The sequence below is a fragment of the Lathyrus oleraceus genome, chromosome 7 (assembly GCF_024323335.1).
Source record: "Lathyrus oleraceus cultivar Zhongwan6 chromosome 7, CAAS_Psat_ZW6_1.0, whole genome shotgun sequence".
Lineage (NCBI taxonomy): Eukaryota > Viridiplantae > Streptophyta > Magnoliopsida > Fabales > Fabaceae > Lathyrus > Lathyrus oleraceus.
This window is the reverse complement of record NC_066585.1, coordinates 171,361,623-171,433,711: the sequence shown is the minus strand read 5'-3', so window position 1 is coordinate 171,433,711 and position 72,089 is coordinate 171,361,623. Positions and strand designations below refer to the sequence as shown.

The 72,089-nt window shown below is 38.4% G+C and overlaps 2 protein-coding genes, 1 long non-coding RNA gene, 1 other non-coding gene and 1 pseudogene across 4 annotated transcripts; 4 read left to right on the top strand and 1 right to left on the bottom strand.

The window, feature by feature from the left end:
• Positions 1 to 14,100: 14,100 nt before the first annotated feature.
• Positions 14,101 to 14,207, top strand: LOC127108750 (small nucleolar RNA R71). The gene has a single exon (XR_007796264.1). It is a non-coding gene; the product is annotated as a small nucleolar RNA R71 (small nucleolar RNA).
• Positions 14,208 to 44,333: 30,126 nt separating this feature from the next.
• LOC127107379 (ABC transporter G family member 1) lies at positions 44,334 to 47,659 on the top strand. Its single transcript, XM_051044663.1, has 8 exons — positions 44,334 to 44,523; positions 44,694 to 44,773; positions 44,865 to 45,335; positions 45,417 to 45,503; positions 45,783 to 45,896; positions 46,280 to 46,474; positions 46,619 to 46,708; positions 46,943 to 47,659. The coding sequence occupies exons 1-8, from the start codon at positions 44,334 to 44,336 to the stop codon at positions 47,546 to 47,548; spliced, it is 1,833 nt and encodes a 610-aa protein (XP_050900620.1). The 3' UTR covers positions 47,549 to 47,659.
• A 911-nt stretch (positions 47,660 to 48,570) lies between these two features.
• On the top strand, positions 48,571 to 52,437 carry LOC127102669 (60S ribosomal protein L16, mitochondrial-like; annotated as a pseudogene).
• A 1,645-nt stretch (positions 52,438 to 54,082) lies between these two features.
• On the bottom strand, positions 54,083 to 56,978 carry LOC127107234 (ABC transporter G family member 1). Its single transcript, XM_051044535.1, has 7 exons — positions 56,554 to 56,978; positions 56,325 to 56,404; positions 55,756 to 56,226; positions 55,492 to 55,578; positions 55,291 to 55,416; positions 54,925 to 55,203; positions 54,083 to 54,841 (listed from the first exon to the last, which is right to left on the bottom strand). The coding sequence occupies exons 1-7, from the start codon at positions 56,837 to 56,839 to the stop codon at positions 54,173 to 54,175; spliced, it is 1,998 nt and encodes a 665-aa protein (XP_050900492.1). The 5' UTR covers positions 56,840 to 56,978; the 3' UTR covers positions 54,083 to 54,172.
• On the top strand, positions 55,057 to 55,746 carry LOC127107235 (uncharacterized). The gene is made up of 3 exons (XR_007795648.1): positions 55,057 to 55,194; positions 55,341 to 55,429; positions 55,526 to 55,746. It is a non-coding gene; the product is annotated as an uncharacterized LOC127107235 (long non-coding RNA).
• Positions 56,979 to 72,089: the final 15,111 nt, after the last annotated feature.

Sequence of the window (72,089 nt, the reverse complement as noted above, 5' to 3'; positions counted from 1 at the left end):
CAATAACTATCAATGGTACTTGGAAAATGGTTAATTTACCACCAAATATCAAGATGGGTTTAAAAAGTAAAACACAACGTTGATGGTTATATAGAAAAACACAAAGCAAGATTGTTTCTCAAAGAATATATAGTCAAATTGAGGAGTTGGATTTTTTTTTATATTTTCACAAGTGTCAGAGTCTTACTTGTAGTGACATCCATAAAAAATTGGCATTTGCATCGGCTAGATGTAAATTAATGCTTTTTTGCATGGAGATTTAGAGGAGGATATGTGCATAACTGTTCCTTAAGGAATCAAATGCACTAAGCCAACCCATGTATGCAAGCTAGTTAAAAGTATTTATGGATTAAAACAAGCAGGTAACAAGTGGTATGAAAAGCTCATTTCTTTTTATCCTAAATCTTGGTTACGGTCAATCAAATTCAGATTATTCAATGTTCACCCTCATGAAGGATAACCATATTACAATCTTGATGTTGATGACATTATACTGACAGAAACATATTTATATGAATTTAACAACATCAAAATCATTCTTGATAGCAACTTCCTGAAATATTTTCTTGGCCTAGGTGTAACATTGAAAGGAAAGAATTGTTATCTCACAAAGAAAATGTTGTCTAGATTTTGTTAAATGATACAACTTTCCTAGCATAAAAACTTACTGCTACAACTTTCCTAGCATAAAAACTTATTGCTACATCAAGATGGAACCAAACCTTTTAAAGATGTCACCTCATACAAAAGACTCATTAATATATTTTTATACTTGAATAATACAAGGTCAGGGATAACCCTTGTAACACAACAATTGAGTCAATTCCTCCAAAATCCTATTCAATTGCACTATCAAACAACTTATAGAGTCATCAAGTATATGAAGCATAATTCTGGCAGAGGTTTTGTTAGACAATAGGTCTAGATCTAGGGGGGTGAATAGATCTCAAATTAAAAATTTATTTGAAAATTTATTTAGAAAATTTTATGGCACCAAAGCAAGTTTCAAATATTTCCCAGATCAAAAATCGTCAAACTAAACCTACTATTGAATACCTCGGATATGCGTAAAGGTGTCAATGTTATGATAATAATCCACAAGGAAATCAACAATAATTAATCACAACTAATTGAATACTCTACAATCATAAAAGTCTATCTCCAATGATGACAACACAAAAAAAACTAGTTGAAACCATTTTCGAACACTTTGTGCGCGATTAACAAAGTTTGGATGTTTGTATAGTTTTCGTAGTTCTTAGAAATCCAATCACTACCAAATGGTATATGATTACTACAACAACACAAATTTCACAACGATTCAAAAATTATTATCCAAACAATGTAGATCAAGATATCAAAGTAATCGATAATTTGTGAATTGAAAAATAAAATATATATATATATATATATATATATATATATATATATATATATATATATATATATATATATATATATATATATATATATATATATATAATATATATATATATATATATATATATATATATATATATATATATATATATATATATATATATATATATATATATATATATATATATATATTGTTTAGGCAGTTCCTCAATCGATCTTGCTATAGGTATGTCTACCCTCAATTTGAATTCGAATTGAGATATTATTATAATAAATCTTACTTTGCAAATGTATGTATACAAGATATGAGAAATCAAATCCCATAAACCCTAAGTTTGTTTTTGACTCTATCACCTCCAAAAACCTTGATCAAAGCTTGATCAAGACACCAACAATGCCGCTTCAATTCACCTATTGTTGCTACTTCCTTGCACGACCTCCTTGTCTTAAGGCTTTCACTCGTTTGAATTAATCCCAAGCGCACACTTGTTGAACCCAAGATTCGTTAACACGATCCACCGTTTCACGTTGCTCCCTTGCATGACACACATAGTCCCAATACTTTCACTCAATCGGATCCGAATTGCACAATCTTGTCCCAAACCTTCAAAACCTAAAGATCTTGAAGGAAAACCACACCTCAGTTTTCTTATTTGAATCCCTCAAAGATCTCAACTCAAATTTCTCGATACAACAAACCTAATTGGACGTTATCAATCCTAATCTAGATGATACCCAATAAAAAATGATTATGTGTAGTTTGATTGCGTGTATGGATATATTGAATTGAAGATGGTGAGATGTTTTGAAATCCTGGATACATGTAAGTTTTACTCACTCTAGAAACCTCACTAGAGAATGATGCATATTTCAAGTATCAATAGGTCGACCTATATGAGTCATGTGTCGACCTATTGTTGAATGTGTTTTTAAGTGTCGGGTTTTTGTTATCGTCTCCACAGAGATTGTGAGATATCACCGCCTTTCGACAGTTGTTTTAACTCTTAGCTTAAGGTAACAATGGTTTTTGGTTTTAGTCACGGTATCTTGCATAAAAGTGTAAGAAAATGCAGTAAAAGATTTGGTTTTAATATTTGAGAAAAATTGCCAAAGTTAGGGTTCGACGATCACTTTGCATGTATATGTTCGATCAACAAAACTTATAAACTCCTTTAGATGATAAACTATTTCACAAAGTCCTCCCAATGTGTTTATCTCTAACACACATTGTGAGTTTTCCCATTTTGATCCATTGTTTATCTCTAACACAATCTATCAAAATGACAACTTTTTGGTTCAACCTTATGGTGAACAAAATCATTCATTACTATCTCTAGCTAACAAACAAGATTGGATGAAAACCTAGGTAAATAGTTGGTAAACATCTCTCGATCATAAACCAACACAAAGAGTTTTCAATAAAATAAAGTTTTCACCATATATTCATCATTAAAGAATTTACAAATGAAGATCATCTCATATACACACAAAGCTTATGACCATCTACATCTAACCTTGACAAAATGAAGAACTTAGCTACTCATTTTCATGGTAGCTTGGTCAACAAGTTTCGGAAGAAGGTTGATCAACATCCGAGTCGAATAATCGAGATTGGATGGGAATCCACCTTCTTTTTGTGAAAGATTGTTAATGATCGCTCGACTTTATGAGTCGAATTGGGGTACAAACTGCAAGTGCACAGTTCTATCGCGTAGTTTTAAAAGATATCGATCCCACAGGGACTTATGAATCGATATACCGTTATCTAAGGTTACTTCGTAAAGCTAAGGCAGATGATATTTTGATTGTTTGGGGGAAACGTTAAAACTAAAATAAGATCTAAAATAAATATCTAATAAGCGGATATCGGTATGTAATTCGTCGTAATTAGGGAATCAATTCTTTATTGGTTTCTTGGTTTTAAAGTAAATCTTTTCAGTTGACTCTATTGGTTAAAAGTTTTATCTCAAACTCTCGCTCTGTTGAATAAACTATGATTTTATATTAACGTAGCTGTCACTTATAGTTAAGTCAAAAACCACTTTTTGAAAACAGTAGAATCCGTAGAAACTCTTTTTAAGAAAACACTAATCGTTTAAACACCCTTATCTCAAACTCTCGCTCTGTTGACTTAGGTTATATGATTAAACTCAAATGCTTAACTCTCGCCCTCACATTCAATCTTTAAAAATACTTTTTGAAAAAGGTTAGAATTTAATTAACTCTAAAAATTGCTCTCGCCCTGATCTAGAATTAATGTCCAATTTACACTGTCCAGTCAAAACCTCAAACTCTCACTCTATTGATTTTAACTTCTTTATGTCTTTTACTTTCGTACAAAAACTTTGTTATTAAACCTGTAAATTGAGACCGTAAAAAGAGTGATTTTAATTTTAAACTTAATTAAACCAACTTAGTTTTGATTCCTTCATTCCGCTTACTTTACATACCGATACCTAAATAAATCAGCCAGACATGCTAAACAGACTTAAATAAATAACATGCATAAACAGATTCATCACAGGCAAGCAGCAAAAATTAATAATAAAAACAAGCATATATAAATTCAACAAATAAATAAAGAACCTGAATAATTAAATAGCAGTCTTGAACACTCCACCACAGACCGGTTGGATTTGTTCTTGAGTTCTTCAATCGGGCAGAAAAATAAAACGAAGGAATAAAAAAAACTAGATTCTAACGTAAGGTTAGATCCGGTAAAAGGTACACAATAGTTTCCGGTGTAGAAACTATTGTGCGAAAAATTAATTAAGAGCTGGAAAAGAAAATAGAATTGCAAAAGGAAAACAATATATAAATTTGTCAAAGTAATACTGTAAAAATATGCCTAAGCTGCTGGAAAAAGAAAGAATGCGAAAACGGCAAAAATCTGGAAAAAGCGTGGAACCCTGAGCTTTCCAAAAAGCTACTATTTATATGCCACCTCCTGCAGCTGCTTCCGCGTCAAAAGTCTTCAACGTGCAGAATAGTTGGGCGTGGAAATAGGGCTCAACTCTCTCTCAACGTCTCTGAAGCGTTCCTTGTGCCTCAAATATAGGGGAATGGTGTGACGTCCGTCATACCATGTGTGACGCTCGTCACACCATGTGTGACGCTCGTCACACAAGTGCATATAGCGTGACGCTCGTCACAACCTCTGTGACGCTCGTCACAGGCACAACGCCTGTGCCTTCTTTGGGCTGGGCTTGGCTTTTGCTATTTGTTTCCAGAAACTTCTTTTTGCACCTCCTTTTCTTCCTTTTTTTACTTTTGCTTCAAATAGATACCTGAGATAAATAGAAAGGAAATACCGCGTAATATCTGATAAAATGAAATAAATTAAAGTAAATAATAATATAATTTAATTGAATTAAGTCCTAAAATGTGATATAATTTCATGTTATCAAACTCCCCCATACTTAGATCTTTGCTTGTCCTCAAGCAAAATACGGTATAGAACTTAAAATTTTAGCCAGATGAAATTTCAAAACACGCATCAATTCGTATTAGGTTGCATGTAAACTTTGTTTAGAAGTGACTTGAGTTTAATCTTGACATTGACAACCACCGCCACAACCTCAGATAACCTCACCTCATGCAAACCAGTTCAAGTAATGCCCTTATAGCTGTCCTAGTTCCTTTACTTTATTTCACCCGTTTTCATTCTAGCGAAATCACATTAAGCCCTTTATCTTTTCGCGCACATAGTGGAGTAACCGGTTAGTGATTCTGATCCCCTTTTAGCTAGAAGTTCTGGTACATAAGTCGGATAACTTCGTTATTCAGTCCATTGCAAATTGCGGGGGATCGGACCGTAGTCCGCCCTACCAAGTTCAGTACCAGATACCTACTGAACCAACTCATAATGGATCTCTCGTATTATGCTTTTGTATGATCTGTAACCTTTAGATTAAATGATCTGGTAAGGATCACCTAACTTAATTAGTGCATTTCCTGATATATATTTTTTTATGTTACTTTGGGAATCATTCACTTATATTCATCGGGGTTACTATAAAACTAAAAGTTCAAGGGATTGGTATAATAGGTACTTATCCTGATCTAACATGTTGAGATTCTTAGAGCGTTGTTATGGTAATAATTTTTGTCTTGATTTCACTCAAGTTTTATAAAATAAGCAACCTTTATACTTATTGGGTGTGTTAAATTTTTGTTATGGCTCAAGAAAATTGAGGGGAATAGATAATAAGAATTTTTCACACTAGGGACTTAACTTAAAATAAATCTATATTATTATTATTTTTTTATTTTTATTTTTTTTTATATATAAGAAAGGGAAATAACAAGAAATAACAATGAAAGGAAAAGTACATACTTGAAAAGGAAAGTGGAGGATAGAAAGAACATGGTTTTCCCCCCATACTTAAATTAAACATTGTCCCCAATGTTTTAAGGAAACGAAATGAAATATGAAAGAGAAAGGAAAAAGGAAAGTTAAGGTTGCCTTCCGCCTCTTGTTCTTGGGCCTGGTGATCGCTGACGTAAGTCTAAGTTGTCGAACCTGCTAAACAACTCAGTGAACCGCTGATTGGTTATGGTATTCCTCTCTTCCTGCTGTTGTTGCATTTGACGCATCATTTGCATCATCTCGACATTCTGTGCTTGCATACCATCAATAGCATCCATGATGTCGTCGTTGGTTGCAGGCCTTCTTCGTCGACGACGTCGGGAGGATGGGCCAGCTGCAGTATCGGAAGGGTTGAGCGGAACTGATTGTTGTGCAGGAGCGTTATCACCTTGCTCCATTTCTTCGAACTCGTCTGCAGACGGGTTTGTATGCGAAGGCTCGGTAGCTTCGGGAGCATTCAGATCATAGAGGTGGCGGTTGGGATTGGTGACATCGGTTAGGGAAATGTTGGGGAGAACAACGCTTGGGACGGCCTGGTTATTCACCATAAGGTAATATTTTCCGCCTATTCGGTTCTTTATTAGGCGGCTGGACCGACAGTAGCCTATATCCATAAATAGGGGAGGTAAAGATTCTAAAGTTTGGAGGCGGTCCCCTAGGTTTAAGCCAAGTGCTATGGTGGTGATTAATCCACCAATTATAAAAGGTTTCCGGCCTCTAGCACATAAGGTGCGGATATGATGAAATAGAAAGGAGGCGGCGTTTACCTTAGTATCCGGTTCGAAGACGCAATGGAGGAAGAATAACTCCTTTGAGTTGACCTTGCTGTTGTTCGGTCTTCCAAAAACGGTGTTTTGCAAGGTGCGGATAAAGTACCGGATAGTTGGGTTATGTATGTGGGAAAGAAGGAGCTCTTCCCAGTTGTTGGCATCAATACCGGAAATTCGCTTGAAAAGATTGAAAACGGCAACTGTGTTCCAGTTTGAGTTTGGAGGTATTCTGGGGTGTACCTGACCTTCTATGGGAAATTGTAGCATGGTACTCAATTGGTTTTGGGTTAAGGAGTACTCGGTGTTGAACATACGGAAGGTTGCGGTACCGGTTAAAAATTCGTCTTCACCGGCGGGAGTGGTGTATTCGTATGAACTTAAGAATTCTAAGGTTAGGGAGGGGTAGGTGGGTTGATTATGAGTGCAAAGGAAGGTTAAGTCGGCAAGGCGGAGCATCCACTCGATACCTTGGAGTAATCCTAATTGTTGTAAACAAGTTAAATCGGGATACCTGGTGGAGACGACGCCTCGCTGTTGGAAACGCTCGAATTACTCCCTTTGGTAATTTTCATCTTCGGATCGGAAGATGATATTTTCGAAATTCTGGTTTTCCGCCATAGTGATGAATGAATTTGAAGGAGTAATTTGGAAAGAAAAGAAATGTATTTGATATTAGAGAATGGTTTGTGGTGAATGAAGGGAGGTTTGGTGGGTATTTATAGGAAAGAAATTTGGAAATTGGAAAGGAGGTGGTTGAAAAGTAAATAAATGTGGGTAAATGTGAATAAATGGGGAAGATAAAAAGTTGAAGGGTGTAACGTTCGTCTCCAACGGCACTGTAACGTTCACCTAGTCTGGAGGTTGTTACGCTCGTTACAGATGCATGACGGGCGTCACAAGTACTTGGCGTGCCGTTCGTCATAGAATGTGTGACGCTCGTCACACAGTCTTTTTGGCAAGGCTTCAGCTAGCGTTCTTCATAGTTACTTTGGTAATATATTTATTTTGATTATTTTGTTTTTCTATTTAATTTTCCTGCACGTCATTCTACTTTGCACAATGATGCATATATATATTGTTCTTTAATAAGTCATGTAGGCAGCAACAGTAGAGAGCATAATAGATATTACATAATAAAATGAATAAATAGCTTCAATAAAATAATCGTAATGTAACAAGGAGAAAAACAAAAAGTGCGAAAGAGAAACAAATACGAATATAATTTGAAATAACATTAACGAATTAATCTAGCTTAAGACTAAATAACTAAGAAAAACAAATAAATTATATCCATCTGCACGATCTCTGGCCGGAGAAGCAAAGGAGTTAACACGGTATAGCAACTCGTGAAACTGGTTTGTCATACTGTTCATGTATCCCAGAAATTCGTGCCTCAAGCTAGTGAACTCTTCTCTGAGGGCATCTTGTTCTGACATCAAAACTTCCATGGCAGTGTTATAATCAGTTCCGGGCATATGATGTCTAAGGTCGGGTATTGCCGATTCTTCGGTCTGAGCAGGTTGAGGAGGAGGATCAATATCATGATATCCAGATGGTGTCTGAGGATTTGATTCAGCATAAGGAATCTGGTCATCATAAGTCTCATAGTCATCACAAATCTCATAGTCCTTGATGGATTCAGTGGATCTAGCAGGAGAGGGGGTTTCTTTCAGATTGTAGAGCCAGTTGTTGCGGTTGTGAACACTAGTCCTAGGATCGGGCATGGTGAATAGGCAAAGAACTTGGTTATCAATAATAAGCTCAAACTCATCAGACCCTAGGTTTGCTATAAACAAAGTGTTGAAGAGGAAGGGTATACTCATAGTAGTAATGCCACAAAAAGGGCTTAAGTCAAGTATAGGCTGACGTAATCCAATAGCATTACCTATCATAGTTATCAAACCGCCTATTCGGATTGGTGCTCGCTCATCTTGGATAAGGTGGTCCAAATTTGCTAACATAAAAGTGGCACCGTTTACTGGACGGTTCTGGGAAGCACAAAATATGATGAAGAGTTCATCACGTGAAACTGTGGTACTGTTTGGCTTCTTCCCAAATAAGGTGTGGGTCAGGATCTTATGGAAATAGCGAAAGGCCGGGTTATGTATGTTTCCAGAGAGAAACTCATGTTCCTCGGGATCGTCATTTCCAGTCAAGTTACCCCAAAAGTGTTCAAGTTCTCTATATTCGAAAAGTTCCTCTTGGCTCACTGTGAATGTGTCAAAGGATGTAGGGAAGCCTAAAAGGTTGGTAAAATCTTGAATATTAAATTGGTACTCCATGTTAAACATTCTGAACTGTATAAAACCTCTGCTTATTCCTTTTCCATGGCTGGGTAGATAGATCAGAGAACTAAGGAATTCTAGAGTCAGTCTCCGGTAAGTGACAAACTGTCTACGGATAGGAGCGGTTTCCCACCCTATCTGATTCAGCAAATACAGGACACTTTGTCTTAGTCCAAGGACAGTCATTGCCCAGTCATCAGCATACAGGCTAGGTAGCATCTCTCTCGTGGCTAGTTCCTCAAACTTTTGTTTTTGAGCTGTTCCTCTGAATTACCCATACGATCAATATGTCCCATCAGGTTAGTGTTAGCTAGAGAAAAGAAAAACAATAGTTTTAGTCAGGATTTGGCCAAATGCCGAAAGAAGAGAAAAGTTTTTAATAAATTAAAATAAATTAAGAATGAATACTAAACAGAAATTAAAAGAATAATTAAGGAAGAAATAAATTAAAAAAATAATAATAATAGAATAATAAAATAATTTGTGGGTTGTCTCCCACTAAGCGCTTTGTTTAATGTCGCAAGCTCGACATAAAAACAATCAATTATAATCTATGATTTCTGGAGGCATTTCGTCTAAGTGCAAGACTTGCGAATCTTCATTGTTTTCTGCATAGTGATAATGTTTTAGACGTTGCCCGTTTACGGTAAATGGTTCCATAGATTTACCTTTAATTTCTACTGCTCCACTGGGAGAAACATTAGTGATTTGAAAAGGACCTGACCATCTAGATCGTAGTTTTCCCGAAAATAACTTTAGTCTGGAGTTAAATAAAAGGACTGTATCGCCTTGTTTGAAGATTTTCCTTGATATGCGCTTGTCATGCCATTGTTTTGTTCTTTCTTTGTAGATTCTGGCATTTTCGTAAGCGTCTCTTCTGAGTTCCTCTAATTCGCTTATATCAAGGATTCTCTTTTCACCGGCGGCTTTATAGTTTAAATTTAGATTTTTAATAGCCCAATAGGCTTTATGTTCTAATTCTACCGGGAGGTGAGAGGATTTTCCATAAATTAGCTTAAATGGGGTTGTCCCTATGGGTGTTTTGTAAGCAGTTCGGTATGCCCATAAAGCTTCTGGTAATTTCAATGACCAGTCTTTCCTTGAAGTGGCGACTGTTTTTTCTAGTATCTGTTTGATCTCTCTGTTAGATACTTCCACTTGCCCACTGGTTTGAGGGTGGTAAGGTGTCGCTACTCTATGTCTTACACCATACTTAAGCAGTAGTTTTTCGAGTACTTTGGATATGAAATGCGATCCACCATCACTGACAACTATTCTTGGGACACCAAACCTTGGAAATATTATATTCTTAAAGAGTCTAGTTACTACTCGTGTATCGTTTGTTGGAGAAGCTATAGCTTCAATCCATTTTGATACGTAGTCAACTGCCACGAGTATGTATTTGTTGCCGAAAGAGGATGGAAAAGGTCCCATGAAGTCTATTCCCCACACGTCGAAAATCTCGACTTCCAAAACGCCCTTTTGTGGCATCTCGTCACGTCTAGATATGTTTCCTGTGCGTTGACATCTGTCACATTTCTTAATAGTTGCATGTACATCCTTCCATATACTTGGCCAATAAAAATCGGCTTGTAGGATTTTAGAGCAGGTCTTGGATGTACTTGCGTGTCCACCATAAGGAGCGGAGTGACAATGGTGGATTGTACTTTCTACCTCTTCTTCGGGTATACACCGACGGAAAATACCATCGGGACCTCTTTTAAAAAGTAAGGGGTCATCCCAGTAATATTGTTTTATATCATAGAAGAATCGTTTCTTCTGTTGGTACGATAAGGTAGATGGAACTATTCCGGCAGCTAAATAATTGACGAGGTCAGCGTACCACGGTGTAACAGATATTGCTAAGGTAGTTTCTACTTGTTTATCAGCGTTATTTTCTTCTAAAGTAGCTATAAGCTTATCGTACGAGAAATCATCGTTAATTGCTGTTCTTTCCGGTTCAAGGTTCTCAAGTCTAGAGAGGTGATCTGCTACTACGTTTTCAGTTCCTTTCTTGTCCTTGATTTCCAAATTGAACTCTTGTAGTAACAGGATCCACCTTAGGAGTCTAGGTTTTGCATCCTTTTTAGTTAAGAGGTATTTGATAGCAGCGTGGTCAGTGTAGATGATTATTTTGGCTCCGACTAAGTAAGAACGAAATTTATCTAGCGCAAACACTATTGCTAGAAGTTCTTTCTCGGTTGTGGCGTAATTCATTTGTGCTTCATCTAGAGTTCTACTTGCGTAATATATAACATGAAGCTTTTTATCTTTTCGTTGTCCTAAAACAGCACCTACAGCGTAATCGCTGGCATCACACATTATTTCGAATGGTTCATTCCAATCTGGTGTCTGTATTATGGGTGCGGAGATCAGTGCTTGTTTAAGCGTTTGAAATGCTTCTAAACATTTATTGTCGAATATGAATTCAGCATCTTTCATCAATAATCCGGTCAACGGTTTAGTTATTTTAGAGAAGTCTTTAATGAATCGTCGATAAAAACCGGCATGTCCTAAGAAGCTTCGTACTTCTCTCACAGCCTTCAGAGGTTGAAGGTTTTCGATTACCTCTATTTTGGCCTTGTCTACTTCAATTCCTCTATTTGAGATGATGTGTCCTAAAACAATTCCTTCTTGTACCATAAAGTGACATTTTTCCCAATTAAGTACTAGGTTTACTTTTACACATCGCTCTAGAACTTTCTCTAGGTTTTCAAGACATTCTTCAAAGCTTTGTCCGCATACGGAAAAGTCATCCATAAATACTTCCATGATGTTTTCTAGAAAATCGGCGAATATTGCCATCATGCATCTTTGGAAAGTTGCAGGAGCATTACACAAGCCAAACGGCATTCGTCTATAAACGAAGGTACCAAAAGGGCACGTGAATGTTGTCTTTTCTTGGTCATCAGGGTGAATTGGTATTTGAAAGAAACCTGAGTAACCGTCTAGATAGCAGAAATGTGAATGTTTTGCTAATCGTTCTAACATCTGGTCAATGAATGGTAAAGGGAAATGATCTTTTCGGGTTGCTTTGTTTAGTTTCCTATAGTCAATGCACATTCTCCATCCCGATTCGATTCGTTTGGTTATAGTCTCTCCTTTTTCATTTTCAATGACTGTTATGCCTCATTTCTTTGGTACTATGTGTACAGGACTAACCCATTTGCTATCAGATATAGGATATATGATACCTGCCTCTAATAACTTGGTTATTTCCTTCTTCACTACCTCACTTAGGATCGGGTTTAGTCTTCTCTGGTGTTCCCTAGAAGTTTTACAGTCTTCTTCTAACATGATGCGGTGCATACAAATAGAAGGACTTATTCCTTTAAGATCGGTGATGTTGTAACCTAGTGCGGTTGGATATTTTCTTAAGATATGCAGGAGTTTTTCTGTTTCGAGTGTTCCTAGGTCAGCATTAACTATCACTGGTCGTTCAAGCTCTAAGTCTAGGAATTCATATCTCAGATTCTTGGGAAGTGTTTTCAGGTCTAAGGTTGGTTTCTTGAGGCATTGCGTAGGGTCCGGTGTTATTGCTAAACATTGGTTAAGTTTGTCTTCTACAAGGTAGTCAGATGATTTGTCTTTTTCTAACTCCGTTTCTTTTATGCATTCATCGATGATATCCATGAAGTAACATGTATCTTCTATTGCAAGTGCTTTCAAAAATTGGGAAAGGATGAACTCAATTTTCTCTTCTCCTACTTCGAAAGTGAGTCGTCCTCGTTTTACGTCTATGATTGCACCGGCGGTTGCTAAGAACGGTCTTCCCAGTATAATGGGTGTAACTTCATCTTCTCTAATATCCATAATTATAAAATCAGTTGGAATGTAGAATTGACCTATGCGCACTGGAACGTTTTCAAGAATTCCTACAGGATATTTTACGGAACGATATGCTAGTTGCACAGACATTTTAGTTGGTCTTAATTCTCCCATTTCAAGTCTCTTACATATGGATAAAGGCATAACACTAATACCGGCTCCTAAATCTCATAAGGCTTTGTCAATGACAAATTTTCCTATGTGACAGGGTATAGAGAAACTACCCGGGTCTTTAAGTTTAGGAGGCATATTCTGTATTATAGCGCTACATTCAGCAGTAAGTGTAACGGTTTCGCTATCTTCAAGTTTCCTTTTATTAGAAAGAATTTCTTTTAAAAACTTGGCATATGAGGGCATCTGCGTAATAGCTTCTGTAAACGGAATAGTGACGTTTAATTGTTTTAGTAGGTCGACAAATTTTTTAAATTGGCCCGCATCTTTGGTTTTAACAAGCCTTTGAGGGTAAGGGATAGGTGGTTTATAAGGTGGTGGAGGTACATAAGGTTCCTTCTTTTCTACGGTTTCCTTATTACTCTCTGCCTTTTCCTTAGGTTCACTTTCCTCAGTTGACCTTTCAGAGTTTTGGTTTTCTATCCTTGGGTCAGACGGTCCTTCCACTTCCGTTCCACTTCTCAGTATAATTGCATGAGCGTGGCTTCTTGGGTTAGGTTGGGGTTGGCCAGGAAATGTACCAGTTGGGGCAGCAGTAGGCGCTTGTTGTTGAGCTACTTGTGATATTTGCGTTTCCAGCATTTTGTTATGAGTAGCCAGGGCATCTACTTTACTTGCTAGTTATTTAATTTGTTCGCCAGTGTGTACATTCTGGTTTAAGAAATCTTTATTGGTTTGCTGTTGAGAAGCTATAAAGTTCTCCATCATGATTTCCAAGTTGGATTTCCTAGGGGCGTTATTGTTAGATGTAGATGGGGTCGGCTTCTGATATCCCGGAGGTATAGCTGGGGCTTGATTTGGAGATTGTCCAGGTGCGTATAGAGCATTATTACTCTTATATGAAAAATTTGGATGGTTCTTCCAATTTGAGTTATAGGTATGCGAATAGGGGCTTCCTTGAGCATAGTTTACTTGCTCCGCTTGGATTCCTGTTAGGAGTTGACAATCTGCAGGAGTGTGACCTTGGATTCCACAGACTTCGCAATTCTGAGTTATGGCAACTACTGTGGCTGGAGGTGATACATTTAAACTTTCAATTTTCTGGACCAGAGCATCCACTTTTGCATTAACATGATCAAGGTTACTTATCTCGTACATGTCAGTTTTCGTTTGAGGTTTTTCCACCATTGTTCGTTCGGTTCCCCACTGATAGTGGTTTTGAGTCATGCTTTCGATAAGTTGGTAAGCGTCTGCATAAGGTTTGTTCATTAGCGCACCACCTGCGGCGACATCTATTGTCAACCTCGTGTTGTACAGGAGACCATTATAGAATGTATGAATTACTAACCAGTCTTCTAAACCATGGTGTGGACAAAGTCTCATCATGTCTTTGTATCTTTCCCATGCTTCGAAAAGAGACTCGTTATCTTTCTGTTTAAATCCATTTATTTGGGCTCTTAACATAGCTGTTTTGCTTGGCGGAATATATCGAGCAAGAAAAACTTTCTTCAACTCGTTCCATGTGGTGACTGAGTTGGAAGGAAGAGATTGAAGCCATCTTCTAGCGCTATCTCTTAGTGAGAAAGGAAAAAGACGAAGTCGAATTGCCTCTGAAGTGACACCATTAGCTTTAACAGTATCAGCGTATTGGACAAATACGGATAAATGAAGGTTAGGATCCTCGGTAGGATTCCCAGAGAATTGGTTCTGTTGCACTGCCTGCAACAGTGAAGGTTTGAGTTCAAAGTTGTTTGCTTCGATTGCGGGTGGAGCAATACTTGAATGCGGTTCATCTTGCGATGGAGCGGTGTAATCTCTAAGAGCACGAGCTGGTTCTGCCATCTCGGGTATCGAAGGGAAAATATTTTTGAAATCAGGAAGTTCTATAGGAGGGAGATTGTTTGCAGCACGATATTCCCGAATTCGTCGTAAGACTCGGAGATATAGTTCGATATCGTTGATTCGTAAGTATAGCGGTTCGCCTTGAGAGCGAGTGCGTGGCATACAAATCAACGAAAGAAAAAAAAGAACAAGAAAAGCCTTAGTCTCTACAGCGTAACAGGAGAGTTACGATATCGACTAAATAAAAGTCCCCGGCAACGGTGCCAAAAACTTGATCGCTCGACTTTATGAGTCGAATTGGGGTACAAACTGCAAGTGCACAGTTCTATCGCGTAGTTTTAAAAGATATCGATCCCACATGGACTTATGAATCGATATACCGTTATCTAAGGTTACTTCGTAAAGCTAAGGCAAATGATATTTTGATTGTTTGGGGGAAACGTTAAAACTAAAATAAGATCTAAAATAAATATCTAATAAGCGGATATCGGTATGTAATTCGTCGTAATTAGGGAATCAATTCTTTATTGGTTTCTTGGTTTTAAAGTAAATCTTTTCAGTTGACTCTATTGGTTAAAAGTTTTATCTCAAACTCTCGCTCTGTTGAATAAACTATGATTTTATATTAACGTAGCTGTCATTTATAGTTAAGTCAAAAACCACTTTTTGAAAACAGTAGAATCCGTAGAAACTCTTTTTAAGAAAACACTAATCGTTTAAACACTCTTATCTCAAACTCTCGCTCTGTTGACTTAGGTTATATGATTAAACTCAAATGCTTAACTCTCGCCCTCACATTCAATCTTTAAAAATACTTTTTGAAAAAGGTTAGAATTTAATTAACTCTAAAAATTACTCTCGCCCTGATCTAGAATTAATGTCCAATTTACACTGTCCAGTCAAAACCTCAAACTCTCGCTCTATTGATTTTAACTTCTTTATGTCTTTTACTTTCGTACAAAAACTTTGTTATTAAACCTGTAAATTGAGACCGTAAAAAGAGTCATTTTAATTTTAAACTTAATTAAACCAACTTAGTTTTGATTCCTTCATTCCGCTTAGTTTACATACCGATACCTAAATAAATCAGCCAGACATGCTAAACAGACTTAAATAAATAACATGCATAAACAGATTCATCACAGGCAAGCAGCAAAAATTAATAATAAAAACAAGCATATATAAATTCAACAAATAAATAAAGAACCTGAATAATTAAATAGCAGTCTTGGACACTCCACCACAGACCGGTTGGATTTGTTCTTGAGTTCTTCAATCGGGCAGAAAAATAAAACGAAGGAATAAAAAAAACTAGATTCTAACGTAAGGTTAGATCCGGTAAAAGGTACACAATAGTTTCCGGTGTAGAAACTATTGTGCGAAAAATTAATTAAGAGCTGGAAAAGAAAATAGAATTGCAAAAGGAAAACAATATATAAATTTGTCAAAGTAATACTGTAAAAATATGCCTAAGCCGCTGGAAAAAGAAAGAATGCGAAAACGGAAAAAATCTGGAAAAAGCGTGGAACCCTGAGCTTTCCAAAAAGCTACTATTTATATGCCACCTCCATCAGCTGCTTCCGCGTCAAAAGTCTTCAACGTGCAGAATAGTTGGGCGTGGAAATAGGGCTCAACTCTCTCTCAACGTCTCTGAAGCGTTCCTTGTGCCTCAAATATAGGGGAATGGTGTGACGTCCGTCACACCATGTGTGACGCTCGTCACACAAGTGCATATAGCGTGACGCTCGTCACAACCTCTGTGACGCTCGTCACAGGCACAACGCCTGTGCCTTCTTTGGGTTGGGCTTGGCTTTTGCTATTTGTTTCCAGAAACTTCTTTTTGCACCTCCTTTTCTTCCTTTTTTTACTTTTACTTCAAATAGATACCTGAGATAAATAGAAAGGAAATACCGCGTAATATCTCATAAAATGAAATAAATTAAAGTAAATAATAATATAATTTAATTGAATTAAGTCCTAAAATGTGATATAATTTCATGTTATCAGTTAAGAGATGAAGAGAAATGATTTCTAGGTCACAAAGTATCTCTAGAGCAATGCTGGAAAAATATCTATAAAGTACAAAAGTATGGAGGTGTAAAAGTATGGCTCCAAAATGTAGCCCTTGCTACTTATAGTGCTGCTACTGAGCTGTCATGCTAGCTAGGCGAGCATAATGGCTCGCCTAGCGAGCCCCAAAATGAGGCACCTGAGGCACCTGTGCCCAAAGAAATAACCTTTGCCAGATTGGCATGTTCGCTAGGCGAACAAAACCTTCGCTAGGCGAAGCCCACGCTTCACCCTTCGCTCCAGCGAGCTTAGGAGGTTTTGCTACTGGAATTTCTCGCTGGGAGCTCGCTAATGGCTCGCCTAGCGAGTGAGTGCTGGTTGCGCTTTTGACCAAGTCTGGACGTGTTCGCTACACCCTTCGCTGGCTGCTCGCCTAGCGAGTGTGTTGATGTTTGCTACTGTAAAATACTGGAGCTCTTCGCTGGGTTCTCGCTGGGTGCTCGCCTAGCGAGCTCTTCGCCACAGCCCTCGCCTAGCGAGCAAGCTGATGAATGCATCCCTTTTTTGGTCCCTTTGCCAACTTTCTTGTGGCTTCATTTTCTATTATTTCATGCCTAATTCCTGCACAATAACACACAAATCAAAGGTACCAAGATCGTTTATCATTGTATTGCAATTCATCTAAAACAAAGGTGGTTTCGAACACTTTAGCAAGGAAATGGAGTGAAAGATGCCCATATTTGATAGCTCAAATAAGCACTTTTGGGTATCTAACAACTCTCCCCAACTAGATTCTTGCTTGTCCTCAAGCAAAGTATGCCTCTTGAAGGACAAGAGGATTTGCATTAAGAAAAAGGTTTCTCCGAAATCGGATAAAACGGCTCAAACACAAGCGAATCAGCAGATACAAATTTCCAACGGTTAGAATAAAATAATACAAAAGAACTAAAACTTAGTAGCAATGCGAAATATGTATCTATCCACAACAATATTATCTTGAATGAATCACCCTATCTCTCCTCTTCGAATAAGGATTGAAGAAATTACGCGTTTGCAACCGCGGGAATAATCTCACTCTCCAACAAACAATGAAGAAATCAATTCAATTCATACAATGTCTAACAATTATAAATGGTAATGTGGAAGCATGAAGATCACTAAGGACTTTTCGGTTGAAGTTTGGTTAGGTTAACAAACAAGGGTCATTTCTAAGGCCATTGAAAACGAAATTGCCGATGCAAAAGAGACATTCACTGTACATTATTCACACATCTCAACTTCGTTCCATTTGTTTCTCATTTGAAACCTTCACAACTCTTATTTCACAACTCAATTTTTGTATTTCACTATTTTTCTTCCAAGCAAGCATTCATTTTCATTTTCTCTACTTATTTCTTACTCACCCTAAGTGAATGCTCTTGACTTTTTACGGCAAAAGAACAATTATCAAAAATTTTCGGGTTTCAAGAAAAAAGATTTTTGAAATCTCGCTTTATTTCAAGCTGAGATTCAACTGTTTAAGCTCAAAGGGGTTGACGAATACTCTCTCTGCTCACAGGTAAGTTGTATTTGGAACTGGTTGTGCTCGATAGAAAACAAGTGCCTTGATCATTTCTAATTGCTTCCACATATTCACAATAATAAAAGACAAAACATGAATCAAATGAATCAACAAAGCTTATTATAATCCAGCATTTAAGTGTACAATGGAGGTTTCCTCACAATTTGTGGTTTTAAGTCCTAGATGAAACATTCATTCAATTATGTTGCAAAAAGACAATATTCAATTACAAAAAAGAGTAAAGTTCTTAATGCATTCTAAAATTCTAGCCGGAGGTAACCATGTACCTTAACATTATTCACTTGTTTATTTTTATCATTGCCATCCAAGCTCGGATGCACCTTCATTGGATACTTCTTTGAGGAGCAACCAATCTAGAAGGTTTGACACTCAACCAACCAAAAATTTATTAAAACAAAAGAAATTTAAAACATAAATAATAACATTACTTCAAAATTTAAAATTGTTCCTGGGGGACAAAACACCCCAAAAGTACATAACCAAAATCAAAATACACAAATCTGAAAATATAATAGAAATAAAACATAATGTGAAAAATAAAATAAACTTAGCCCTCCAAGGACTCATAACCCTCATCACTACCGGATTCAGAACCGGTAGCCTCATCATCATCATCATCATCATCTTCAGCAGCACCAGAAGACGCACCAGCACCAGCTGCACCAGCACTCGCCCCCTCTCCAAACACAGGCCTGTCCACAGGCCAGCTAGCGTGCTGCAGAAACTGCTCACGTGACATCATAGAATGCTCACCGGAGGGGTCGCGCATCTGCAACTGTAACAGCTGCATAGAATCATGCATATCGAGCATGGCGCGCTGAGTTGCCGCCATCCAATCCCAGTTGGAGTTGCAGACAGCCTGCTGGAAAGGATCGGATCCTAGATTAAAAGCACCAGGACCATCAGAAGCCCCGGTAACCTCAACAGCTGAACTACTTCTTACATTCTTCGGTTTGCAATACTTGGCCACGTATCGGTCATCAATTGCCGGCGGGATCCTTACTTGACCCTTAGAGGGTAGCCTCACCCTCGCTTGCTGGCACAAAGCCATGATTAGACAAGGGAAAGCCAGGGGACAATTCACTCGTGCCCCCGACTTTAGCCCACTTTCAATCACGGACTTCAACTCCAAAGCAATAATCCTCGTCACATCAATCTGGATGTTCGTGAGGATGCTGTGTACCAAGTGTGCCACTAGGATCGGCACGGTAGAAGTGTGAGACTTGGGTTTGATGTTTGTAAGAACCAACAAAAGGATCAGTTGAGCCAAGGGAATCATGTCCTCCCTATGGTATCTCATGGGAACCCCAGATGGGTTCAACTCAACTGATTTCCCTTCCAAAAGCAGGGCAGCAGAAATCGAATCAGTATCCCGGTGAAGCCTTAAATCTTGGTGGTAGGTGTCTCTCTCATTGGCTCCCAGATGGAGAGGTTCACCAAGGACACGGTTAATTGCATCTCGACCGAACGCAACAGGACGGCCGGACACTCTAGACGTCCATGTGAATGGCTCGTCGTCGTTTGGCAGTGCGTTCGCGTAGAACTCACGCACTGTTGCGATGTCGTAATGCTCCAGGGGGGATATTAACCGGTCCCACTTTTTGCTGTTAATCAACCCGGCGAATGTACGGTTCGTGCCTTCAGGGTTGATTATAAATCTCTTTTCCGGCAAAATCTTCCGCTTTTCCAAAGCAACATATCTTGCTGCTTGCTTTGGCCCGACAAATTTGTCGGTGTCGAATTGTATTGGTACGGGACGGGAAGTGTTCCCGCCCTTTCTCTTTTTCGAAGCTCCGGACCTGGATTCCATCTGCACAGACATAGAGAGGAAACAACACAACACAAAAGAGATTAGAAAGCAACACAGAATTCCAACTACTGTCATGGTCGCTGCTGCTTCGCCTAGCGAGGCTTCGCTACAGGTTCGCCTAGCGAAGTGGCAGCGAATGCTCGCCACTGATTCGCCTAGCGAGTTGCTAGCGAATCTTACGGGTTTTTGGGTTCTGCAATGTTTACACTGAAATTTTGGCAAAACCCAAGGTCTCATGGTATCTATTTCAGAACAAAATGATTTATCAAGAAAGACATCGTTCTAATGTAAATGCAAATCTACACCCACATGCAAAACCTAATGTACTTATTCCCCCAAATTCACCCTAAATGACATATACATCAGAAATTTACAAAGTTAAAACATAAAGAAATGGAATTAGGGCAAACCTTAGTGAAAGAGATTGATTGAATTTGAAGTGCACAGTGAGGTTTGCAATGCAATGTAACCGTTTAGGGTTTGAGTGAGATGAAAAGTGAGAGAGTGTTTGTGAGAGTTTCAGTTCAGAGTTATAAAAAGAAAAATTGCACTTGGACCCAAAAGAGTGGCCTGCTGAGAATTAAATGAGTGTTGCCACGCAGCGCTCGCTGCTGCTTCGCCTAGCGAGCAGCTAGCGAATCCGCTCGCTACTGCTTCGCCTAGCGAGCATCTAGCGAGCATGACAACATTTGCTTTTTCAAAAATAGAATTCCTGGTACATTAAGCATTGTTTAACAATTGGAATCCCAATACGACACCACAGAAAAACTGTAAATACTTACAATGTTGGGGTGCCTCCCAACAAGCGCTTGTTTAACGTCGGATAAGCTTGACGGTGCGATGCTCACAGAGGAGCATCCAAAGATATAGCACAGCTCTCGCGATCCACATGACCGCCGAGATAAACCTTCAAACGTTGGCCATTAACGGTCCAACTCTCCTTCTTTTCCATGTCCTCAATGACAATAGCTCCGTACTCCTTAACTTCTTTGACCCGAAATGGCCCGGACCATTTTGATTTCAACTTTCCGGGGAATAACTTCAACCTGGAATTGAACAATAGGACCAACTGTCCGGGCATAAATTCTTTCTTTCGAAGCTTTTTGTCATGATATTTTTTTACCTTTTCTTTGTACAACCAACTTGAGTGATATGCGGCATTGCGCATCTCTTCCAACTCGAGCAGTTGCACCTTCCTTTTCTCACCGGCCAAATCCTTTTCAAAATTTAAAAATTTCAGAGCCCACAAGGCTTTGTGCTCCAATTCGACCGGCAAATGGAAAGTTTTACCAAACACCAATTGAAAAGGAGTGAGCCCAATTGGAGCTTTAAAGGCGGTACGGTATGCCCATAACGCTTCATCCAATTTTTGTGACCACTCTTTTTTCGAATTTGACACAGTTTTTTCGAGAATTCTCTTAATCTCACGATTAGAGACCTCGGCTTGCCCATTAGCCTGTGGGTGATACGGAGTTGCCACTCTGTGTGATACACCGTAATGTTTTAAAATGCTTTCCAACGGTGCATTACAAAAGTGTGACCCTCCGTCACTTATCAACACTCGGGGGGTTCCGAAACGGGAAAATATGTTTTTCTTCAAAAAATTTATTACCGTTTTCGCATCCGCCCGAGGTGAGGCAATCTCCTCAACCCACTTAGAAACGTAATCAACTGCGACAAGCATATACTCGTTACCATAAGAGGGTGGGAATGGTCCTACAAAATCGATGCCCCAACAATCAAATACTTCGACTTCTTGGATGTTTTGGAGAGGTATCTCGTCTCTCTTACCAATCCCACCGCTTCTCTGGCAACTATCACAACTTTGCGCATGGGTATGTGCGTCTTTGAAAATAGTGGGCCAATAAAATCCTGACTGAAGGATTTTAGTGGCCGTTCTCACCCCATTATAGTGTCCGCCGTAAGGCGAGTTGTGACAATGCCAAAGGATGCTCTGCGCTTCATCGCCAGTAACGCATCTCCTTAAAAGGTTATCACTATCCAACTTAAACAAGTACGGGTCATCCCATACGTAATACTTGGCATTCGAAAGAAACTTCCTTTTTTGGTTCGAAGTTAGGTCGGGAGGCACAAAACCACTAGCCTTGTGGTTCGCAAAGTCTGCAAACCACGGCCTAACTTGAATTTTGAAAAGTTTTTCATCAGGAAACTCTTCCCGGATTTCCTTCTCTGAATCGGTAACCTCCACATTAACTAAGCGAGATAAATGATCTGCCACCAAATTTTCCGATCCTTTCTTGTCTTTGATTTCAACATCAAATTCTTGCAACAAGAGGATCCAACGGATGAGCCTTTGCTTCGAATCCGGTTTGGTGAGCAAATATTTAATCGCCGAGTGGTCGGTATACACTACGACTTTAGACCCTATGAGATAAGACCTAAACTTTTCAAGCGCATACACTATCACAAGTAATTCTTTTTCAGTGGTGGCATAGTTAATTTAAGCCTCATTAAGAACTTTACTTGCGTAATGTATCGCATGAAATTTTTTCTCTTTTCTTTGGCCTAATACCGCTCCGATTGCATAGTCGCTCGCATCACACATTAGCTCAAAATTTAAATTCCAATTTGGAGCGACTATAATTGGAGCGGTAACCAATTTTTCTTTCAAAGTCTCAAAAGCTTGCAAACATTCATCGGTTAAGAGAAATACCTGGTCCTTAGCTAGCAAATTACTCAAAGGCTTAGCTACCTTTGAGAAGTCTTTGATAAAGCGCCGATAGAACCCAGCGTGCCCCAAAAAGCTTTGGATTCCCTTCACATTCACCGGAGGAGGTAACTTTTTAATCACTTCAACCTTAGCACGATCAACTTCAAGCCCTCTTGAAGAGACTTTATGGCCAAACACTATCCCCTCGATCACCATGAAGTGGCACTTCTCCCAATTAAGCACAAGATTGGTCTTCACACATCTTTCAAGCACCGTTTTCAAGTTTGCCAAGCATAAACTAAAGGAACCACCAAATACCGAGAAGTCATCCATGAAGACTTCCATTGTTTTCTCAATAAGGTCAGCAAAAATGGCTTGCACACATCTTTGGAAAGTCGCCGGTGCATTGCACAACCCAAAGGGAATTTTTCGGTATGCGGAAATTCCAAAAGGACATGTGAAAGCCGTTTTTTCATGATCGGCCGGGTCAACCGCAATTTGGTTATACCCGGAATAGCCATCCAAGAAACAATAGTATTGTTGCCCCGAGAGTCTTTCGAGCAATTGATCCATGAACGGGAGTGGAAAATGATCTTTTCGAGTTGCGGTATTCAACCGCCTATAATCAATACACATTCGCCACCCCGTTGCAACTTTAGTAGGGATCAACTCATCCTTGTCATTTCGGATCACGGTAATTCCATCTTTCTTCGGAACCACATGCACAGGACTAACCCATGGACTATCCGAAATCGGGTAAATCATTCCCGCATCCAACAACTTGACAACTTCCTTTCTACCAACCTCCTTCATAGTAGGATTTAAGCGGCGTTGTGGTTGAGCTACCGACTTAAAATCCTCTTCCATTAAGATCTTGTGCATGCAATATGAAGGACTAATTCCTTTGAGATCGGAAAGAGTCCAACCCATGGCTTCTTGATTTTTTTTAGCACATTGATCAAACGGGCTTCTTCATCATTTGACAAAAGGTTGCTTATGATGACCGACTTTGCTTCGGTCTCATCTAGGAATACATACTTCAAAGTAGAAGGTAACATTTTCAATTCAATAGGCGCTTTTTCGTCATTAACCTCCTTCTTCAAGTCTTCCTCCTTAACTTCCCACGGTTGTAGTTCGTTTAAACCATCAAGTTCCCTTAAGCATTCATCAAGAGCTTGCTCTTCTTCAACTGTGAAAACTTCAAATGAGTCATCAAGAGCTAACTCCATAGGAGATATCTCATGAATATGCTTAGAAACCTCCAAAATTGCCTCTTCGATCACATCGATGCGAAAGCTATCACTTCTATCTTTTGAATGCTTCATTGCTTCGAATAGATCGAAAGTAACTTCTTCATTTTGGACTCTCACCTTCATCAAATCGTCATCAACGTCTATCATCATACGCGCGGTTTTCATGAACGGTCGGCCCAGAATGAGCGGAGCATCATCATCCTCTTCCATATCAATAACAATAAAATCGACCGGGAAAAAGAATTTATCGACTTTAACCAAAACATCTTGGGCTACGCCATGAGGATGGGTAGTCGATTTATCGGCCAATTGCAACGTCATTCGGATGGACTTAATTTCAATGTTGCCAAGCCTCTTTACAATAGACAATGGTATAAGATTAATCCTTAACCCCAAATCAATTAGTCCTTTTCCGACATAGATATCACCAATTTTAACCGGCAAAGTAACTCGTCCCGGATCAACCTCTTTTTTCGGAAGCGTCCTTTGAATGATTGCACTACAGCTCGCATCTAGGACAATGGTCTCCGGTTCCGTATACCTCCGCTTTTTTGTAAGTATGTCCTTCATGAATTTGGCATACTTGGGCATTTGCTCCAATGCTTCGGCAAACGGAATGTTGATTTGCAGTTGTTTAAAAATATCCATGAACCGGGCGTAATGCCGTTCATTCTCCCTTTTTGATGGAGCATGTGGATAAGGAAGGTTTTGGATTGGAGTAGCGCTCACTACCTCCTTTCCTTTAGCAACTCTAGAACTTCTCGCTCTTTTCTTTTTCACTTCCTCCACCCTTACTTCATCACTCTTATTTTTCTCAATTTCCACACTTTCTTTCTTTTCAACTTCACCATTCTTTTCATTCTTTTCAACTTCCTCCTCACTCCACTCTCCCACTTCACCATCAATATTATCCTCCAATATTTCCTCCTCATTTTTTTTCTTTTCCTCTCTTTGTTCACTCTCATCTCTTTTTTTATTCTCACTAATCAACTCCCTCCCACTTCTCGTCGTGATCGCTTTACAATGCTCCTTAGGATTTGTTTGCGTGTTCGCCGAAAAAGAAGGACCGGGTTGTTGTTCCGCTAGTTGCTTAGCAAGTTGTCCAACTTGAGTCTCGAGAGTTTTTATTGCCGCATCGTTGCTCTTTTGATTAGCCATTGACATTTGCATAAATTGTGTCAATGTCTCTTCTAACTTTGAAGTTACGACCGATGGTTGTTGAGGTTGATAAGGATTTTGGGGAGGGTTTTGACGGCTAGAAGAACCACCCCCATAACCTTGGTTATGGTAATAGTTACTCCTAGATTGGAACCCTTGATTCCCTTGGAAGTGTTGTTGTTGATTTTGAGGATGTGGTTGATAAGGTTGTTGTTGTTGTTGTTGTTGTTGGTGTAAGCCCTAGAGGCCAATACTTTTGGTACTTGTATCGAATTATTTATTAATAATAAAAGGATTTTTCTTTATTACGTTTGTTTAATAAAGTTCCTAGAATAGCTAGTCTGTTTAATGTATCAAGTATGACTTAATCATGAGATCACATTAAACATAGACATTATTCTTAAAGTATCCGTAGTCGAGCTTTAGTGTGAAGTGGGATAACATTAAAGCATTAAGACTATTATGTTTGTAGACTGATGATCACATCTCATGGATCATGGATAAAGAGTTATCAAGTCTTAAACATAGGTATGAATATTAGGAGTAATATTTATACCAAATTGACCCGCTATGAGAATACTATATAGAAAGTTATGCAAAGTGTCATAAGTTATTCTCATGGTGATAATGGTGTATACCACTCTTCGACCTGAAACCACTATGGACCCTAGATGTAGAGTCGAGTGCTTTATTGCTGATCAAACATTGTCCATAACTGGATAACCATAAAGACAGTTGATGGGTACTCCACGAAGCATGCTGAGGGACATGAGTGACCTAGATGGAATTTGCCCATCCTGCATAACAGGATAAATGTCTATGGGCCCAATATTGAACTGGACAAGGATGACATGGTCTATGCCTTGTGTTCAATATAGACATAAGGGTAAAAGGGTAATTATACACATAAGTATTATCACATAAGGAATTGTCAGATCACTTGACATTTTCGTGTCTTGGGTAGCAGTGATGTGTTGCTAGATACCGCTCACTGTTTATTATGTTAAATACATGATTTAATATAATTGCCAACACCGCGAAAATCTACAGGGTCACACACAAAGGACGGATTGATGAGAGATAGAGTAACTAAGGAACACTGTAAGGTACGGTGCACTTAAGTGAGTTGTAGAACATCGTAAGGTACGGTGTACTTGAGTAGAATACGAAATATGGTAAGGTACCATGGGCTTAAGTGATTTTGGGCATATTATAAGATATGGGCCAAAATACACTTAAGCGGGCTTTTAGCTTGAAGCCCACACAAGTGGTTCTATAAATAGAACCCTTGTGCAGAAGCATTCAGTGCGGTTGCATTATTTTCGTTTTCTCTCTCTCTCTCTCTCTCTCTCTCTCTCTCTCTCTCTCACTCAAAGCCTTCATTCGTACCAGCTAGCACTGAGATTGAAGGAATCCGTTCGTGTGGACTGAGTAGAGACGTTGTTATCGTTCAACGTTCGTGATCGCTTCGTGGATCTGCATCAAAGGTTTCAATCGTCACAAGAGGTAAATATTCTATCACTGATCATGACCATTCGTAAGGATCTCTAAAGGAGAAAATTTTAATTTCCGCTGCGTTTTGGACTGCAATTCTCCTCCAGTTGTTGTCTCGATTGGTAGTCTCGTTGGTTCGCCATGTAGTTTACCTCTTCGAACCCGGGAGGTGGACAAAATCCGGTGTTGTCGCAACCTGAAAAATACAGTGCGCGAAAAAAACAACCGGCGAAAGAAAAAGACAGGAGAGTCGCCACCGTGCGTTATTCATCCCAAAGGAGGGAAAGGAAACGCTCGAAGTAAACCTAAAAAAGAAAAGGACAAGACGGGGTCTCGCAACCAAATCTTGGGTTCGGGAGTCGGTTATGCGAAGGGAAGGTATTAGCACCCCTACGCATCCATAGTACTCTACGGGATCCACTTTTGTAGTTTTTGTCTAAAGGGTGTGGGTTTACCTAATGTGTTTATTTACTAAAAAGGTTAAGAGAAATGACTCGCGCGGATGCCGCATCCACTGCATACGTATCTCATCTGAATATGAGAATCAGAGTCTTCGTAGCTCGGCTGACCTATGGGTTAAGGGGATGTGTGCTCGCTAAGACATCGCGTCTTATGCCTACGTATCTCATCTGGAATGAGAATTAGAGCAAGCCGTAGTTCGGCTAACTACGGGGTTATGGATTGGGTTTTGGACGAACGACGTCACTACGCAATCTACCGGATGCTCGACCTTCGGAGACTTACTCGCCTGTAGTAGAAGGAGTAAACGTGTTGCTTTGGGTTTTAGGGTTTGGGATGCTCGAGGGCAAACAGGCAGTCCTTGACGAAGGAACCGCGCTACATGTGGGGGATATGAATACAAAACATAAAACATGTATCTCAAAGTAAAATGCCACCCAGGGGCTCAAACATTGCCTCCTATCGAGGTCTTCCAGCTAAGAAAGCGATAAAGTATGAGAAAGGGAAAAAATTACCACACGGATAAAGATCCGAAGCTATAGCAGTTAAAGGGGCAAGAAACCCTGAAATGTCTCCAGCTGGACCGTCAAAGGAAATCAGTCAACACGAATAATCAGAATAAAACTCCAGGGGGTATCCCACAAATAAAGTGGGAAACCACGCGAGTGTCTCTGCGAAAGCCATGTGAGCCCTCACAAAACTCGACAAAGGGTTAGAGCAGCAGGATGAAATCAAGAGAAAACAATGCCATGGAAACACAAGACAGGTTAGAATAAACAAAATAGGGTAACCCAGAGTTGCCCCTAAATCAAAATATAACCACATGAATAATTCCATCAAAATTCACAAAAGGCTCACAAAAAAGGTATCAAATTCAACCATAATACCTCATACATTTAGAGCATTCAAACTAAAGGCATAAAGATGATGGATATAGGGCAAACCTGATTGGAGAGCTTGATTGAAATTGAGTTGCACCCGTGAGGTTTACAAGTTGATTTCCCTTCAGGGTTTGGAGGCTGCTCTGAACTCTGTTAGTTCTTCTCTCACTATCTTTTTCCTCGGGGTTTTGTTCCAAGGAAACCTCAGAGTATTTTGCTTCTCTCCCTTTTTCTCAAGTGAATCTCCCAGTGTAACTCCAAGTGTGTTTTCCTCTACTGAAACTTCAGTATTTATAGACTGATTTTCGTGGGTAGTGGGCTCAAATGAGGGAGACCCAAGTCCAAAATAATTTGTTATATTTTATTTATTTATTTATTTATTTTATTTTTTTCAGGAAAAATGAAGGATAAATTTTGGGGTATTACAGCTGCCCCTATTCAATCAACTGGAGACCCGGAAAGAAGATGGCAGCTGCTTTCGTGCTTTCGAGGTATCAAGGGATTGAATACAATAAAAGCCCAAAAATTTGCACTGAAGTGAAGTGAAGTAACAATGTCTGTCAGAATCGGAAAAGAGGTGGTCTTGAAAGAAGAATCCGTCTGGTACGGTGAGAGTCAGTCTGAATATCGAAAAAGAATGTTAAACTGGATACCAAAATAAATGGTAACACAGAAATAACCATGGCCTGAATGCCGCTCATCAGTCTGAATACTGGAAAGGATTTCGATCTGAACATCGGAAAATTGGCCTGAATGCCACAAGTCGCATCGACCTGAACGCCGGAAACTTCTTCGATCTAAACATCGGAAAGACTTGGCCTGAATGCCACTTCGATCTGAATATCGGGAAAACTGGCCTAAACGCCACGAGTCGCATCGACCTGACCGTCGGAAACTTCTTCGATCTGAACATCGAAACACTGGCCTGAATGCCACTTCGGTCTGGATACCGGAAAACTGACCTGAATGCCACTTCGATCTGAATATCGGAAAATTGGCCTGAATGCCACTTCGGTCTGGATACCGGAAAACTGGCCTGAATGCCACAAGTTGCATCGACCTGAACGTCGGAAACTTCTTCGATCTGAACATCGGAACACTGGCCTGAATGCCACTTCGGTCTGGATACCGGAAAACTGGCCTGGATGCCACTTCGGTCTGGATACCGGAAAACTGGCCTGAATGCCACTTCGGTCTGGATACCGGAAAACTGGCCTGAATGCCACTTCGGTCTGGATACCGGAAAACTGGCCTGAATGCCACTTCGGTCTAGATACCGGAAAACTGGCCTGAATGCCACAAGTTGCATCGACCTGAACGTCGGAAACTTCTTCGATCTGAACATCGGAAAACTTCATGCCTGTCAGCATTGGCAGAAATAGGGAATGATAATAGAGGCGGCGCATGGGCCAATGACACTTGCTGGGGATAACAAAGGTAAGTCATGAACAATCTTCAGTCTGAGTACTGGAAACAACTTCTAGCTTATCACTTGGGATACCGAGAATGTTTTATGCTTACATGCGTATGTTTGAATTTTTCAATGGCGTAATGCTCCATGAAAATGGAAATGCTACGCGATTTGGAAGGATGCAATGCAATATGATTCTACATGCAGGGATGCGAAATGCTGGGTAGAATGCCAAGCTGAGGCAAGGGGATCTGCTGGGGAAATGATTACCATCCTCTGGGCTCTGGCCAGGCTGCTGGAGATACACACCACAATGAACTCTGTGGGGAGATGACTAGCCATGCGGTGTTCTGGCCATACCGAGACTCTGATCGGGGAAAGAATGGCATTGGAAGCCTGCTGCTGAGGAAAGCTACAATGATTCTGGCAACCACGGTTTGCGAGAGATGACTCAGCAGGGGGAGCAAACACTGATACGGTACCGAGGTTCTGCTTCAAGGAAAGAAACCATGGATCTGGCATTGGGATTATCGATCTGGCATCGAACTCTAAGGAGCAGCCACTTCTGCTGGGAAGATACAGTCTGGCACTGTCAACTCCGCTGGGGATATATAGTCTGGCACTGTCAACTCTACTGGGGAGTGTATGTCCTGAAACAAACGCTTGGGGAAGTACAGTGGTGAGAACCTGCTGGGGATTGAAGAATCCAACACTCTGATCAGCTCTGCAGGGATAAGACACCAGATTCGTCTGTTGGCGACTTCACTGGGGAAGATATTCACGATCGTCCGCAGGGGATTTTAATGGAATGCCCCGAGGGCACCTGTTCTGAATAGACGATCCAAAGCACTTAAAATTTACAGCAATTTTAAATGTTTATTAAGCATGTACCTGTAAAGCCCTTATGTGTCATGATGCAATGTTTATCAAAAATTCGGACGTCATTTTTGCAAACAAAACAGTAAAATGAAAATGAAAACAGAGATATACTGAATAACATGATTTTTGAAATTCTGGCGTAGTCAGTATTCAGATGTTCTACTTCAAGTCACGACATCTGATCTAACATTGTACCTATAACAGCAAGACAATTATTACACTTTGTACTAATGTGCTCCTTTTCACAGTGTCACGACCTCTCCTTCTATGTCATCCTAGAAAGGAGGAACCCTTTAGTTATGTGCACCATAACATTCACTTCTGTTGTTTTCCTACACAGATATCAGCACGATGTCTCAATCCTGTTTTGAACATCATCTGTTACATTGTTCCAGTTTGTTGGTCATGTACTTGTATTTCCTAAATTAAAGGTTGTAACAAGTTAAACTAATCTTCACTTATTAAGGAGCTAGCAAATAGATTATTTGCCAGGTTCATTAATTGTAGCTTAGTTGTTAGTTTCCTAGATTTTAGATCAGCTGGTGGATTCCTGAAGAATAGCCTGAGAAAAATCCTGAAACAGAAAACTAACCATCCAACAATTTAGCATATGCAGTGAGGAGTGAATGTCACAACATTCCGTTTGACATCCAAGTCCAGAACCATATGCTAAGTCTGTTTGGTTCCTGAAAACAGACTGAGCTAAATTTGCTGTACTGTAAAAGACCAACCAGTCTCTACATCAGCATTAGCTTTCTGGAAGAACTGTCAAGACACCCAGTTTGACAGGTTCACAATGATCTTTTGGCCAGGTCTGTGATGATTTTGAAATCCAGACTTCACTACATACTGAACTGAGATCATCAGCTTATTATACAGTATGTGCTGTTGTTGATGAATGTCAAAACATTCTGCTTGACATTCCAACAGAAGGCTATGTATCAGGTCTGCTATTATCTTGCTGAACAGACTGAATTACATGCTCAGTTTGGCAGACATGATTATATCATACAAAAGGAAAACAAACACAGGAAATTGTTAACCCAGTTCAGTCCAACATGACCTACATCTGGGGGCTACCAAGCCAGGAAGAAGATCCACTATTAGTAGTATCAATTCAGAGTTAAACTCCCCCGTTTACAACTCATCACTTAATCTCTACCCAATGCAATCTATACCTAGGAACTCCTAGATAGAAACCTCCAGTTTCCATTCCTATCACTACAAATACAATGTAATGTGCAAACACCTTGAACTTGCTTCACAGCTTCATTCAAGAACATAATTACTCTTGCCTACAGGCTTTGAGTAACAACCACTCTCAGGTTTACCACTGAGAAACACATGGTACCCTTCCCACAGATTGGGAGGTTTACCTTACACACACCCCTAAAAATTCATTCTAAGAGGCTTACAAAGACTAGATTACAATCAGCTATTTATAACCTAATCACCCAACTGGATTTGGGCCTTCAGAAAATTGCAGCAGACTTGTTCTTTGCTGTTACAACTTCAGCAGAAAAATTCTGCTACAAACAAGGTCTTCAAGTTCCTAAACTCTCTCCATATATATCTCCATATTTAGAGCCTATATATATTCTGATTTAGTCTTCAAGACCTCCACAAGGGAGTTAGGATATTCACCAGATATCCTTGCTGATCCCATGAAATATACTGAATTAATTAATTCAGTTTCCTACACATGTGCGATGTCACAGACCTGATGTCGTGACATCGTACATGACATGTTGGTCCAGATGTTGAATTTCTTCAACCCAACATATTAAAACAACAGAGATGATTACATTATTTGTTTTCTAAAATTACTGCCAATCCTAAGGAATCAACAATTTTATTGATTGGATGGCCTCTGAATAGGCATTTACATTAAGAAGCAATCCCTAGAAAGAGGTAATCGCATAATAGATAAAAACAGAAATTAATCTAATGGTAATGTGAAATGGATTTCTATTGGGTTCCAATTCTGCTATGACTTGCCCGTCTTCAAGATCCTCCAGATGATCAGCTTTCTGAAAGAGTGATTGGACTGTTTCCTATCCTTCAAAAATTTCCAATCATTGGCACGAGATGAGATTCAGAACTACTCAGAACGCAGTCATTCGCTTAATCCCTAACTTGTGCTTGGATCGCCCTTTTCGGGTTTTCAATCCACCGGGATACCCATTTTTGCCTAAGTTGCCTTTTCAGGTTTTCAACTTACCGGGTGTACAATCTTTTTTTATTTTTGTCCCTAATTTTTGCCCGAACCTTTTCATTTTCTTGGTTCGCCGGGATGCCCATTTTTTGCCTGGACTATTCTTTTTACTGTCCAGCGGGTCTATTTTATGCGAAGTATTTTTTAACTGCGTCTGAGTTCACAGGGGAAGTGAAGTTTTCACCATCCATAGTTGTAAGCATTAAAGCCCCACCATCAAAAACCTTGGTGACAATATACGGTCCATCATAGTTAGGAGTCCACTTGCCCCTGTGATCTGTCTGAGGAGGAAGGATCCTTTTCAACACTAAATCTCCGACTTGGAAACAACGAGGATGCACTTTCTGATCAAAGGCTCTCTTCATCCGACTCTGATACAACTGCCCATGACAAATGGCTGCCATTCGCTTCTCTTCGATAAGACTCAACTCATTGAACCTTATCCGAATCCATTCAGCTTCGTCTAGCTTGACATCCAACAAGACTCTTAGGGAAGGAATCTCCACTTCAACAGGTAGGACTGCTTCCATACCATACACAAGGGAGTAAGGGGTTGCCCCGGTCGATGTATGTACTGAAGTGCGGTACCCATGCAAGGCGAAAGGTAGCATCTCATGCCAATCTTTGTACGTAACGACCATCTTCTGCACAATCTTCTTTATGTTCTTATTTGCCACCTCAACAACGTCGTTCATCTTAGGGCGGTAAGGGGAAGAATTGTGATGCCGAATGTTGAAGTTCTGACACAACTCCTTCATCATTTTGTTGTTGAGATTAGAACCATTATCAGTAATGATTCTTTCGGGAATCCCATAGCGACAAATGATTTCTTTCTTGATGAAACGGGCAACCACATGTCTGGTGACATTCGCGAACGACGCTGCCTCGACCCACTTGGTGAAATAGTCGATGGCAACAAGGATGAAGCGATGCCCATTGGAAGCAGTCGGCTCAATCTTTCCAATCATGTCAATGCCCCACATGGAAAACGGCCACGGCGAAGACATCACATTTAGAGGATTCGGCGGTACATGCACCTTATCAGCATAAATCTGGCATTTATGACACTTCCGAGCATACTTGAAATAATCTGATTCCATGGTCATCCAATAATAACCCGCTCTCAACAATTTCTTAGCCATTGCATGTCCGCCGGCATGAGTACCGAAGGAACCTTCATGAACTTCCTGCATTAACATGTCCGCCTCGTGTCTGTCCACACATCTGAGCAAAACCATGTCGAAGTTCCTCTTATACAGCACATCGTCTTTGTTCAAGAAGAAACTGCCTGCCAATCTTCTCAAAGTCTTTCTGTCATTGTTGGATGCCCCTGCAGGGTACTCTTGATTCTTCAGAAAGCACTTGATATCGTGATACCAGGGCTTGTCATCGACTACCAGTTCAGCAGCAAACACATACGTGGCCCTGTCAAGGCGCATCACATCGATCCTGGGAGCATGGTTCCAACGAATTACCTTGATCATGGAGGATAGAGTAGCAAGTGCGTCTGCCATCTGGTTCTCATCACGAGGTATATGATACAATTTTACCGTTGTGAAGAAAGTCAAAAGTCTTCTCGTGTAATCTCTGTAAGGGACCAGAGTGGGCTGGAGAGTATTCCAATCACCATTCACTTGATTGATCACCAGAGCTGAATCTCCGAAGATGTCCAGAGTCTTGATTCTCAGATCAATGGCTTGCTCAATACCCAAGATACAGGCCTCGTACTCGGCTTCATTATTTATGCACTCAAAAGTCAAACGAGCGGTGAAAGGCATGTGGGCACCCTTCGGAGTAGTAATGACAGCGCCAATTCCATTACCTCTAGCATTGACAGCCCCATCAAACAACAAAGTCCACTTTTCGTTTGGATCAGGTCCCTCCTCAACAACTGGCTCTTCACAGTCTTTCATCTTGAGGAACATGATGTCTTCATCAGGGAATTCAAACTTCATTGGCTCATAATCATCAATCGGTTGCTCGGCAAGGTAGTCTGACAGAATACTCCCTTTGATGGCCTTCTGTGACGTATACTGGATATCATACTCTGTTAAAATCATCTGCCAACGGGCAACACGTCCGGTGAGAGCCGGCTTCTCGAATATGTATTTCACTAGATCCATCTTAGAAATCAACAAGGTAGTATGGTTCAACATATACTGTCTCAGTCGGCGAGCAGCCCAGGCCAAAGCACAACAAGTTTTCTCAAGCTGCGAATATTTGATTTCACAGTCGGTAAACTTTTTGCTAAGGTAGTATATGGCATGCTCTTTTCGACCAGACTCGTCATGCTGTCCCAATACACACCCCCATCGAGTTCTCGGTCACTGACAGGTACATTATCAGAGGTCTCCCAGGAACTGGAGGTATAAGGATTGGAGGTTTCTGTAGATACTCTTTTATCTTCTCGAAAGCCCTTTGACAATCTTCATTCCACCTGATAGCCTGATCTTTCCTCAGCAATTTAAAAATTGGCTCACACGTGGTTGTTAGGTGAGAGATGAACCTTGCAATGTAGTTCAACCTCCCTAAGAAACTACGGACTTGCTTCTCTGTTCTTGGCTCTGGCATTTCCTGTATCGCTTTTACTTTGTCGGGATCCACCTCAATCCCTTTTCCGCTAACGATAAAACCCAGCAATTTTCCCGATCTCACCCCGAAAGTGCACTTGTTCGGGTTAAGTCTCAGTTTGAATTTCCTCAAACGCTCAAACAGTTTCTGCAAATTCAACAAATATTCTTCTTCTGTCTGAGATTTGGCAATCATATCGTCCACATAAACCTCGATTTCATGATGAATCATATCATGGAACAGAGTCACCATTGCTCGCTGATATGTTGCTCCGGCATTTTTCAGACCAAACGGCATCACCTTGTAGCAGAAGGTGCCCCATGGGGTTATGAAAGTTGTCTTTTCCAAGTCTTCTGGTGCCATCTTGATTTGGTTATAGCCAGAAAAGCCATCCATGAAGGAGAATACCGAGAACTGAGCTGTATTATCCACCAAAACGTCGATGTGAGGTAATGGGAAATCATCTTTAGGGCTAGCTCTGTTCAGATCCCGATAGTCGACACACATCCGTACCTTTCCGTCCTTCTTAGGTACTGGGACGATGTTCGCAACCCATGGCGGATAATTGGTGACTGCTAGAAACCCTGCATCCAACTGCTTTTGCACTTCTTCCTTTATCTTGACAGCCATCTCTGGTCTTGTTCTTCTGAGCTTCTGCTTGACCGGAGGACAACCTTCTTTGAGAGGCAAGCGGTGTACCACGATGTCTGTGTCCAGCCCAGGCATGTCCTGATAAGACCAGGCGAAGATGTCAACGTATTCTTGCAGCAATTCAATCAGCCCTTTCTTCACATTATCTTCCAAAGCAGCCCCTATCTTGATTTCTCTCTTGGCGTCCTCGGTGCCGAGATTAATCACTTCAACAGACTCTTGATGCGGTTGAATAACCCTTTCCTCTTGTTTTAATAACCTGGTAAGCTCTTCAGGGAGTTCACAGTCTTCATCACCCTCTTCTCCAGCTTGAAAGATTGGATTTTCAAAGTCGAAGCGAGCCATAGCAGAACCGTTATCAATAGGATCCGGTGATGTGCATCTGCATGAGTGATGGTATGTGCTTATGAGTGTGAACAAGAAGTGAAAACTAAACAAAACATGGCCATTTTTTTTATTTTGAAAAACTGCAAAAATAGAAAGACAGGGAACGAAATATTTGAATGCAAAAATACGTCCTTTATTTATGATAAAAATGCAAGTGTCACATAGACGGGCCCTACAATGAGTCATTACGCCCTGGGCGGAACGTAAGACTTGGATATGCATGAATAAACAAAGAAAATTACTCTTCAAGAAGAGTGACTTGGATAATCTCTTCAGAAGACCAATTGTTGATGACTTCACCCGGGATCCTCGGACGCACCCAGTTGTCGATGTCACAATCACTATCCCCATCTTCATTGTTGACCGCAAAGACCTCACTGGGAATCACAAAATTAACAGGAACAACATCTGCGAATTCATCAGTAGCATCTTCAAACACTTCTTCCTCAACCCCTTCCACAGACTCTTGGACAGACAAATCTTCAACCTGGAGGATACCTTTGTCGAGCAAGGCCTGGATACCCTGCTGTAGCTTCAAACAACCTCCACTCTGAGTGGCACAATCCAAACAACCCTTCCCACAACCGGGGAAAACATCGGCCTTCAGCAAGCATCCTTTGATATCCAACAATGGAGTCTTCAACTTCAACACATCCTTAATGGACTTGGCTTTTCCCTCTATCATGTTAACGTTTGCACCACCATGCTGAGGCATGGGATTGTTAACGACATTCGGAGCCGGTGCAAGGTCGATGGCCTTTGAATCTATGAGGTCTTGAACTACGTGCTTAAAAGCTTTGCAGTTCTCAATATTGTGGCCAGGTGCCCCAGAGTGGAAGCTACACCTAGCGTTGGCGTTGTAACCCACCGGAAGTCTACCAATAGGAGGAGCCAGAGTGCGCAGTTGCACAAGTTGTAGTTGTTGAAGACTAGAAAGCAACTGAGCGTACGACATAGGAAGGGTGTCGAAACGCCGGTCCATCATCCTTTGCCTCTGTTGATAAGCGGGTCTGTTATCCGGTTGTTGCTGCTGTTGATACTGAGCTGGTTGACGTTGTGATTGTTGTTGTTGTAGTGGTGCTGCAGCTGGAATGGTCACCCCTGCGGCAGTACCTGTTATGCAAGACATGCTAATGAATATGCAAATGCAATGACATGTTTATCAATTCCAAAGGTATTCTACCCCCTTGATTCCAGTCTCACATTTGATAAACAGTGTAAAAAAAGACTAAGCCGTTGATGAGAACCAAGAAAATTCCAACTAGAATCAAGTGGAAGATATAAACCCCACAGAAATGGATAAACATGTGTGAATGATTATGAATGCAAAATGATGTGATGCAAAATGATGTGAATGCAGTGCAGTGGTATGTCAATCAGGATTGCTGTATCTGCTTGAACATCTGTCAGGTTGCACTGTCTGGAGAGAAATTAAGAGTACACCAAACAAAGGTCATGGGATGGATCATGTTATCCTTAATATCAACCACCCATTTTGGCGGATTATGGTTTACACCTTATCAATACCCGAGTTTCATTGATATTAAGGATACCTGATCGGATCAACCATGAATCAAGGGTTTGTCGCAAGTCACGAGCATGGAGTTTAGGTTAAGAACCACCCAAAAGGAGTGTACTAAGGTTTAAACCTGCCAAACATGTTCTACAAAAGGTTCCCATAGTCATAATCCCATCTTTCGGATATTATCAGAGGAACGACTACTCGTATTCCAACAATATTCTCAAGAGAGACTCTTATGAGTGTAGTATCGCGTAACAATCGTATCAAATCTTACATTTGAATGACTTTCACACTACGTCCTACGAATAGGCCAAGATGGGTTTGGTAAACTAAGGTCCTTGGCTTCTTAGGTCTATATTGGAACAAGTAATGTCTAACCACAACTTACTTATGTGACATTATTGATCTCAACATGACCTCCACCAAGTGAATGGGCTTGCAAGTCAACTCGCTAAGGAATACTCCACACAAGTTGACAGGACTATGCCATTCTCCTATCTTAAGTGCACTCGAGTTCGGGTATAGAACTCATCTCACAAAGATCACCAAGCAGCCATAGCCAACCAACAGATACAACAATGATATGTACACAATGTAATAAGGTAAAGCAGGTAAATAAATAATTGTACAAAAGCATGAACACCCAATAAACAAACAAACTACAAAAGCTAGGAGGGACTCGCTTAGGGAAGATGGACCAGCAAGAGGTCAACTTCTTAAAGGTCCCCAGCAGAGTCGCCAGCTGTCGCAACCTGAAAAATACAGTGCGCGAAAAAAACAACCGGCAAAAGAAAAAGACAGGAGAGTCGCCACCGTGCGTTATTCATCCCAAAGGAGGGAAAGGAAACGCTCGAAGTAAACCTGAAAAAGAAAAGGACAAGACGGGGTCTCGCAACCAAATCTTGGGTTCGGGAGTCGGTTATGCGAAGGGAAGGTATTAGCACCCCTACGCATCCATAGTACTCTACGGGATCCACTTTTGTAGTTTTTGTCTAAAGGGTGTGGGTTTACCTAATGTGTTTATTTACTAAAAAGGTTAAGAGAAATGACTCGCGCGGATGTCGCATCCACTGCATACGTATCTCATCTGAATATGAGAATCAGAGTCTTCGTAGCTCGGCTGACCTATGGGTTAAGGGGATGTGTGCTCGCTAAGACATCGCATCTTATGCCTACGTATCTCATCTGGAATGAGAATCAGAGCAAGCCGTAGTTCGGCTAACTACGGGGTTATGGATTGGGTTTTGGACGAACGACGTCACTACGCAATCTACCGGATGCTCGACCTTCGGAGACTTACTCGCCTGTAGTAGAAGGAGTAAACGTGTTGCTTTGGGTTTTAGGGTTTGGGATGCTCGAGGGAAAACAGGCAGTCCTTGACGAAGGAACCGCGCTACATGTGGGGGATATGAATACAAAACATAAAACATGTATCTCAAAGTAAAATGCCACCCAGGGGCTCAAACATTGCCTCCTATCGAGGTCTTCCAGCTAAGAAAACGATAAAGTATGAGAAAGGGAAAAAATTACCACACGGATAAAGATCCGAAGCTATAGCAGTTAAAGGGGCAAGAAACCCTGAAATGTCTCCAGCTGGACCGTCAAAGGAAATCAGTCAACATGAATAATCAGAATAAAACTCCAGGGGGTATCCCACAAATAAAGTGGGAAACCACGCGAGTGTCTCTGCGAAAGCCATGTGAGCCCTCACAAAACTCGACAAAGGGTTAGAGCAGCAGGATGAAATCAAGAGAAAACAATGCCATGGAAACACAAGACAGGTTAGAATAAACAAAATAGGGTAACCCAGAGTTGCCCCTAAATCAAAATATAACCACATGAATAATTCCATCAAAATTCACAAAAGGCTCACAAAAAAGGTATCAAATTCAACCATAATACCTCATACATTTAGAGCATTCAAACTAAAGGCATAAAGATGATGGATATAGGGCAAACCTGATTGGAGAGCTTGATTGAAATTGAGTTGCACCCGTGAGGTTTACAAGTTGATTTCCCTTCAGGGTTTGGAGGCTGCTCTGAACTCTGTTAGTTCTTCTCTCACTATCTTTTTCCTCGGGGTTTTGTTCCAAGGAAACCTCAGAGTATTTTGCTTCTCTCCCTTTTTCTCAAGTGAATCTCCCAGTGTAACTCCAAATGTGTTTTCCTCTACTGAAACTTCAGTATTTATAGACTGATTTTCGTGGGTAGTGGGCTCAAATGAGGGAGACCCAAGTCCAAAATAATTTGTTATATTTTATTTATTTATTTTATTATTATTTTTTTTTTTCGTTTTTTTTTTCTTCAGGAAAAATGAAGGGTAAATTTTGGGGTATTACAGGTGTCATGCTCACCTTTGCAAAGCTCACAACAAGCTATTTGTTTAGCTTTTGAAGGTTCTCTCAACTCTTTTATTTGCTGCGTTAAGAGTTCCACTTGTTGTGAAATGAGTTTGTTTTGGGCAAGAATGGCATCGTTCGTCCCAAGTTCAAGCACTCCCGGCTTCTTCAAAGAGTTGTCTCTACTTTGACTTTGGAGATCATTTAGAGCCATTCGATTTATGATATCTGTAGCTTCTTCGGCGTTTTTAGACAATAAAGAACCACCCGAGGTAGCATCCAACAAAGTCTTGCAGTTTGGTTGAAGTCCATTTTTGAAAATATGGATTTGAGTCAATTCATCAAAACCATGCCCTTTACATTTCCGAAGCATGGATTTGAATCTTTCCCACGCCTCATTTAATGATTCGTTGGTTCCTTGTGAAAACACTGAGATGGCCGTCTTGGATTCCATGAACCGGTTGTGGGAGAAAAATCTTTCGATGAACTTCTCTTCCAACACGTTCCAATCTGTCATGACGGCAGGTGTTTGATCTAAGTACCAATCTTTTGCTTTGCCGAGCAAAGCGTGGGGAAATAATCTTTTGAACAATGGTAGCTCTTGAGCTTGGTCAACTCCGGCCGCCAATGCTATCTCGTAAAATTTGGTGAGAAAAGCAAAGGGATCTTCATGGTCCATTCCGGTGAATGGACTTCCATATAGTAAATTAAGAGTTCCCGTTTTCATCTCGGCTTGCCTTCCCGTGTGGTTGGAAAACTGACCAGTATTCCTTGGACTGTTTACACATGGAGTGGAAATGGGCGGTGGTGGTGGTTCCATGATAGGTATGAACGGTGGTGGATGTGTGGTAGAAGAACTTTCTCCTTGTTCTTGTCGTTGTCTAGCTTGTTGCCTCCTTCGTCTCGTCCTGCTATTCAGCCTCCTTGCGGTTCTTTCGATCTCGGGATCAAAAAGAAGTTCGTCCACAGGAATCTGCCCTCGCATAAAACGAAAGCTGCACACTAAACCAAACAAATTACAAGCACAAGTCAAAAATTCGAAAGCTAAAAATTAAGCAACTATTGCGATGCTCGCAATATCAATTCACAATCCCCGGCAACGGCCCCATTTTGTTGAATGTGTTTTTAAGTGTCGGGTTTTTGTTATCGTCTCCACAGGGATTGTGAGATATCACCGTCTTTCGACAATTGTTTTAACTCTTAGCTTAAGGTAACAATGGTTTTTGGTTTTAGTCACGACATCTTGCATAAAAGTGTAAGAAAATGCAGTAAAAGATTTGGTTTTAATATTTGAGAAAAATTGCCAAAGTTATGGTTCGACGATCACTTTGCATGTATATGTTCGATCAACAAAACTTATAAACTCCTTTAGATGATAAACTATTTCACAAAGTCCTCCCAATGTGTTTATCTCTAACACACATTGTGAGTTTTCCCATTTTGATCCATTGTTTATCTCTAACACAATCTATCAAAATGACAACTTTTTGGTTCAACCTTATGGTGAACAAAATCATTCATTACTATCTCTAGCTAACAAACAAGATTGGATGAAAACCTAGGTAAAGAGTTGGTAAACATCTCTCGATCATAAACCAACACAAAGAGTTTTCAATAAAACAAAGTTTTCACCATATATTCATCATTAAAGAATTTACAAATGAAGATCATCTCATATACACACAAAGCTTATGACCATCTACATCTAACCTTGACAAAATGAAGAACTTAGCTACTCATTTTCATGGTAGCTTGGTCAACAAGTTTCGGAAGAAGGTTGATCAACATCCGAGTCGAATAATCGAGATTGGATGGGAATCCACCTTCTTTTTATGAAAGATTGTTAAGAGATGAAGAGAAATGATTTCTAGGTCACAAAGTATCTCTAGAGCAATGCTGAAAAAATATCTAAAAAGTACAAAAGTATGGAGGTGTAAAAGTATGGCTCCAAAAAGTAGCCCTTGCTACTTATAGTGCTGCTACTGAGCTGTCATGCTCGCTAGGCGAGCAGAATGGCTCGCCTAGCGAGCCCCAAAATGAGGCACCTGAGGCACCTGTGTCCAAAGAAATAATCTTTGCCAGATTGGCATGTTCGCTAGGCGAACAAAACCTTCGTTAGGCGAAGCCCACGCTTCACCCTTCGCTCCAGCGAGCTTAGGAGGTTTTGCTACTGGAATTGCTCGCTGGGAGCTCGCTAATGGCTCGCCTAGCGAGTGAGTGCTGGCTGCGCTTTTGACCAAGTCTGGACGTGTTCGCTACACCCTTCGCTGGCTGCTCGCCTAGCGAGTGTGTTGATGTTTGCTACTGTAAAATACTGGAGCTCTTCGCTGGGTTCTCGCTGGGTGCTCGCCTAGCGAGCTCTTCGCCACAGCCCTCGCCTAGCGAGCAAGCTGATGAATGCATCCCTTTTTTGGTCCCTTTGCCAACTTTCTTGTGGCTTCATTTTCTATTATTTCATGCCTAATTCCTGCACAATAACACACAAATCAAAGGTACCAAGATCGTTTATCATTGTATTGCAATTCATCTAAAACAAAGGTGGTTTCGAACACTTTAGCAAGGAAATGGAGTGAAAGATGCCCATATAAGCACTTTTGGGTATCTAACACCTATTCAAGTCATGTGTCGACCTATTGGAATCATGTGTCAACCTGTAAGATTATGTGTTGCCTATAGGTCGACCTGAAGACTCGACACATGAGACAGAAGCTACAAACTTTAATATTATAGTGTATGTATCGACCTGTATCATCTATGTGTCGACCTGAAGTTTTAAAAAGTCATCTATAGGTCGACCTATAGTCGTATGTGTCGACCTATAATGAGGATTTTTCCACTTAAAACCAAAATTTTCATGCTCAACACAATATTTTGATACATAAATATTTTCCATACAATTTAAACAATGTTGACATGTGTCCTAATGCAAGAATGCTAAAATGCACAACTAGACTCAGATGACACCGTCCAATGTACATAAACACTATTTCCTAGTTTTGACATCATTCAAAATATATCTAAACGGAAGGATGCACTCACAGGGTTATCATTCCTTATATCTTCTAATATGTAAATTCTAGGGTATTCTGATACAGACTGGGTTTGATGCATTAGTTATCCACATCATGATTTGTTTTTGCATTGGTTCAACTCTTGTTTCTTAGAAAGCAAAGAAACAACAAACAATATTCATGTATTCTTCTAAAGCGAAATATAGAACTCTTGAATCAGTCACATGTGAATTAGTTTGCCTCCTCTAAATTATAAGAGATCTACACGTCACATGCTTCAAGCCACGTGTTTTATATTGTGACAACCACAGTGCATTACACAAAGCACCTCAAATCTTATTTTTCATGAAAGAACAAAACACTTTGAGATTGATTGTCATCTTCCCAAGAGCAATTGACATATTTCCTTGCAAAACCTTAGGCTACAAGCAAATTCAATAGCTTTGCTTCCAGTTTGGTATGTTAGACATTTAGCATGCTTAAACTTGAGGGAGGATGTTAAAAGAATAAAATATGAAAGCACTAAAGTGATGATGTGTTGAAGGCCATTTTGAGTTTATAACAAACTTTCCTTTTTTTAGTAACTAGTTTTCAAAAAGTAGTTGAAAAGTTACTATTAGTTAGTTATAGTTTGTTAAGTCAATTTTGTAGCCTCTTGAATAAGCTTTATATGATTGATGTATGTGTTATTTCTGATCTAAACTCAATAACACAACTGTTAGCTTCAATCTCAATTCTCTCCTTTTCACTTTTGATCTTTCTTTCATAATGAATTCAATGTTCTAACATACACCTCCCAAAATCTTTTTCTTCTGTCCAAACTCACAAACTGATTTAATTATTTGATCAGAAAATTAATAAATAAGTCCACATTTTGATGTTATGTGATCAATATTCACATCCAACATGCCAATAAACTACTATATATTTTCCCTAGAATGTTAGGGATACTGATTTATATTTGCACGAGGGTTGGGTGTCAATAACATATAGAGCACGATTTTGGATATTATTTTTTTTCTTTCAAAGTATTACAATCATTATCATCCATAAGATATGTTTAATTGACGTGTACACATTCCTTTTATTTTTTAAACAAATATATTACCCGCTCTTATTTGTCACATAAATTAGACTCACCCAATTTCAAACCGATAAAATGACTCACACGCCCTTCAATATATCTGTATATTTCACTAAATTGAGGAGGTTTATTGGTCATTTAGAACAGAAAAGAATGTAGTTTTTCATATGTATAAGGAAGCACCCTAATATATAGTAATGCCAATTACTCACTTCAACTTGCAAGAACCAATTCTGTTCTAGCGTGAACAACTTGAAAAGCTTCCTTCACAATAAAATAATTTGTTGTTTTTCATCTGAACATATCCATATATAAGCATTTATAATTGATGCAAGATGTGCACAGATTAGTGGAGTTGACATGGGTGGTCGTGAAGGAGAAAAGGGAGGAATTACTGTGACATGGGAGAATTTGGAGGCCATTGTTAGAAAAGGAAAGAATAGAAAACTAATTCTGCAGGGACTTACAGGTTATGCCCAGCCAGGGAAGCTTTTGGCTGTAATGGGTCCTTCCGGCAGCGGCAAATCAACACTCCTTGATGCATTAGCAGGTAACTAGATCAGTACTAGAGATGTCTACTGCAATTTACATGCATGTGTGACCAATGTGTATGAGTCACATATCAAGTTATTCTTCTTAGTCATATACTGCTGTCTTTTATGTATTATAACCACTAAATCACTGTCTCTTAACTATAATATGATTTGAGCAATGTTGCAGGAAGATTGAGCTCAAACATACAGCAATCGGGGAAGATTCTAATCAATGGCAAAAAACAAGCACTGGCTTATGGAACATCAGTAAGACAAAATTTCTAAAAACTACACAAGTCCTTAGGAAGGAGAAAGATTAGTTTCATTTACTAACCTTTTTCACACCATGTAAATCCAGGGCTATGTAACACAAGATGATGCAATGCTGTCGGCTTTAACAGCTGGTGAAACTTTATACTACTCAGCTCAACTTCAATTTCCGAAGTCAATGTCCATAGCAGAGAAGAAGAGACAAGCAGATATCACACTTAAAGAAATGGGCCTGCAAGATGCTATTAACACAAGGGTCGGAGGGTATGGTTCTAAGGGCCTAAGCGGAGGGCAAAAGAGGAGACTTAGCATTTGTATTGAGATGCTAACACGCCCAAGACTTCTTTTCCTTGATGAACCAACAAGTGGACTTGATAGTACAGCTTCCTACTATGTTATGAGTAGAATTGCAAGTTTACGTGTAAGGGATGGTATTCAAAGGACAATTGTTGCATCCATCCATCAGCCTAGTAGCCAAGTTTTTGAACTATTTGATGACCTCTGTCTTCTTTCTTCTGGAGAGACAGTCTACTTTGGTCCAGCTTCTGAAGCAAATCAGGTTAGGAACTAAAACCCTTGTACCACATATTGATTTCAACTTTGACAAAATACATATATAGTAACACTTGATTCAGTGCAGTTTTTTTCTTCAAATGGCTTCCCTTGCCCAACTCTCTACAATCCTTCTGATCATTACTTAAGGATCATAAACAAAGATTTTGAACAGGTATTTATTCAAACCCTCAGTCTAAACAGTGTATATTTGAAAGCATTGGGATATTTAGAGGAATTATAAAATACAATATAATAAAATAGAATCAGCAAAGAAATTTTTTACTGAAAAAATGAAATCCATCTCTAATTTTTAGACAGAAATTAGAGATGGATGGATTTAATTTTTTCCTTCTCTATATTCGTCATGTACATATAACACCTTTAGATTAGAAGGCAGGCACAAAACAGTTGAAAAATTGAAACATAATGGACTAATCAATTTTGTTTTCAGAACACTGAAGAAGGCTTTGAATCTGAAAAAGCAATTGGTATCCTTGTAAATTCTTATAAAGCATCTGAAATGAAAAGTCAAGTTCAGAGTGAAGTGACAAATATAAGTGAACTTGTAAGTATCATACTACATTCCTAAATTTGACTTAGACACTGAATCACTTTGGTAGATGGCTCATTGTGGACAGGAGGCACCTGAAAACCATTCAAAACTCCAACGACGACAAACACGTCCTTCCAGAAATAGAAGTTCTCGTCTCCTCCTCCTCATGACTAAGACACTGACTTGGTCAGTGTTGTTTTGATAAATACAAGGGGAAATAAATATAACATAGAGAACCATGAACTTCTACGTTCAACTGGCGTTGTCGATAGTCGTTGGAGTTTCGATGTGATTTTTAAGTATTGGTTCGCCTTAACCACATATCAAGGTGGCAACTGTAGAACCCACATAAACTACACGTTTAACATTTTGTTTCATGAAATTGTACGTGCTAGGATTTGGGTATAATAAAGAATAGGAGGATCCACGCTCCATTTCTGACTCAGTGTATGGTTCTTATAAAAAGATCTTCCCTTCAATTGTACCGTGATATCAGCAACTACTGGTTACGTCTTGTCGTCTTTGTTGCAATATCTATAAGTCTAGGCTCTGTCTTCTATCACATCGGCTCAAGTAATGAATCTATTCAGGTAACATACGGAATCATAATCAAAGCGTGCTTTGCAAGAGAAATAACTATTAATTATGCAATAGTAGAGAATATATCACCACCACTCCCTGTTATTTATATAAATTTGAACTGTAACGGTATTCTTGTACATGGTATGTTTCAGGTCAGAGGATCGCTGATTGCATTTTTGATGCCAGTCGTGACTTTCATGACACTTGTTAGTGGATTCTCTCCCTTGATTGAGGAAATAAAGGTAAAATTGTTATCTTTCGTAATTGAAGCTTCACTACATTAAACTCTAACAGTAGACTATTGTATCCAAATTCTAAAACAATTTGATTCATCATCTACTTAGCCAAAACAATTTTGGATACAAATGTCTCTTGACAAAACTGTTTCAACTTCTGAAAGGAAAAAAGTAAAAAAATCTTCCCTCTTCAAATATTATTTTATCTCTAACCAAAAAGGTTTCCTTCCACCATATTAGGTGTTTGAACGAGAGAGAATGAATGGGCACTATGGCATTACTGCTTTTCTCATTGGCAATATATTATCTCCTATTCCTTACATGCTAATGATCTCTCTCATTTCTGGAGTAATAGTGTGTTACCTTTCTGGACTACACAAAGGACTAGAGCAATATCTATACTTTGCTTCTATCCTATTTTTCACTATGATGTGGGTTGAGAGCCTTATGATGGTTGTGGGGAGTATCTTCACAAATTTTGTGATAGGTGTGATCGTTGCTGGTGGAGTTCAAGGACTTACAATTTTAACAGCCGGATTCTTCCGACTTCCTGATGATCTTCCAAATCCATTATGGAAGTACCCTGGCTACTACATTTCCTTCCTGACATATGCTTTCCAAGGATCATTCAAGAATGAATTTGAAGGCTTAACATTTGTTTGGTATCAAGATGGAGGTACCATAACCGTTAGTGGTAGAGATTTCCTAACCAATACATGGCATGTGCAAATAGGTCACTCTAAGTGGGTTGATCTTGCCATCATGTTTGGAATGATTGTTGTTTATCGAGTTCTATTCTTGGTCATCATTAAGGTCAAGGAGCAGTCAAAACCTACCATAAATTAATGGACACCGAGCAAAAACATTATGTAAAACCAATATGTTTGAACTTTAAATAATGTTCTAGATAAATCATACGGGATATGACAATCCCATGAAAAAGAAACATCAAGTCAAATGTACCTTAAAATATTATACTTGTACTTTGTTTGCTATATTAAATTTGTAAGGACACAGAGCAACAATTTCTCAAGTTCTACAATAGTGAAGGCATATTCATATCTATTTTTGTTGGAAGCATCTAAATAAAAAGATAATGTGTATTTAGAAAGTATCATGTTTCATTATGTTATTATTGTTATCACCGCAGTGACATCTATGAGACATGGGCAAAGTTTGACCCACCTGACAATAAAATATGCACAACTTCCCAAGCTTTTATCGCCAACTCATCAAAGGCCTTCCCCGCCCCAACCTCCGGTTCCCTTTTCCTTGCCATGAACCTATATACAATTGATGCACAAAATATTGAGTTGAACAATATCTCATAACTTAGTAATGAGAATCTCGGACAAGACAAAGAAAATTTCTGAGGGATAGAGTTAGGATTTATAAGAACCTTTTTTAGGATGCATGGGAACCACTCCTTGTTCAATTAAGGATCAAATGTTGGAACCTCATCGATAAGGATAATAAGGTAATTGAATTGATAGATAAATTCATAGACCATGGTAGGATAGGAGAGTGCATAAAAGGAATAGAGATGGTGGTAGAGATCATATTGATAAACAAAAAATTTTCTTACGGGGTAGAACTCTTATTTGAAAGAAATGAAAAATGTGATCTTTGTTGTTTAATAGAACAAACACTAATGCCTTAATTGAGTTGGTCAGAATCAAATTTATTTATCAAAGTGCTTCTCTGTTTGCTCAAAACATCCCTTTTCAACCGAGAAAGAAAAAAAAGCATTTCGTTTCATTTCTAATATAATAGTTAAGGATATTCCATCAATAATGAAAAAAAGGATTGAGGGTTCCGTATATGTTGTTCAGGAGATGCATAAATCGCTAGAATTGAATGCATAAAGTATGGTAAAACATCATGTAATGTATTTAACCAGAAAATCGAGTAGGCTTCTGCTGGAGTATCTACTCGTAATGGAATATAAGGTGTCAAAGTGTGAATTTCATATAGTAAAAAACAAAGGGATGTGCTCTATGCGAAACATGCAAAATTTAGTAAATATCGGAATGACAAATGCAGTAGGGATTGCAATCATCATCTGCCGTTGCTGCTCAGTCGGGTAATCCTGTAGCTTTTGTCTCTACACCTTCACTTGGTCCTTGGGTCCTTGACACTGGTGCATCTGATCATATGACTGGTAATAAATCTCTTTTATCTAATTTGTCTTATTCTGATTCTTTGCCTTCTGTCACTGTGGCGGATGGTTCTAAAGCCAAAGTTCAAGGCCTTGGTCAGGCACATCCACTTCCAAACTTGTCTTTAGAGTCTGTCCTTTACATTCCTGGTTGTCCCTTTAATCTAATATCTGTTCACAAGCTTATTCGTACTCTTGATTGTTCAGTTCTTTTTAATGCTAATTCTGTTCATATCCAGGATCGACGTACAGGACGGACGATTGGAGCAGGGAGTGAAGCTGGAGGATTATATCATCTTTCTCCACCGGTGGCCTGTGCTTCTATTGCTTCTCAAGAACTCACACATCAACGTTTGGGTCACCCTAGTCACAATAAAATGCGTCTTTTAGTTCCTAGTCTTTCTAAGCTTTCTTCTTTTGAGTGTCAGTTCTGTCAATTAGGCAAACATACTCGTAGTACTTATTGTCAACGAGTAAATAAAAGTGTTGCATCACCTTTTGCTTTAGTTCACTCTGATATTTGGGGTCCTAGTCGTGTGAAGTCTACTTTAGGATACTATTACTTTGTCACGTTCATCGACGATTACTCACGATGCACTTGGTTATTTCTAATGAAAAATCGTTCAGATGTTTTCCGTATATTCCAAGAGTTTTATGCTGAAATTAAAAACCAGTTTAATACTACCATTAAAATTTTACGCACAGATAATGCTCGTGAATATATGTCATCCCAGTTTCAATCTTTTTTAACATTACAGGGAATTATTCACCAATCATCATGTGCTCATACACCACAACAGAACGGTGTTGCTGAACGGAAGAATCGTCATTTAGTTGAAACTGCACGGACTCTTCTTCTTCACCACAATGTACCCTCTCGTTTTTGGGGTGATGCTCTCCTCACCGCATGTCACCTTATCAACCGAATGCCTTCCTCGGTCCTTCAAGATCAGATTCCATACTCTATCTTGAATCCGGAACACGATCTCTACCCCATTCCCCTTCGTGTGTTTGGTTGCACATGCTTTGTTCATGATCTTAATCCAGGTAAAGACAAACTTTCCGCTAAATCTCTCAAATGCATTTTTCTAGGCTACTCACGTATACAAAAGGGATATCGTTGTTTTTGTCCTCAACTTCAACGGTACATTGTCTCTTCCGATGTAACATTTTTTGAAGGTTCTCCTTTTTTCTCTGCCTCTTCGTCCTCCCAGGAGATTTGTAATTTAGATGATCAAGATATCCCTTCTGTCATCCCCACACCCATTAAACCTCCTTTGCAGGTATATCAGCGACGCACAACGTGTCCATCGGCAGTTAGAGATGATATTGATCCACCAACACCATCTCCTACTCCAATTGTTCCTCCAGCTACGTCACCTGAACTTGACCTTCCAATAGCATTACGAAAAGGTATTCGATCTCATAATCCAAATCCTAAATATGTCTGCGCTTTAAATTATGACCGTCTATCTACTTCCTATGTTTCTTTTGTGTCTGCTTTGGATTCTGTGTCTATTCCTAAGTCTACAGGTGAAGCTATGACTGACCCCAATTGGCGTCAGGCGATGGTGGAAGAAATGACTGCATTGCATTCAAATAACACTTGGGACATTGTTCCTTTACCTCCAAACAAAACTACAGTGGGCTGTCGATGGGTTTATACAGTGAAAATTGGACCAGATGGTCAGATTGATCGTTTTAAAGCTCGTTTGGTAGCCAAGGGATACACACAAATATTTGGCCTTGATTATGGTGACACCTTTTCTCCAGTGGCCAAGATTAGTTCAGTCCGTCTCTTCCTTGCATTGGTTGCTATTAATCATTGGTCGCTTCATCAGTTGGATATTAAAAATGCATTCTTACACGGAGAATTGGAGGAGGAAGTGTATATGGATCAACCTCCAGGTTTTACTATTCCTGGTAATTCGAGATTTGTTTGTCGGCTCAATAGATCTCTTTATGGGCTAAAACAATCTCCACGTGCTTGGTTTGGTCGCTTCAGCTCTGCCTTGATACAGTTTGGTATGACTAGATGTGAAGCAGATCATTCTGTTTTCTTCCTTTACTCTTCCAACGGACAACACATCTTTCTTGTGGTTTATGTTGATGACATTGTTATCACTGGAGACGATACAGACGGTATTCAGCGACTCAAAACTCATATTTTCAAAAACTTTCAGACAAAAGATTTGGGTCCACTCAGATACTTCTTAGGTATTGAGGTTGCACAGTCCTCATCAGGCATTGCAATTAACCAACGTAAGTATGCATTAGACATCCTAACTGAAACTGGTATGCTTGACTGTCGTCCAATTGATACTCCTATGGATCCCAATGTCAAGCTTCTTCCGGGTCAGGGGGAGTTGTTGAAAGACTCGGGAAGATATCGACGTCTAGTGGGTAGACTCAATTATCTTACCGTCACCAGACCGGATATTACTTTTGCAGTGAGTATTGTGAGTCAATTCCTTAATGCTCCTTGTGATACTCATTGGAATGCCGTTATTCGGATTCTCAGATATATAAAGAATGCACCAGGAAAAGGCCTATTATATGAAGATAAGGGTGATGCTAAAATCACTTGTTACTCAGATGCAGATTGGGCAGGATCACCGTCGGATAGGAGATCCACTTCTGGATATTGTGTTCTTATTAGAGGAAATATGATCTCATGGAGAAGCAAGAAACAAAACACAGTTGCATTATCTAGTGCTGAAGCTGAATATCGGGCTATGGCAGCAGCCTCAAAAGAACTTGCTTGGCTTAAGAATTTGCTCTCAGAACTTAGGTTCGGTGACCTTCAAAACACAAAACTCATATGCGACAATCAAGCGGCACTCCACATTGCGTCCAATCCGGTTTTCCATGAACGGACCAAGCACATAGAAATAGATTGTCACTATGTAAGAGACAAGGTACTGTCGGGAGAAATAACCACGGAATTCGTAAAATCTGAAGATCAATTGGCTGATATGTTTACCAAGTCTCTCAAGGGTTCTCGAGTGAATTATATTTGTAACAAGCTCGGATCATACAATATATACGATCCGGTTTGAGGGGGAGTGTTAAGAATATGTTATCAATCAATTAGTATTGATTGATATTCAATTAGTCATAACTGTAACTGATATTATTTCCTATTGTATATTCCCTATTTGCATATAAATATACATCATGTGTGATCATATTAGACACACAGAGATACAATTACAATAGTAACAAAACTAGATTTTAGAAGATATGGCACTAAAAGTTGTAGAGTCAGTCGTCTTTCATATCAAGCCATTGAAGCAGCACATCAGGCTATAATTGGTTGGGCACTTCTATCGTGCAATGAGCAGACAATTTCAAAAAAGATAGTAAAATATGGGTAAGAGTTTTTATAAATATTTCTATTACCGAGAAACCTACATACGTCAAAACGGGAAGAGGAAAATAAAATCCTATGGGTTGGATTGGTGCAATTGCCACAAGACAAGTCCTATTTGAGATGGATGGTGTGAGTTTTTCAAATGCTCTACAAGCCGCTATATTAGCGGAACACAAACCATGTTCGTCAACCAAGTCTCTTTAGTGGATGTAAAGTAACTGGTTAGTAGGAAAAACTAGATCGGGACTCAAAAGAATTAGGCGAAGGGTTTGTTCATGAATGAGGGAAGTGGAAATACACTAAGGGATAAGGATATACTCCTTTTTTAATCTTTGAAATTGTACGAATGTTCCAGGCGTGCGACCCTGATACATTATGGTTTTTTTCTGACACTCTTTCCTGTGATTGTATTGGATATTCTTCTTTATGATCACAAGGTGGTGGGTGCTGGGGCATGTCTTCTCCGATTGCGTTCAGATGTGACATAAAATCTAGGAGGTCCAGGGACATAGCCGACCGATGCACTCCCCATCCAAAAAAAGGGGGGGAAGGTAACCCCCACCACCACATGGGTTAGATACTATTATAGTTTTACTCTTGCGGAAAATTTAAGAAGACTTTTTCGTTTTGGAGATAATACTTCTAGGAAGGTGAATCTCAGGTTCCACCACAAGAGATAAGTGCAATAGGTAGTTCCCTACAAGGAAATGTTGTCCAAAAGGGGATACTCTATATTGGGAGGTATTAAACATTATCCCTTCAAATCTTCAAGATCGGCGATGGATTATTCACATTCAACTTGAACGATTCTTGTGACAATGGACGAAATTCCTTTGTTCCCTTTCTCAAAGGCAAAGATATTGATTTCAAAGGGAAACTCGAGTACAAGATAAGGAAAAAGAATGTACTCTCAGGCATACCATCGACAGAGTCAAGAAAGGATAAGCATAAGGCGTTCTAAAAATATGATATTTCAACTCTATCCCTTGTCCAGCTAACCAGGTTGATTCCCAGCTCCCTATGAGTTCATATTCGCTAACGCAAAGAGGAAGAAGAGCTACTTCCATCATTCTAATAGTAACAAGGTAAACTGAACCCAAGTTAAGTTAAGCCGAGTCTTTTTTTCCTCTCAGCTTTGAAGCCGGAGGTAGACACGTGGATGGTGTTCACTCGAAGGGAGAATGGAGGGAATGGGATTATTTTTTTGCAATGTAATGGAACTCAAAGCATGTTTTATAGGTTGTACTCGTACTCACTGACTACATGGACTTTATGCCAAGTCATGAGCGATAGCGAAGTCAAGCCGCCAACCAAGCCAATGTACCACCCCTATCCATTTTTGATGAAACTTTCTTTGATTTGAATGAATGAGGGAGGAAGGGAAGACGCATGCAAGAAAAAAGAAAGCCCATATTTAGGCATGAGCTCTAATACATTGACCTCTTGCAAACAAGTCAAGTTTTTGGTTATTGATAAATCAAATAATAGAGACAAAGAAATCCCTATAGATTCTCAATAAATGAGGAACTCGACCTTGGTCAGTCGACCAGGAATGATGACCAATTACTTGAACCTCAGACGAAAACATGAAAGAGGATGGGTTGGCCAAGCCAAAGCTAGAGGGCAGATGATAAATAATAAGACTAAAACTTAAAAAGATATTGGCCGAAGGTAAATCCCCTTCAAACTAAGGATTCACAATGATAAACAATCATTTTATTATTCTTATTGAATAAATCGGTACAATGCCTTTTTTTTATATAGATGTAACCAATCCAATTAAAGACTAAAATTAATTGAGTAACTTGATCAAGGACTAAGTCAAGATAGAAAGTAAAGAAAAAAATAGTTAAACTATAAAAACTAAGATTATTTAATCATTATTGCCTCAACACATTGTTATGCTGTGTATTTGGTCATTAGTCACAAGCCAAACAAGCTAATCAATCTCACTGCTCCTACTCCTAGTCACTTTAGTGAACCTAACCTTTTCTTGAGGACACTTAATTGCTGCAACAATAGGCTTCACCATCTCAAAGCTCTTGATAATAATCAAAAACATAATTCTATAAACCAAAGCCATTCCAACCAAAATAGCAAAGTCCACCCACTTTGAGTAACTAATTTCCATTTGCCACAAGTTTCTCAATATCTCATCACCACTAATCATCCCTTGATTATTGCTAGTAGTGAATGTTAGACCTTGAAACTCATTCTTAAATAATCCTTGATATGCATATTTGTGAAAGGAAATATAGTGCAAAGGATATTTCCAAAATGGCTTTGGTATATCACTTGGTAGCCTATAGAATCCACCATCTAACATCATTACTCCCAAGATTCCAGAACCAAAGATTATTCCCATCAGAAAATTTGGAACCACACTTGCAACAATCATCATGAGACCTTCCACTAACAAGACACAAATGAAGAGCATAGATATAAAGTACACAAATTGTTCATGTCCTTGGTGAAGTCCAACTAGATAATAAACCAATGCTCCTGGTATCAATGACATCAATAGCAAGAATGGAACAGCAGATAATGTGTTTCCAACGGTAAATGCTGTCGCACCATAATGTCCATTAAGTCTTTCTCGTTCAAATACCTAACCACAAGAACTTTTCTTGTTGTCACTTTCATCTTCAAAACATTTATGTGACAAGAAAACTTTATGAAAAATTACTTTACCTTCATATCTTCTACAAAAGAAGGGAATCCAGCAACAGTTATGAATGTCAAGAATGTAACCATAAACACAAGCAGTGAACCTCTTGCCTGAATGGATTGATTGCTTGAACCAATGTCGAAGAACATGGTGCCAAGACTTAAAGCCAATGCGCCATAGATTAGTAGACGCAACCAATAATAGCCTGCTTCGCGATACATATTCACGAAAGATCTTCTTGTAAGAATCAGACACTGAGTTAGAAAATCAGCATGGCTTTTCTTCTCCATTGAGTATGACACCTGCATCCATAATTTATATAGTTTTACTAATAATTGTCTTCTGTTTTTCTTAGCTATGCTACTTATGAGCTGTTTAACAAAACTCACTCTTTGATTAATTTGAGATAGTTCTTTCTGAACTTGGTGACTAATTTCAGATGAATCATACGATTTAACAAGCATGTGAATAGCTTCATCTGTGCTTAGCCCTCCACCTAATCCTTTCTCAGGGTCCTGCAAATAATCGGTAAACCAGTTAAATTTATTATTCGTATTTAGGTTACTGAAAACAATGAAAACTCTACTTACATGTTCAAAATCATTGTTAATTGTTTTTACATAGTGATCAGAAGGACTCTGGAGACTTGGGCATGGAAAACCATTTGATGAAAAAAACTGCACAAAAAAAAGTAGCAGTAAATCAAAATCAAAGTAAAAATGTTGAATCTCAGTGGATAGAAGCAGCAAGGTCACTCTGTCACTTACAATACTCGTTTGTTTAATTTAAAAATATTGATATACATCTATATACAATATACAGATAGTGGTTGAATTGAAGTATCTATTTCGAACCTTATCTGCAGCAGATACAGGTCCAAAGTAAACAGTTTTCCCGGAAGACAGAAGACAAACGTTGTGAAAAAGCTGAAAAATTTCATTACTTGGTTGATGAATAGATGCAATAATAGTCATTTGAATACCATCCTTTTTGTTCAAACCAGAAATTCTAGTCATAACATGGAAAGAAGCAGCACTATCAAGTCCACTAGTTGGTTCATCAAGGAAAAGAAGTCTAGGATGTGTAAAGATCTCAATGCAAATGCTAACTCTTCTTTTTTGTCCACCACTCACTCCTTTAGATCTCCGCCCTCCAATTCTCGTGTCGACTGCATCTTGCAGACCCATTTCTCGTATTGTCAAATCTGCTTTCTCTTGTTTCTCTTCCTTAGACATGGTGTCAGGTAATTGAAGATGAGCTGAATAGTGCACAGCTTCTCTAACTGTTAGAGTATTCAAAATTGTATCGTCTTCTGTTACATATGCCTGATGATTTCAGTTAAGAGAGAAGAAACAAAAGTGATTATGAAAAATGTATACTATTTTGAGAAAAGTTGTTGAAAAGATAAGATAAAAAATCTTACAGATGTTCCATAAGCTAGTCGTCGTTTGCATCCATTGATTAGAATTTTCCCCGTTTGTTTCGTCTTAAAGCCTAATCTTCCTGAAAATTCATATCAAGTTAAGAAAAATCTATATTGAAATCTAGACTAGTCGATCTTAATCAGACAGTTCAGATGTGCCATACTTCACAATATCCAAATCCATCATCAGAGAGAAGAATATTAAACAAGATGTTTATAGCATTAGTACCTGCTAAAGTATCAAGAAGAGTGGACTTGCCACAACCAGAAGGACCCATTATGGCCAAAAGCTGTCCTGGTTTTGCGTAGCCTTTTAGACCTTGGAGTATTGGTTTTCTTCCATTGTTTCCATTTGAAACAGTCACCCAAAGGTCCTCCCATGTCAAGAAAACACCCTCCTCTTTACCGGTTTCTACTTCAAATGTGGAATCAAATTCCACAGTTGTTGGCAACATTGTAGAGCTATTATTGTCTTGCTCACAGTCACTAGCATGAGATTGAAGGAGAGAACTCATGGTATGGTCTATTGTATCATTATTTTGTGTGTGATATATAGTAACTGTTAAAAGAATTTAGAAGAAAAAGCTAGAAATACCAAACTTTCGAATTCACAACATGAAAATAAATATTCCAAAGCACCCCACCATTGTACCTACTTCCAAGTTAAGTTTTAAGTAAAAAGAACGTTATTTATTTCATTTGGACTCAGTGTTTTTGTTGTATTTTTGTTTTAGGACCTCTCACCCTTTTTTACACACTCTCTTGTGTTTATATATTTGTGTTATTTAATCAATATTGTTAGGATCTCGCAATTGCAATCACATAAATACATCTTTAGATGGAATATGATGTTTTGTCAAATCCACAAATGCATCATCTCAGTCTATTAGATAAATCTTAATTGTGAAATTCATATTTTACATCAACTTTTTATTCATAATCATTTATGAATAGTATTGATTTGATTTTAAATGGACAATCACATTTTTATTAAAAATGTGTTTGATATTTTATGTCTAATTCAAACCTTCATAACACACATTACTATAACTTCTTGTATATCAAACTTTTGTATAATTAATAATGCATCAGGTTGGTAATATTTAGTATAGTAAAGTGGTCTACCTATCTATAAAAAAAATAGAACTTTTTTCAAATAAAATAACAGAAAAGTTCATTTTAAGTTTTCCGATGAACATTTCGAAAAAGTTAAAATTGAGTTTACATAGCACAAATGATTCAAAGCAGTTTTTGGATAAACTTTAATCGCCTAAAAATTTGTCTGGATGAACATTAATTAAATCCATAAAGGTTAAAAATGATGGTAAAAAGTAATAATAAATACTTAAATCGTAAAAAGGTAAAAGAAATATTATTTGAGTTTTGTAAAAAGGTAAAAGAAATATTATTTGAGTTTTTGTAAAAATCAAGGTAAAATATAAGGGTTGGATAAATTTTGGGGATTTTTTATCCCAGGAAGGGAATATATTTTATGAAAAACTTAAAATGGTTATAAATTATTTTAGGACCTCTCACCCTTTGAAGACACATTTGTTTTAAGTTTGAAAACACGAGTTTATACTCCGAAATATTTTAAAATACATTTTATGCATTAAATTGAAAGACTGTTTTAAATATTTATTAATCCATTAATATATTTTCATAATTTTTTATATTCAATCAAATTTTTATTAATTTATGATACGGGATGCATCTTTAAATTTTAAAGATATTTTTACATAGTGTTCATATCTATTAAGAAATTTCCAAAACTTTTCTAGAAGTAATTACTTGTAAATCTGTGTATGGGTCTGGATACAAATACTTTAATACCCAAAATCACATATATCCTCAAATTTCTAGAAGTTATTTGTTCTTTTTTCATTGTTTCTTTTAATGGTTTTTATTACTTGTGTTATGAATAAGGTATATTAAAAATATGTTTTTGATCCGTTTTGAGACATAAATTTATCAATATAAAAAGAAAATTATTTGAAATTCAGATTGATTATAGATCATTAATTAAAAGTTTGATCCAATCTAATTTTGTATTGTTTAATTTGGATCGATTTTTGTGTAAATGAATTACAAATTATAAAAAATTATATTAATATTAATTTTAAAAATTAAAATAAATTATTAATATTAATGTAATATATATATTATACAATATATTCAAAATTAATATTAAACAAAATTACAATGATCAATTATGTATGAAACAAATGAAATAAAAATAAAATAATAAATAGTATTAGATTAGATTAAACATTAAAGAAAAGTAAACTAATACATTATGTCATACTAATAAAAAATAAATATATATATATATATATATATATATATATATATATATATATATATATATATATATATATATATATATATATATATATATATATATATATATATATATATATATATAATTTTATTTTTTAAAAAAATCAATCCAAAATCTAAATCGATACGATCGGTTTTCACAAAGTGGTAATAAAAATAGTTAACAATATTCGATTTTGAGTGGTTGAAGATTTTAAGAATACCATGTTATAAACATCCAATTCTTAATTTTCTTTTTGGGTTTTAAGAATGAAAATGCAACATAACAAAATTTATGAAACTTATGCTTTCTCTTCTGAGTAAATTTACACTATGTATCCTATCAAATCCTATCAAGACAGATTAAAAAATTTAAATTATTTATATAACATGATATATTTCTATTAAATGATAATATAAAATATTTTTTATATTATGAGTAAATCTCCATTAAATATTTTTATAGATATCACCCAATACTCTCTTGATAATAAAAATCATATATACACTTAAAATTTATATAATAATTTAAAATTGAGTATCAACTATATTAATAATATTTTGTTATTTATCTATTTCGTTTAATTAAAATATAAGTATTGAGTATTTAAATACCTAATAAATATGAATACGAGTATTGAAGTTGTTAACTACTAATGCGAATATTGTTTTTTTTCTTCCATTTGTTAGTGTAATGATCGTTATAGATTTGAACGATCAATATTCTTTATGTTTCAGAATCCAAAATTTATATGGTAAAGCAATGACATTTAGATCATTCATATTGAATAATCGATCATTATATTTTTTATGGTATGGACGTGTTACATTAGAATTTATAATGGTGCAAAAGTTGTGTTGTCATGAGTTATACAATTAGGGTTTGTGTTGGTGCAAAAGTTGTTCCTTTAGGATTTCCTAAAAGAATCAAGTGTAGATAAAAAAAAATATCGTTGATTCAAAGTGAATTATTCATTAAAAAAATTCATCATAGTGTCACCCTTAACAATCTTGCAGTGGGTGTTACCCCCTTGACCCCCGTCCACTAACAGGGAATCAAAACCCTCTACAAACTATGCGTAGTGTGATCAATCGCCAAAATTTATCTTAGGTTTACTCATTGACTTGAGAGAACAATTGCTTCAGGGGCCATAATCATTTCATTTTATTTTGTATGTATTATTCCGTTCTAGAAACCAGAAATAGAGGTATATGTAGAAGTTGCGGCGGAGTAGGGCTTCTGATGCGGCATAGCGGGGGTGTAACTGTAAGGTTAGAATGCGACGCTCAATTCAGTATATGAAAGATTAGAGAGTATTCAAATTGTGTTTGAAACCTTTTACCTAAAATGGCACCATTCCCTATATATAGGGGAGAAAAATAACAACATCACTATCTTTCAACCATAGAATGCGAAACACTATTGGATGCGCCTGAGATTGAAATCTCTTGCAGCTGGGTGCATGATAGTCTTATGATAGGGCAAAGATTCTAGAAGTATGACTATGTGGTCGGTTGATAAGTCTCAGTCCATAGCAACCTATCTTACGGCGGCCAGTCCGAGAGAGATATCGTTGGCCCAGAACAATTGCCCTTCTAAGCCCTCGTGCTTAAATATTAATGTGAGGGTTTAAAGAATTTATTTCTCGACTTTCGATCACCACTCTTCATGCTTATGCTATTTGGAATGTCAAAAATGTATTCAGATGCGTCATTATGATCATTATTGGAAATTTAAAGACTTGAGTGCTACGTGTGAGAAATGTAATTATTGATAGGAGGTTTTTCTTTCCATATTTCTAGTACATAAGTATAGGAAGAACTAGAGTCACTTCCTTTTTAGACCTTTCTTTTATCTTCATTCTTGAGTAGTTGTCGCTTTTCCTCTTTGAAAGTCAGTCATCTTGTAATTGAGATCATTAGTGTGACATGGCTAAAAAATCTTGGAAGAACGTGAGAGGGAACCTGAAGAATCCAACATCTCCATAGGAAGCTTTTGTATATTCTTTGATTGTGTCTAATTTTACAAAAGAGGGGGGCCTGGTTAAGGCTTTCCTTGAAGTAGGGGAATTGTCGCTTTAGGGTCTTACTATCTCAGGTGAAGATGATAGAATATGCAGTAAGTCGATAACTGTATCATCCCTCTGTATGGATATCTCTTCTTGACCTTGGGTGTTTGCTTTCCCTTTTCCTCTTTTGAGGTTGGTGTTTTAAACTACCTGATGGTGGCTCCATCGTAACTCCACATGTCGGATTAGGCGTAAATGAAGGCCTGTCAGTACTGGTGTGTATATCTGAAGGGAAAATACTTTGTCATCTTGTTTTTTCTTCTCTTTCGTTGCCACTGGGGTACCCTGTCCCGACCAATAGAACGGGAGTGTGTCCTCTTGGTGTCGATGATACGTATTTTTGAAGACTTGCCTCACTTGTAGGTCGATTCTTCATAGTTAATCACTGGGTCATGCAACCATCTATAGGTCCGAGTCGGGAGTAAAAGGTAAGTGTAAACCTCTATTTACTCATTGTTGGCCGACAAAGCATTTCCTCATAATGAACGACGCCTATGTTTATAGGGAAGAGGATTTTTTTTGATGAGGATTCTTATCAAAATAAGAAACTGCTAGACTTTGTTAATCTCCTGGGTTATCTCGGAGGTGTGGTTCCCTCAGCTGAAGTTGATGAAAAATGTTTGAAGTGTATGATAGACATCTCCTAGTTGATAGGGGCTCGCTCTTGTGAGGATCCTCGAGTTGCCTTCGGTAAGTCTGAAATTTATTATATCCATTTATTGTAGGTTTGCTCCCCTTTTGGGTGCATATCTGGATAACAATCGTGTTTTTGTGCATATTTGATAGAGAATGAAATTAGGGTCTGGGTCCTGAAGAGGGGAATACAACCACCTGGTATTATGGTAGGCTATTCTCTCTCTTCAGAACCTCCTCGGAATGTTGTTATTCTTCATGCCCCTCCAGGTTTAGGAATGGATATGAGGACTCGTCATGGTCCTTCTCCTGACCTCCAGGATTTAGTTTTTGATGATGATTAAGTGTTTTTTTGCTAATCCCTCTAGGCATGCTCAAACTCTAGGCAAATATGGTCGTTCGGAAGTACTTTGGATGGACCGGGCATGTGACTAGAAGTGTCGGTTGGAAAGGAGTGACAACAATCTATCTTTCCAACAAGACATGTATTTAAGATAGTTGCAAAAGGTTTTCTCTTCCTTGCAAGAGGTAAACAAAGCTCTGACTCAATTTAATCTCCCTGGTACTGCAGGTAGCCGAGTGATGCACCTGGCGAGAATGAGGGAGAAGAAGAATGAGCTTTTGTTTCTGACCTGAAGAAGTTGGAGTTTCTATGCAATCAAAATGCTACTATGACCCGAGAATTGAAAGAATGTGCTTCTGTGAGCCTTGGGGCGGTTATAGAGTCTTTCGAGAATGTGCTACAACAAGTGGAGTATTTTCATCGTCCACTGGTTATCTTAAGGGAGCATATCTGGTTGGGTCAGATACTTCAAAATGGGAGGATCATCTATATTCTTGAGTTGGCTTCTGGTTTACCTCCCCCCTCTTTTTTTTGTACGATTTTTATTGGGTTCTAGGCCTTGACTTGTAAACGATATTCAATTATATTATTACTTTTCGCATGCTTGTGCTTTTAATTTTGTATTGTGCTCTTTTTAGTCGTAATCTTCAACCGATTGAGATTCGAGGATTGGTAGCGTTCGATTTTGATTCTTGAAATTCATAAAATTTGTTTGCTACAAAGAGTGGTAAATAAAGTTGCTTAAAGTGTAAATAACCTTAAGTTCTTTGTGAGGCCATGTTTAGTTATTTTATTCGTGAGCATGTCGCATTAATATGTACATGTTGTCTTGGAGAGATGTCGGGTCAGCTAGATGTAGATATAATTGGAATGTGCTTTCATAGGTGAAGCATTAGCTCGACTCGATATGTCTATAAGTTAGATTTGTAACACTGAGATGTGGGTTCAGCTCCAGGCATTTATGATTTGAACCGCATAGGTGAGGGGCATGAAACCATCTATATGCGACCATGCTTTTGAATTGCGTTTCACATCACGGAGGATCATTCACTGGCCAAAGGTAGAGAATCCTCGTCTCTCTCCCCGAGGTAAATATAAAATTAAGGTGGACGTCTCCAGGCTCCACCACTCACGTGCCTTGAATTGGCTAGATTCGAAGGGGGTGCCAACTATGCAGAGATGTGTGTAGTTCTCTAACAATAGGGTATTTGATTGGTGTAGTCTGACATGCAAAAAATCTCCGATAGAACCCCTGGGGGAATTGGTTATTGTAGTCGGATGTGCAAAGTGTCTATGATAGCTCCCTTAGACTCTTTAGGCGTGCTCAACACTATGGGGAATTGGTTATTGTAGTTGCACAAGATGACCAGGATCTGAATGTTGATGGATCAAACGTCTTTGTCTTCTCCTACTGATCCCATTGAATCTACATATATCTAGGGACAAATGGTCGTCCCATTGAATGCTTGTAGATCTGAGCCATCTTATGGTATTAGGCTTCCTATGTCTAGGCACATTTTTCAAACAGAGACGAGTAAAGGATATCACACAAACTTCCCCCGTCAATCAAAATTTGTGATACATTGAATTGTCCTATGGTTGTCGTGATTACCAGGGGGAACAATTCATTAGAAATTCCCCCAAACCTTCTCAGAGTCTTGAAACCCTAACATAGGTCGGTTAAGGACTTTGGATGATGAAATACCTTCATTTCTCTAGACAACCATCATTTCAACAATTTTCCTTTTGAATGTCACCTTGGAGGGGAGGTTTATTCGGGGTGCGACACGGGTGATTGCAGCCATACACAAGTGTTTTCCTTTGCCGGTTTCTCTTCTTTTGTCGTCGGGACCAGCTTCAGAAGCCTTCGTGGGGGATTTGGTCTTTGGAGATTCTTCTCAGTAGCATTTTCTGCCCTTAACATATTCAGACAACATGTCTTTTTTTATCAGCGCTTCAATCACATACTTAAGTTGGATGTTATCATCCATGTTATGGCCATGTTATCCCATAACTCAATTAGAGGCTATAAGGATGTTATTAGCTTTTTCCTGCATCATGATAACTCTTTCAAATGGATGTAAAGAGTGTGTTCTTTAACGCTTATATCCAGGAGGAAGTTTTTGTTGATCAGCCTACAATTTTTATCAACTCAACTTTCCCTGGTCATGTTTTCAAACTTAAGAAAGCTTTATACGATCTAAAGTAAGCTCATATAGAATGGTACGATCGTCTAAGAAAGTTATTGCTTGAAAAAAAGTTTCAAAGAGGAAAGTTGATAAAACTCTTTTTATCAAGAAAAACGAGTATGATATTTTAGTGGTTCAAATTTATGCTGATAATATTATCTTCGGTGCTACTAAAAAAATACTTGTGCAATGATTTTTCTAAAATGATGTAGAACAAGTTTGAAATGTCAATGATGGGGGAGCTTTAATACTTCTTAGGGCTTCAAATTCATCAAGCTAAGGAAGGAACCTTCATCAATCAAACCAAGTATTGCAATGATCTTATAAAAAGGTTTGACATGGAAAAATCCAAAGTTATAGAAACTCCAGTGGCAACCTCTTGCAACCTAGACAAGGATGAGAAGGGAAAACCAGTAGAGGAAAGCAAATATCAATGTATGATTGGCTCCGTACTTTATCTCACTGCATTTCATCTTGACATCATGTTTGTTGTGTGTATTTGTGCTTGTTTTCAAATATTCCCAAAAGAATCACATCTCAGTTCCTTCAAACGTATCTTGGTATATCCCATTGACAGACAACATATGGTTTTAAGGTACCCAAGAGAGCGGATTGTGACTTAGTTAGGTATACCGATTCTGATTTTTCTGGGTGGAAATTGGATAGAAAAAGTACCAGTGGAATGTGTCACTTACTTGGGAACTCATTTGTCTCCTAGAATTACAAGAAACAAGTAAGTTTTATGTTATCCATAGGTGAGGCATAATATGTTGTTATGGGTAGTTTTTACCCACATATTATCTAGATGAAACAACAAATCAGTGATTACGATGTTAATCTTTGATTTGTCCTGATAAGATGTGACGACACTAGTGTCATAAACCTTACCAAAAATATGATACTTCACTCCCTGTTTAAAAAAATTGAGGTTCAAAACCACTTCATTATGGATTTTTGAAAAATGGGAATGCATACTTAAGTTTGTGCCTTCATCTAATAATCTCACATAGATTTTTACTGAGCCTCTTTCTAAGGAAAACTTTTTTTTATAAGAACTAAATTAGGAATCTTAAACGACTCATGCATGGATTAATATACTAATTGTCTACATTCTCTAAATTATTTTATGTGATCTATGTGCTTTGATTATTTCTCGCCTTTTTTATTATTACAAAGGGGGAGAATTATACTCTCAGGGAGAGTAGAATATATTCTCTACTTATGTGAGGGGGAGTTTAACCACACCAAAGTTTATCAGTTTTTTTCTCTTTTACCACCTCCCTTAAAGATGTGTTGTAATCATAAAAAAAGGGAGAATGTGGATCTATGTTCTTTAAGGTATTGAACTAGTGATCCTGATGTTGTTGACTATCTTGGTGTTTTGATGATGACAACACGAATGCTTGCTGAAGTTATTGGTGATATCTTTCCAAATCTTGGATGATGCTTATTAACTTGAAGATATATCAATAATCATCAAGTAGAATATTCAAGGTTCTGGTAAAGTTATTATATGATCGATGTATATGGCAAAGAAACTTGAAAGCTTTAGAGTTGTGAAAGAGAGGAAGTGTGAGAGCTGATAACATGAAATAATATCACACTTTTGGACTCGATTTAATTAAATTATATTATTATTTGTTTCGATTTATTTTATATTATTCGATATTACTTGGTATTTTCCTTCTATTTATTCCAGGCAACATTATTTGAAGCATACGTGAAAAAGAAGAAAAGGAGGTGCAAAAAGATGATAAGAAGCAATTTCCACTAAAGCCCAGCCCACAACTATCAACTAGAAGCGCTGAAGCTGTGACGACCGCCACACAAGGTGTGACGAGCGTCACGCCCCCCTGCTTTGTGTTACGAACGTAACACATGGTGTGACGAACGTCACACCCCCATTCCTATATTTTTGGGTTTGACGCGTAACAGAAGCATGCTCTTCCTCTTTCTTCGCTTGACCAGTTGACGTGAGGAAACCTACTAAATGGAAGAAACGGTCACTTGATGGATTGATATAAATAGGACCAATTGTGGAACCCTACTGCTCTCACTCAATTTTCCAGTTTTTGGCACCGCATTATTTTTATTGTTTTTCTTATTTTCCAGCACTCTACTTTCCTAGCAATTTTTATTTCCTTTTATTTTCCAGTCAATTTTGAAGCATTCAATTAATTTTCTCACAATAGTTTCTACACCGGAAACTATTGTGTAATTTTTACTGGATCTAACCTTACGTTAGATCATAGTATTTTATTCCTTCGTTTTTATTTTCTTGTCCGATCGAAGATTGTAAGAACAAATCCAACCGGTTTGTGGTGGAGAGTTCAAGCATCGAAGCTAGGAATAATCAAGACTTCTATTAATTTTACAGGTTCTTTAATTTTATTGTTTAAATTTATATATGCTCTGCACTACTATTTATTTATACTGTCTGTCCGATATGGCTGTATGTAAGCATAATTATTGTTTAGGCTTGTTTAGCATGTCTGGCTAAATAAACTTAGATATCGGTATGTAAAGTAAGCGGAATGAAGGAATCAAAACTAAGTTGATTTAATTTTGTTTAAAAACATAATCACTCTTTTTATGGTCTCAATTTACAGAGTTAATACCAAGGTTTTTGTACGAGAGTAAAAGACATAAAGAAGTTAAAATCAATAGAACGACGGTTTGAGCTTTTAACTGGACAGTGTAAATTGGACATTAATTTTAAATCAGGGCGAAAGCAATTTTTAGAGTTAATTAAATTCTAATCATTTTCAAAAAGTATTTTTAAAGGTTAAATGTGAGGACGAGAGTTAAGCATTTAAGTTTAATTATATAATCTAAGTCAACAGAGCGAGAGTTTGAGACAAGGGTGTTTAAATGGTTAACATTTTCTTAAAAAGAGTTTCTATAGATTCTATTGTTTTCAAAAAGTTATTTTTGACTTAACTAATTAGTGACAGCGCACGTTAATATAAAGTCATAGTCTATTCAACAGAGCGAGAGTTTCAGAAAAGGCTTTTAACTCAATAGTGTCTACTGAAAAGATTTACTTTAAAACTACGAAACCAACGAAGATTTGATTCCCTAATTACGACGAACTGCATACCGATATCCGCTTATTTGATATTTAATCTAGATCTTATTTTAGTTTTATTTTTTTTCCTAATCAACAAAGTATCATCCGCCTTAGCTTTACGAAGTAACCTTAGAAAACGGTATATCGATTCATAAGTCCCTGTGGGATCGATATCTTTTATTACTACGCGATTAGACTGTGCACTTGCAGTTAATACCCCAATAGACTCATAAAGTCGCGATCAAGAGCCCGCTTGGGCGTGTCTGTCTAAGTGACCAGAGTCTTGTGAAAGTAGGAGAGTAATTCCTGAGATAATAAGTCAACTCACACACATCTAAACTATTTTTAAGGCCTCTATTTACTTGACAAAATCACCTAACACTACAGCGTAAAAGCCATTTCACAACGGTTGGAAAATGGATACCACCATGCCTGACCAACCGTTGTAAGGTAATGGGTGGTTGTATGTATGATAATTTCCACCACGGTCATGTGACCATGATTATAAGTTATTTAATGCGCTACCTATCACAACGATTACTTCAAACAACAGTTGTGATATTCTTTAATGCCTAACATTTAACAAAGGTTGTTCTAAACAATATTTGTGATATATACATTGAGTTTATTATAAATTATGTGGAATGATTATTTCACCAATGCTCATTAAATATATAACCAATCTGATCTAGAACATTATAATATGACAAATTTAGTTATATTAGAAGAACAAGTTACACATTCAATGCTAGATAAGAATGCTTCAGCTCATCATCTGCATTTCACTTTTAAACCGTTAGAACTTGGTTTAATGCTCATAATTCTTTAAACTCCCCTTCCTTCAGCTCTAGTTCATTTTGAAAAATGTTATTTACTTTGCAAACAAAACTAGAGGTGGAGAAAGAGGTGGTTGAAGAACTAGAATCATTAAACCTAGTTCTAACGGTTAAACAGTGAAATGCAGATAACGGGTTGCAGAATTCTTGTCTAAAATTGAATGTGTAACTTGTTTTCTAATATAAATTTATCTTGTGAGTGCAACTTTTGTTAGATGTATTTTGCATGATGTCAAAACTAGGATATTTTAGCGTTAATGTATATTGGACGATATCCTCTGATTCTCTATATGCATCTTAGCATTATGAAGCATAAAAGCATTTGGAAAAGGTCTAATGCATGAAAAATATTTTTTGTGAAAAATTGCATTATAGGCAGCACATACGACTACAGGTCGACCTATAGATTTTTTTTTTGCTATAGGTTGACATTCATGCTGGATTATTAAAGCATGTAGGTTATGTTCTATGTGCCACCTCTTCAGGTCAACACATAGGCAACACATGACCTTCACAAATCGACGCATGACCTTATACAGGTCGGCCTATGCGTCAAACAGGTCGGCGCATGACTTTCATAGGTCGACCTATGCAACAAAAATTTCCAAAATTTCATAATTTTTTCAATTCTTTTACATTCCTTTTGCCTCCAAACATGCATGCATGTAAATACTTCATACATGCATCATTTACTAGTAAGGTTTCTAGTGAGTAAAACCTATACGAAATCAGGATTTTAAAGTATTTTCATCATCTTCACATAATCATTTTTTTGATTGGGTGCCATCTAGATTAGGGTTGATAACATCCAATTTAGGTTTGTTGTATCGTATATTGGGTTAAGAACTTTGAGGATTTCAAATCAGAAAACCAAGGTGGGGTTTTCCTTCAGGATTTAGGGTTTGAAGGTTTTGGACAAGATTACTCAATCTGAATCTAACCCACTGACGTCTTTAAAGAATGAGAGGTTCTTGGAAAAGGAGTAACGTTGGATGGTGGATCGTGTAACACCCCAAATAAAGTAAAAGAATTATTTAATTAAGTTAATAATATATTTAATAATTTAATTAAATAAATTGAATTATTGGATTATTATTATTATTTTGGAGTAATAATTATTTGGAAAATATATAAGTTGGAAATAAGAGAAAGAGTCTCATTTTTTGGAACAAAAGGTTTTTACGTGAAAACTGAGAAGCTGCAGAGAAGAGGAAAAGGGCAAAGAGCTGTAGAGCAAAGGTTGGAGAACGGAAAAGCTTGAAGCTCGAAGAGTTGCCGGATTGTTAAGGTAAGGGGGGTTTATCGTCGTTTAATGGGTATTATAGATTAACATGTCATGGGTAGTGAGAAACCGTTGAATTGACCCTAATTGGGATTGTTGAATACTGAGAAGTTGTGTTGGATATGTTGTGTATAAGTTGTAATTGAATCTGTATTTGAGTGTATTGTGAATTTCTGGACGTACAGCTTTTTACGGAAGTTGAATCGGAGGTCCGGAAGTCCTCCAACGGCGGAAAATGCGGAAACTCTGCATTCTGCCTTGTGTTAGCGCAGGAACTGCTGTTTCGCCTGCGTTAACCGGTTAACCCAGGGTGTTAACCGGTTAACACTGTTATAAATTGTGAAAAATGTTGAGTTTTGCCTGCGTTAACCGGTTAACCTATAGCGTTAACCGGTTAACACTGTTGCGTTTTGCCTGGAAGTGTAATTTTTCCTGCGTTAACCGGTTAACCTATAGCGTTAACCGGTTAACACTGTTGCAGTATGTAAAAATGGTTGATTTTTATGATGTAAGTGTAATTGGTGATTGGCCTATTGTATCCAATTGTGATAAATAAATTCGTGGAGTCTATGTTGTGAAATGTTGATGCAAATATGTTGATAAGTTGTTTTTGTGGAAAATATTAAGTTGTAGGCTGATGAGCCAAAGTTGAATACAAGTTGTTTTGTTGAAAATGCTGAGTTGTAGGTTGATGAGCCAAAGTTGATTTTTAAGTTGTTGTTGCTGAAAAAGCTGTTATGTTGTCGTTGTTATTATGTTGTTGAACTTTCAAGTCGTACATGCCATATACATTCATATGCATTAAGTCGGGGCTTTTGCTCACACCACGTTGGCCTGGATTGGCAAAATTATGGGGCTTTTGCTCACACCACGTTGGCCTGGATTGGCAAAATTATGGGGCTTTTGCTCACACCACGTTGGCCTGGATTGGCAAAAATATGGGGCTTTTGCTCACACCATGTTGGCCTGGATTGGCAAAATTTTAAGTTGAAAGTTGAAGGCTTATGCCTTGATGCCCACTAAACTGGCAATGATTTTAAGTTGGGAGTTTTACTCCAAATGGTACCACATGCATGAAGAGTCGAGTCTCATTGAGTTGCATTTTATGTTGTTATTGAGTTGCCTTTACGTTGTGTTTGAATATGATAATTGAGTTGACTGTGCCGTTGCCTAATGCATGATATAATTAGGGTGATTAACGTGTAGAATTACTTAACATAACATGATAAATTATAATATTTGTTATATCGATTGAGGAACTCACCCTTACAGTTATATTTTTCAGGTAACGAGCAGTGAGTCGAATAGAAGCTAGTGCTTGGAGTCTAGTGTGGTTAGAGGGTCATGCTCTGATAGATGTAACATCGGGACGGGATGTTTGAATTGTTGAATAAATGTTAATTTTGATGAATTACAGATGTTGAAATGTTTCTATCCGCTGCGAATTTTTAAAGAAGTGTTTATGTTGAATTAAATAATGAGCATGACTGATTTTTACGGTGAATTATGTGAAGTATTATGTGACACCCTTGGTGCATGATTACTCTGATATTGATTTATATGCTGTTGTTTTAATTAAATATTTGGGGTATTTAGAAGGGTGTTACATTAGTGGTATCAGAGCAGGTTGGTCCGTCCGGCCAGTTGTCGTGTCGTTTTGTCTAACAATTGTGTATTGTTACCAATCTAACTTTAAGTTGTGTTGTATTGATAAGTTGAAATGGCTGGAAGGAATGACGCTGCAATGGCTGCCGCAATGCAAGCAATGGCACAAGCTGTGCAGAACTTGCCAAATGCTGGTGGTGATGCTGGATCACGTAGCTTGGCGACTTTTCAGAGAGAGAATCCGCCGGTGTTTAAAGGGAAGCATGATCCTGATGCAGCCTTGGGATGGTTGAAAGAGATTGAGAGAATCTTCCGTGTTATGGATTGCACTCCAGCTCAGAAGGTTCGGTATGGTACTCACATGCTAGCAGTCGAAGCTGATGACTGGTGGCTAGAGACTCACGAGAGGTTGACCGTGGCAGGTGAAGTCATTACTTGGGATGTATTCCGTAGGGAATTTCTGAGAAAGTATTATCCGGAAGATGTCCGTGGTAAGAAGGAAATTGAATTCCTTGAGCTGAAGCAAGGAAACATGTCTGTCACCGATTATGCTGCGAAATTTGTGGAGTTGTCCAAATTTTATCCTCATTACACTGGTGCTGGTGCTGAATTTTCAAAGTGCATCAAGTTTGAAAATGGATTGCGCTCTGAGATTAAGAAGGCTGTTGGGTATCAGAAGATACGCATTTTCACTGAATTGGTTGATAGCTGCAGGATATTTGAAGAAGACAATAATGCTCATTACAAGATTGTCAGTGATCGCAGAGGCAAGCAACATCAAAACCGTGGCAAGCCGTATGATGTTCCAGCTGGAAAAGGGAGACAAAGAGCTGCTCCAGCTCAGAGAGCTAGTGGGGGAGGTGCTCCTGCTGGTATAGTTTGCTTCAAATGTGGTCAAGCTGGTCACAAGAGTAATGTATGCACTGCTGAAGTAAAGAGGTGTTTTCGCTGTGGTAAGATTGGTCATGCAGTAGCTGATTGCAAGCACAAAGAAGTGATTTGTTTTAATTGTGGCGAAGAAGGGCATATTGGAAGCCAGTGTCAGAAGCCGAAGAAAGGGAATCAGTCAGGAGGCAAGGTCTTTGCTTTATCGGGTTCTGAGACTTCTGCAGATGATCGTTTGATCCGAGGTACGTGTTATATTAATGGCTTTCCTCTTATAGCTATTATAGACACAGGTGCGACTCATTCCTTTATATCTTTGGATTGTGCTGTGAAACTTAAGTTAGAGATATCTGAGATGTTTGGTAGTATGGTAATTGATACTCCTGCGAAGGGTTCAGTGACTACTACTTCGGTTTGTTTAAATTGTCCTTTGAGCATTTTTGGTAGAGACTTTGGGATGGACCTAGTGTGTCTTCCACTAGTGCAGATTGATGTTATTCTGGGTATGAACTGGTTGGTGTTTAACCGAGTTTC

Bases quoted from the DNA above. Each gene is read 5' to 3' on its own strand.
- LOC127107379 (XM_051044663.1), top strand. From the start codon at position 44,334: ATGGGTGGTCGTGAAGGAGAAAAGGGAGGAATTACTGTGACATGGGAG. The intron at 44,774-44,864 runs GTAAGACAAAAT...ATGTAAATCCAG, and splicing joins CACTGGCTTATGGAACATCA to GGCTATGTAACACAAGATGA. The intron at 45,504-45,782 runs GTATTTATTCAA...TTTTGTTTTCAG, and splicing joins TAAACAAAGATTTTGAACAG to AACACTGAAGAAGGCTTTGA.
- LOC127107234 (XM_051044535.1), bottom strand. From the start codon at position 56,839: ATGAGTTCTCTCCTTCAATCTCATGCTAGTGACTGTGAGCAAGACAAT. The intron at 56,227-56,324 runs GTAAGATTTTTT...TGAAATCATCAG, and splicing joins GACTAGCTTATGGAACATCT to GCATATGTAACAGAAGACGA. The intron at 55,579-55,755 runs GTTCGAAATAGA...TTTTTTGTGCAG, and splicing joins CTGTATCTGCTGCAGATAAG to TTTTTTTCATCAAATGGTTT.